A 72,089-nucleotide genomic window follows, 5' to 3' on the forward strand; every position below is an offset into this window, starting at 1 on the left:
CATCATTGTCATTCATTAAATGTTTTCTCAACCAACTGCCGAAAGTCTCCATGTGGGCCTTCCTAATCCAGGATTCAGGCTTCCCCGGGTTGTCCGAGCGTAAAATATTCTTGTGTTTCTCAAAGTACGGAGCCACCAAGCTGGAATTGGCCAGTACAGTGTGGTGTGCTTCAGTCAGAGAATGGCCGTCCATACATATCGTTGATTTCCTTCCGATCGTGCCTTTTCCACTTAGTCTCCCCTCGTGCCGCGATCGAGGAAGACCAATCGGCTTAAGGTCAGGAACAAAGTCAACACAAAACTCAATTACCTCCTCATTTCCATAGCCCTTGGCGATGCTTCCTTCTGGCCTAGCACGGTTACGAACATATTTCTTTAATACTCCCACGAACCTCTCGAAGGGGAACATATTGTGTAGAAATACAGGACCGAGAACGAAAATCTCTTCGACTAGGTGAACCAGGAGGTGCGTCATAATATTGAAGAAGGATGGCGGGAACACCAACTCGAAACTGACAAGGCATTGGATCACATCGTTCTGTAACCGTGGTAGAACTTCTGGATTGATTACCTTCTGAGAGATTGCATTGAGGAATGCACATAGCTTCACAATGGCTACTCGAACATTTTCCGGCAGGAGCCCCCTCAAAGCAATCGGAAGCAATTGCGTCATAATCACGTGGCAGTCGTGAGACTTCAGGTTTTGGAACTTTTTCTCCGCCATGTTTATTATTCCCTTTATATTGGACGAGAATCCAGACGGGACCTTCATACTGCTCAGGCATTCAAAAAAGATGACCTTCTCTTCTTTGGTCAGAGCGTAGCTGGCACGACCTTGAAACCATTCCGGATGCCGGTCATCAGGGTCTTTCAAACGTTGTTGGTCCTGCCGTGCTTCCTTTGTATCATTTGTCTTCCCATACACGCCCAAGAAGCTTAGGAGGTTCACGCAAATATTCTTCGTAACGTGCATCACGTCGATTGCAGAGCGGACATCTAGGACTTTCCAATATTCTAGCTCCCAGAATATAGATTTCTTCTTCCACATGGCTGCGTGCCCGTCAGCTCCCTTCGGAACTGATTGTCCGCCAGGACCCTTTCCAAAGATGACTTTCAAATCCTTGACCATATCAAATACCTCAGCACCAGTGCGTTCCGCAGGCTTCGGCCGGTGATCTGCCTTGCCGTTGTAATGCTTGCCTTTCTTTCTTACTGGATGAATTTTCGGAAGAAATCGACGATGCCCAAGGTACACGTTCTTCTTACAATTTGGCAAATGTACACTTTCAGTCTCATGTAAGCAGTGCGTGCATGCATTGTATCCCTTATTTGACAGTCCCGAAAGGTTACTAAGAGCAGGCCAATCGTTGATGGTTACGAAAAGCAACGCTCGTAGGTCAAATTCCTCTTGTTTGTGCTCATCCCACACACGGACACCACCCCACAGCTGTAAAAGTTCATCAACTAATGGCCTTAGGTACACATCGATGTCGTTGCCGGGTTGCTTCGGACCTTGGATGAGCACTGGCATCATAATGAACTTCCGCTTCATGCACAACCAAGGAGGAAGGTTGTAGATGCATAGAGTCACGGGCCAGGTGCTATGGCTGGAGCTCTGCTCGCCAAAAGGATTCATGCCATCCGTACTTAGAGCAAATCTTATGTTCCTTGCGTCAGCTGCAAAATCTTTGAACCATCTGTCGATCTTTCTCCATTGCGTTCCATCTGCGGTGTGTCTCAACTCCCCGTCCGACTTACGGTCCTCTTTGTGCCATCGCAACAACTTGGCATGCTCTTTGTTCCTGAACAGACATTTCAACCGTGGTATTATAGGAGCATACCACATCACCTTGGTGGGAACCCTCTTCCTGGGTTTCTGGCCCTCAACATCGTCACCAGGGTCATCGCCTCTGATCTTATAACGCAATGCAGTGCATACCGGGCATTCATTCAAATTCTCGTATTCACCGCGGTAGAGGATGCAGTCGTTGATGCATGCATGTATCTTCAGAACCTCTAAACCTAGAGGGCAGACAACCTTCTTTGCTTCGTACGTACTGGCGGGCAACTCGTTATCCTTTGGAAACATATTCTTCAACATTTTCAGCAAGTTTTCAAATGCCGAGTCAGCTACACCTGCCTCTGCCTTCCATTTCAGCAAATCCAGTGTGCAGCCCAGCTTTTTCAGACCATCATCGCATCCGGGGTACAGCGCCTTTCTGTGATCCTCTAACATGTGATCCAAATTCTCCCTCTCCTTTTCAGTTTCGCAGCGTCTCCGTGCATCAGCAATGGTCCGACCAAGATCATCAACGGGATCATCACGTGCCTCTTCTTCACCTTCCCCTTCACCTTCAGCATCCTCCATGAAAGTATCACCGAAATGAGCAAGATAGCTTTCATCGATGAAATCATCCCCTTCTTCATCTTCTTCCATTATAACCCCTCTTTCTCCATGCTTGGTCCAACAATTATAGCTTGGCATGAAACCGTGCCGAAGCAGATGCATGTGAACATCTCTTGAGGAAGAGTAACCCTTCTGATTCTTACAGATAACACATGGACAGATAACAAAACCCCCCTGCTTGTTCGCATTAGCCACTACGAGGAAATCTTTCAAACCCGTAGTGAACTCGCCGGAGAGTCGGTTACCGTACATCCATTGCCGATTCATCGGCATTATTATAATATAAAATATATAATTAACCATCATGCATTTGTTAAACTAACTAGCTACAAACAATATAAATTAAACAATGAACTGCACACATGCATATTTTATCAATGACACACATGCATGAAAGGTTCAAGTTGCTAACCGCGATCGAGGAGGAAAAAATAAATGAGGAACCTCAAGTGTGGCTCCAGCACTTCATATCATGTTTGTTTCACCCTCTTAGGGCATTTCATCAAACACCTTGTGTGCATAAGAGGAACCAAAAGCAAACCTACACCCCCTTGTGAAGCTTGTGAAGAGAAGTGGCACCAAATGGCTAAGTGAGCGTGCTGAACTGGTATATGTAGGGGAGGAGCTTTAGTCGCGGTTGGCCTGGCCAACCGCGACTAAAGCCCCTCACGTGCACCAGCTGGCCACCGAGCGCCCTGGGCCCAGGCCTTTGGTCGCGGTTCGTCTGCCGAACCGCGACTAAAGACTTCATTAGTCGCGGTTCCTACAGTTTCGCGACTAATGGGGCTAGACGGAAGCCTCTTTTTCTACCAGTGTAGGACCTAGTTACAACAGCCATCACACACAATACAGGTACATGTAACGTTACAATTCAACAATAAGCACGAGAGATTAGCATCGTCGCCGCTGCCGTTAGTAACACACCCTATCTTATCTTTGATCTCTCGGTGCCGGTGGCGTCACACAATATTTCGTTCATGTTATACGCACCAGACGTTTTTGCACGGATATTTGCTGATCAGTAGGTCCGTGCATGCACACATCATTTATTCCATTGGCAAACTGGTTGATCACTAAATCCATTTGACCAGTACAAGTGTATGCGTTAACGTGACTGGGCCTGCAAATTCATAAATACTATATTTTCCCTTTTTCCCTTGAAGATCACCAACTAATTATTTATGAGAGAAATTTGATATTTTTTATCATCAATTATATACTCATTGACATGATCTGAGGAGGTTCTGTTCATACAAAATAGATTAAATATATCTATGCATCATATGGTAAAAATGGAGTCAAACAATGGGATTTGGAACAAAATAGTTCTGCATCAATCTATCATGAGCGTCTACCGGTTCTCTCCGCAAGAACTCGCCATGTTTTGGCCGCTTGTTCTTGTGCACCATCGTCAGCATTGCAATATCCTCCTCTTCGGCCAAATCAAATTCTTCATCGGAGGATGAAGAATCATAGTCATAGGAACTCATCTAAACAATTAAAAATCTAAGTCAATGATCTATTTTATTGCAATATAAAAAAAGATTGAAAAAAGATATTACCTTGACCGGGCGGAGCCGCGCTGATGACGGAGCGCGGGGTGGCTGCAGAGACGACGGAACAGATCTACGGAGGACCGGTGACAGCTGATGGCGGTCGGTGGCGAAGGAGGTATGCTGGTGTGGCTGCGAATCGGCGAGTGGGCGACGGGGAAGCGGCGGGTCAGGGCGGGATTGCGGCGGCGTCGTCTAAAAAACTGCTCTTTTGCTTGTTCTACTTAAGTTGAATAGAATTATAAATAATGCGACTGTTCTCATATATAATTTTTTTGTGTCGTCATATATTATACATATAAATTCAGATGATAAAGAATATATTGCATGGTTCCAACTTCTTCATTTAGGGCATTGGTATCAAACACAACATATATATGAAACGAGCTACTTATGACACATGAAATAGCATGCCTGAACGGAAGGCATGATAATAAGCTTGCATGACATAATAGACATTATATATTTACCTAAGCACATGACATAATAGACATTATATAGGTAGTTCTCTCAGCGAAGGTCTTGGACCGGTCGATGACCCACACCTCTGCTAGCACAGAGTCCGTGAGGACCTAGTCTGGCGTGACGTCCAAGGACATCTGATGATGGCGGCGTCGGACCGCGGTCATGGAGGGACCGCTCGAGCGGAAGCTCCAGTTCTCACCGGAACCCCTCCCCCGTCACAGCGGCCTACTTAAATAGGTCGGGCAGGCGGACTGATGCCTCTTCAAGACAACACAATGTCTGCATACAATATAAGTAAATCCAACTTGCCAACAGTATTGTGTGGTTCCAACTCTTCCATTTAAATTTTTGGTATTACGCACAACATATCAACACAAGTTGACACGCATGAAATAACATTCCTGAATGGCTCAACATATCAAACAAGCTAGTTATGAAGCACATGAAATAACATGACTCAACGGCTGGCAACCGACTTGTCATGTTGAAGGTTCGGTGACAAGCTTACCCAAGGAACAATGCAAGACATAATAGGCATTATAGATTTCTTAAGCACATGATGAACTAGATAAAGATCCATATAAATCTACGGACCTCAGTAGTGGACGACATCCCTTCGGCGGAGACCTTACGAACATATCATGCAGGAAACACTTGGACTGATGTAGAAACTATGAAATTTGGGCAAATTCGCTCTTTCATAGTAGTATCACCACACGCTGAGGCGGCACGGACGTCTTCATGGTGGTCTTGGACCGGTCGCTGACCTAGGGGCCCGTGAGGACCAATTCTGACGAGACGTCAGGCGAGGGCGGCGCCGGACAGCAGTTATGGAGGGACCGCTCAAGCAGGAGCTCTAGTTGTCGTTGGAACTCCTCATATGTAGCGGCAGCCTCGTCGAGGAGGGGGCGGGACTGCTGCTCCTCGTCATCCGAGGAGAGCTCAACAGAGATAACAAGAAGTGCACTAGGCCATGATTAATTTCTCTGTTGTAGTACTAGCCTACTACGATAAGGACTACTAGCTAGCTAGCCAGCTCAGGCTTTAGCTACACAAGCCACTCTGTTAGCACTAATCTTATCATGACGTATCAGCATAGTTTTATGTTTCGTTCTGCATGTAGTTTAGGTAACCAAGCAGCTTGCTATGCGGCTGTACGTGCGTAGGAGTTTTTGTTCAGCAGGGATGCAAGGCGAGATGCCCGAGATTGTCGTTTGATGGGACGAAAGCGGCGAGATGCCGGATGCTGCGTGAAATGACTCAGGTGTGTGAGGCGGTGCTGCATGAACAAGTAGAAGCCAACGCACGTTCAGTATTGGTATATAGTATAGTCGGATGGGTTTGTTATGCATGCGTGACTTGTTAGTGTTGCATGCCTAGTCTTGAAGACCCTAGAGAGAATCTAGGAAGGAGATTAGTGCATGGAGTCAGTGGCCGGTGTGGCATCCTGGTGGTTACTGCTTGAGTGGCATAAAATCAGGGTAGATTGTTGCTCCGGCTGCATGTGTGCGTGGGCTATTTAAGGAGCTGTGTACTCATTTTTGTTTTGACAAGAGAAATATAGATAATAGAAAAGCCAAGTTTGCATGAGGCAGCAGGCACCAAAACCACTTGCTGAAAATATGTGCAAATTACTACGAGATTTAATCCGAATAAACATAAGATAAATCATGACAGCACTAGCAGAGATTAAACTAATCATGCGAACTAGCATAGTAGATGAACAGATCACATCTAGAACACATACTAGAAATATGAATTTTACCACGATCTCGAACAAGAAGGATAGAATCACATACGATGCAGCGGGAGCGGCACCGCCGACGTTGATGTTGCCGCCCATGTCGTTGAGGATGATGTTGCCGAGGTCGGGGAAAAAGTCGTCGTTGGCGAAGTCGTCGCTGTCAGCAGTCGCGCGAGTGCGCTCCCCAAAAACCTGATCGCCCCTCTCCCGCACAGGATCACGAGAGGCAGGGTTCCGGAGGCCTATTGTCCCTTCTCCCGATGCACGCCGAAAGGAGGGATATAGAAGACTTGCTTGGCGGCGCAATGATCTGAAGCGGTGGTGCGAAACCATGCGATACGGCGGCGGTAGGGCACATTGTAGTAGACACCCTCTCGACCCCTCCACGAAGTTTGGGCCGATTCCGAGGACTTTGAAAAAAACATCGCATGACACGACCAACGAAGCACTTTTGCGCGCCACCATTGCACACATGGAATCCCATGCACGGTCTTGCCTTCCCTCCCGTTTTCGGGAGGCCACGACACACTGCCGAAGATTTGGCGGTTTTCCCGCCCAAATTTCCGCTCATGGTGGGCCCGATTACCGTGCCGGCGTTTTCCCGCCCAAATTGCGCACTATGGCAGTGCATGGTTCCTGCTTGACTAGGATGGAACATCCACGATGTCGTTCATTGCATCGGCAACGCCAACTCCTAATGATCATGCCCGCGCGTAGATGCAATGACCAGAAAAAGGCTTCGCCGCCACTTCGCCACAATATGTATCGTGTGCCCACCCCGCTCCCCCAACTCAAGGAACAAGAGGTTGTCGTCGTATTCCTGTCACCCTCGACCTACTTGAGCCCTCCTCATCGCGTCCGTCACCTGCATTGACCAGGCAAAGAAAGACGTCAGTGGTAGACGAGTAGCATCCATGCAGGGCTGTGGCTAACGCATGTAGTTCGTGACCTCGTCGCATGTTGAGATCGAGGGTCGGCCCTTGAAGTTGATGTCATTAGGGCCCGGAGATGCTCTTCTTCTTCACCGCCAACCACCTCTAACTCAGTTGGCAAGGTTGCCATTTTCCAGGCCACTTCTTTACATGGACCATCGTTGAGGACAAAATTTGTAGACCCATGAAACATGGGGTGCTCTCTCTTGCGCACGTGGGCCCCCTTCTTCTGCACATCAATGTCCAGTTTGCTCTAGTTGGATCCTTTCGATTTACACTACTCTTCAACGGCGGCGGCGGTTGCTGTTCTGGTGCACTGGTCCTATGGGGCTTTAGCACGATGACTTTCTGAGTGTCTACTACAACAAATTTTGTCTGGCTCCTTCAAGGGAGGGGCGATGACGGCGGCACGTTTTCGACTCGCTTTAGTGCTTGTAGTCATCGCTAGGTGTTATACGGATCTGGACGTAATTTTTATTATTTTTCATGTTCGTTATACTGCCATAATTGAAGATGAATAGATTGGAAGTTTTCCATAAAAAAAATGTCTGGCTTCCGGCAACTGTAACAGTGCTGCCCCGACATTGATTGGACTATCCTGATCCTTGCACTCATTCAGCCTACATAGCATGGATTCATTTTTTAAGTTGTCCTTGAGTCCTTGGTCTACGCACACATTACATTTTTTTTTCGAACAACAACACATGCACTGTCTGGTATATTTACTTGTATCAATAGAACCATTAAATATCGTCCATAGAGTACGGTACCTACGTGCATGCACAACTAAAATTCCCTTTGGGGAATGCACCTTGGACTTAGACAATGCATGCTCTTCCAATCGATTTGGCGCTCCGCTCACATGCTGCATGTTGTTCACCCAGAGTGACAAGGCGCACATGGAGGAGGAGAAGTGGACGCACGTCACACGGGTCATGGATGTGCTGCATCAGAGCGGCCTGGAACGTAGAGGAGGCGCACGGTCGATCAAAATCCTGCCAGCGGTGCTGGGTTCCTAGCTTGTAACAGGGAGTTCGCTCGCGAGGATCATCTGCCACATCATTCACTACACGGTTGACGTCGAGTCCTAATGATCATGCCGGCACAGTGATGAAGTGACCAGCAAAAGTCACTTCATCCATCTCGGCCAGAGTTGCATCCAGCGAGGGGCGGTGCTGGACCGGCGGCGAAATCATGTTACGATGGGGTGGCACGAGATGCTGGAACTGGCTTGGCCGCGAGCTGCAACCGCGATGTCCAGGTGCTAGAACCAGGGGTGTGTCAAAAGTGAGGGTCGTTGCATGTAGACCCTCCAACAAAACATAAACTAACATAACGCGGAGATGAAGAGATCGAAAGATCTCAAAAGCAGCTTTGGAATTTGGGGCTGGAGACTCCTTGGGTGTGACCTTTCGCCGGCCATAGCAGCGGGTTATTGATCAGCCTCCCCCCCCCCCCCCCCCCCCCCCCCCCCCTTCCCTACAAAAAGACTACAAGCGGCGGCTAGCGCTAAGCGACTTGTATGCTTTTTAAAAATTTACCCTAAATTTTGACAAGTCTGGAGTCACTGTCTAGAAGGTTTGGTGCCTATGTTGTTTTCAGATCTTCGGACGCATTGTCAACACTGCCAGCATAGTCACTTGTTCACGCTTTTGGGTGGGCAACGTTCATTAGCAATCTACAGCAGTATCAGAGATGCCAATTAGGCTATAAAAGCACCCCGCGTATGGCTGAGCCTGCCCAAGAGGCGGAATGTGTGAGCCTCCAATCATTGGCTCCCCGAGAGCTTTGCAACGGATCCGGAATGGCCTCTATTGGAGCTCATGTGCTCAAGTTGGGGCGTCCTCCCTGAGGCTATCTTTCGACTGGCGTCATAATTGCATGTATTCAATAGGAACCGAGGGGTATGTCAAAAGTTAGCGTATTGTTCGCCATTACATGTAGTTCCTACAACAAAACAAAAACAAACATAACATGGAGATCGGAATATGAAAATCATGCGCGAAAGAGAAATCTGGGCAGGAAACGCAATTTCAGACGAGAAAATTTTGGAGCTTTGGAATTTGGGGCTGGAGTCTCGGGTGGGATGGGTTATTGATCAGCCCCCTTCCCAGCAAAAAAATACTACAAGCGGCAGAGATTTTTGGAACATATCTGGAGTCACCGTTAGTACAAACTACTACTAAATGCATAATCTGGAGTCACCAAAAAAAGACTACATGATGTTTATTTGTTTATTTGTTAATAAATGTGGACTTGAAATTAAAAATTATTTTACCGTGGCTGATTTGTGGACTTGAATTTAAAAATTGTTTTGCCGTGGCTGTTTTGTTAACCAGTACTGAAAAGAGGTGTCGAAAAAATGTGCCAGAAGTGGATGGAAAATTGGACAGAAGAATTCACATCGTCCATAGCCCGGGTGACATGCTCAAACAATCCCCAAAAACGCGTGTTTTTAATTATTGTTTGATGAGTGATTATCTAGGGTTAGTGCATGCGATGAATGTGCTTAGTATGATAATGATGTGCACAAATATGTTTGACTGAATATTTGTCAATATATGCATGAGCTGTCGTTAGAATTTAAACTAATATTACTTGATCGGTTGTGGTTTTAAAATTATGCAGAGTACTATTGCATGTTAGATTAATTATAGGGGTTAATTATCCTTTTGCCCTCAGTGGTGCCCATGTGCTCAGTTTTGCCCTCAGATGCGAATTGTACTCAGTTTTGCCCCTAGTCCGAGCACAGCAACTATGACGAGGCCAAACGGTCATATTTGAGTCCATTCCGTCCGCCGGTGTTAGTGGTTGTGGGTCCGGAGCTTACACGTGGGACCGCGTGGACGTGGGTCCGGAGCTGACATGTAGGCCCGTGCAACTAAATCCCCAAATCATTCTAGCTCACACCCATCCACCCGGTCGGCTGTCTTGCGCCGCCGCCGCCGCCACCTGCGCCGCGGCCAGCACCTGCCCCGCCACCAGCTGCACGGCCTACTCCGCCGCTACCTCCCTGCGCCTACGCTCCACGGCTACCTGTGACGCCCACCACCTTCCTGCGACGCCACGGGTGGGGCGCCCGCCACCTGCTCGATCCGCGGCGCGGCCTCCTTCCGTGCGCCCGGCCGGAGCGCTCAAACGTGGGGGGATGTTGTAGCTATTTGAACTATGAGGAAGAACCCTAGGGCGAAATGGTGAGCAGCGGCGACCCTGGAGTATTTGGCGAGGCAGGCATCGGGCCGGAGATCCGCCGCGTCCACGACTGGGTTCCCGAGGGGTAAGTCTCGCCTCTTGTTTAGATTGAGCTCAGTTGTGCATTTGAACACTCGATTCGAGTAGGTTTACCCAATTAGTATGCTGATTGCGTCTCTGTTTTTCGCCGGTTAGGATGGAGTTGCGGTTTGCTTTCATGGTGCACATTAGAAGGGACCGGTACATGTTCGATGCAAAGGATAAGAAGAAATACCAAGGAGGTTTTGATTATCGGTTGCCAATGGCTAGTAATTGGAGTTTCAGACAATTTGGGGAGGTAATTTGTAGCCAATATCCTTGGGGTTTGCTTGATGAAGTGGTATACAAATACTATGATGGGGAAAAGAATTGGGTGACAGTTAGTAATGATGAAGAGCTAGCTACCATGTTTGTTAGGCATAAAGAGAAAGATAATTTTCATGTGAGGCTGCAAGTTGATGGGTTTGAGCAGGCAGTTGGACCTAGGATGGCGGGTGCAACATCTCGGGGAGAACCAAGTCGTCGTAATGGCATCTCTAGCCAGAACAGTTCAGTTGGTGCACGGCGACGTGGTGGCTCGACAAGTGTGGGCAACAGCAGTAGGGTCCCCCTTGAAGTGGAGCCTGATGGCTACAATTCTAGGGTTGATGAAGTCAAGCTATATTCTGATGTTATTCGGAATTTATGATGGGCACCTCGGACTGAGAACGAAGATAAGGCTCACAATGCAGTCCGTGTGGATGATGACACGATGGGTGAGGACGAAGACCTTGCAGCTGTTGAATGGGACCCTTTGAACCCTCATATAGAAGAAGGTACAGTTTTTGCATCCATGAACGAGTGTAGAAATGCACTTGTGACATACTGCATCAAGGTAGAACGTACTTTCAAAGTTGACAAGAGCGATCAAGTACGTTACAGAGTGCACTGTCCGACTGAAAGTTGTCCATGGAGGCTACTTGCATCTAAAATGCGGAATAGCACTATGTTCAGGTCAAAGTGAACCCTTTTAAGCACACATGCCAGGAATCAACCCTTAGGAAGGATACAATCAGTAGAGCCAAGTCAAGATGGGTGGCAGAAGAAGTAAAGAAGTGGGTGAAAGAAAACCAGCAAGTGGGTCCAAAGGAATTGCAGAAGAACATCAAAGATAAGTTCAAGATAGATTTACCATACATGAGGTTGTTCAATGGTAAACAACATGCTATGGATTCTATTTATGGTAACTGGCAGGAAAGTTTTCAATTGTTGTATTCATTCAAAGGTGAAGTGGAGAGGACAAACCCAGGTAGTATTGTAGATATTGATCACCACACCGTGGAGTACACATTCAGGGGAGTGACAAAGACCAAGGAATGCTTTAGGAGGGTTTTTGTCTGCTTTGAGGCTTGTCGCCGGGGGTTTTTGGCAGGCTGCAGGCCTTATTTGGCTATTGATGCCACTTTTCTCACAGGAAGGTTTAAAGGACAATTAGTAGCAGCTTGTGCAGTTGATGCACATAGTTTTGTATTTCCAGTTGCCTATGGTGTGCTGGAGACAGAGTGAGGAGAGCTGGATTTGGTTTTTGCATAATCTCCGTCGGGCTATTGCACATCCCAATGGGTTGGTCATTGATACAGATGTCTGCAAAGGTTTAGAAGTGGCCGTGGAGAATGTGTTCCCTGGAGTAGAGCATAGGGAATGCATGCATCACCTTGCTGCAAATTTCATGAAGAAATTCAAAGGGAAGGTGTATACCGACAATTTATGGCCAGCATCTTTGACATGCAGTGTGAAGAGGCACAACTACCACTTGAGGCAGTTATACATGAATCCCAAAGTGAAAGAATACTTGGAAACACACCACTCCAAGTTATGGGCCAGAAGCCAATTCAGTGAAGTGAGCAAAGTTGACTATGTGCACAATAATCTAGCAGAGTCTTTCAACTCAACGATCCGGAAACTAAAGGGTCATTATGTAGTGGATTTGCTTGACAGGATAAGGATAGAATACATGTAGAAATTTCATTATCGTGCAGGGATAGCCGAGGCAAAATTCATGGGCCACATTATCATCCCTACCGTGATGAATGAACTGAAGCAGAAGACAACAGGCTTGGAAATGAACATGACTCTTTGCTCGGGTACCACAGCAGAGATATCATATTTGGATAAAGAGAAGAGGGAATGGAGATATCCAGTTGATTTAGAAGCTAGAACTTGCAGTTGTAGGCAATGGCAGATAACTGGGTTGCCATGCATTCATGCCTTGTTTTTCATCACTTCTCTCCTAGGTCCAGCAGGGAACATACAACAGTATGTGCATGATTACTACTCTGTTGCAAGGTTCAAAGTCACATATGCTTATGCCTTGCCTGCTATGGAGGGGAAACAACAATGGGACATGGTGGACCCTGGATTCAAGCTTTGTGCTCCAATTCTGAAGAGAGCAGCAGGTAGACCAAGGAAGAGTCGAATCAGACCTCACAGCGAAGGAGCTGGACTTGGGGCGAGGAAGCGTAAGTGCACAAGGTGTGGTGGGTCTGGTCATTTTGGTAAGTATTGTGATAACACAGTAGATCCAGCGTTCGGAGAGAGTTTCGATGAAGGCTTCGATAAAAATGTTGGTCAGCAGCCGGTTGCCTCAACAGATGATAAAAATGATGGTCAACAGCCGGTTGCATCAGATGAGGATTTTGATGAGGTTCCAAATGATGATGGTCAACAACCGCATGATTTTGACGATGATCCAAAATATCCTCCAAATAATGATTCAAGTGAGGCTCCAAATGGTGATCCAAGTGAGGCTCTAAATGGTGATCATGGTGATTCAAGTGAGGCTCCAAATGATGATCCAAGTGAGGCTCCAAATGGTGACCAACCTTCTGTTGTTGTGAGTTCTGCTAGGTATGTAAATCTTGCAAGGGTCAAATACTATTGTACATCTATCACTTGACATGATCTCATTACCGTTTATGTTTTGCACAGCTTTATCGTAGGTTTGAAGAAGACGCGCAAGGTACCGACAACCAAGAGAAGAAGAGAAGAAACAATGAGCACAAGGTGCACGAGGAGCAAAGTGATGGCAAGAAGCTCAAGGAACAGACAAAAGCCCCAACGCTATCTATGAATAATTATAAAACATTATGAATAAGGGATGATGTTGTATTATGAAACATTTATCACTTGACATATTGTATTTCTGTTGGATGATGTTGGACCTATGTTAGAAGTATGTTTGACATGATGTTTAAATATCTGTTGGATGATGTTTGAACGAGCACATGGTTTTTCCTTTTTTTGATTTTTTTGAATTTTGTTTTGCTCATTTAAATTCTGGTCAAACCTAACTTTGACCAAGATTTAAACAAGTCTAAAACATCAAAATGAAAAACTAAGCCTGGATACTTCTTAGTCAATCCAAAATGAAGTTGTGGTGAGGTTTTTGAAATTTTCATGAAAAATGTGCTAAAAAGAGGGGTCCAAAGGTAGGGTAAACGGCCTTATTTCTAAGCAAGGTTTTTTTCGACCTTGTCTAAAACAGCCAAATAACTTTCCTACACATATATTCTATATGTACAGACTATGTGCGCTGGTTTTTCCATTTTTTAATTTTTTTTTAATTTATTTTGCTCATTTGAATTCTGGTCAAACTTAACTTTGACCAAGATTTAAACAAGTGTAAAACATCAAAATGAAAAACTAAGCATGGATCCTTCTTAGTCACTCCAAAATGAAGCTGTGGTGAGTTTTTTGAAATTTTCATGTTCATTTTCCCAAAACACTTCTCTTCACTTCACACAAAAGAGTTTGAGATACTCGAGATATCATACAATACACATGAAGTTATCATTTAAATGTATGTAAAGCTTGTTTATCAACTTAAATCGTTAGTATATAACATAAGAAGACTATGTGCGTAGGTTTTTTATTTTTCTGATTTTTATTTAATTTATTATGCTCATTTGAAATCTGGTCAAACATAGCTTTGACTGCTCCAAACCCCTCCCAAACCCCGCTAATCCTAGCGCTGAACAAGGACCGTTCATCTAACCCTAGCGGCGATCAAGGGCCGTCGATCTAACCCTTCTAGAAGGAATCTGCGGGGAGGAGGGGGGCGATCCGCGAGATGCAATCTGATTGGCTGGAAGATTGTTTTTTTAACAAATACCGGGCGCGCTGGATGGACCGTTGGGCCGTCTCATTGTCTGGGCCTGAGACCGCAGTAAATATCCCGTCTCAGCCTTTCCAGGCCTTGCATGCATGGAGGCGGCGACGCGGGTTTGCATGCGCGGGAGGCGGCGACGTGCATGCATGCGAGCGAGGCGAGCTAGGCTAGCGAGGCGAGCTAGGCGGTTCAGGGCAGTGGTTCAGGGCAGCGATTCACATGCACCGCCCGGTCAAAGAGCTGTGCAGTGATTCAGATGCACGCACGCGCCCCATGCATCGTTTTCGTGCAAAAATTTAAGTGTGCAAAACGTAACGGATACACACACGCGTCCGGATTCACACACGCACCGTTCTCATCCTTTCTCTCTTCCTCTCCCACCCACAGGCCTATAAATGGGGTGCCTCTCTTCCTCTCCCACCCACAAGCCAGATCCGATCCTCTCCAACTTCAAACACCGAAGCGACCGAGCCCTCCCCAAGCAAGACCAAGTGAAGATGCAGTTCAACGAGCCGACCTTCAACCGCCCGCCTGTCGTGCCGGAGCTGCGCTACCCACCGGGCGTGCTCGTGGAGAGGGAGCTCCGTGTGTGGGCTATTTCAAGGTGGAGGGGTTCCGTCGAACTCACCCGCGCCTTCCTCAGAGCCGGCACACCTCCCACGGGGCTCGCCGAGGATGTTCACCCTCAACGAGGTTCGTGACCGCGGCGGCATCCTCCTACTGCTCACGGTCACCTTCACCAACCCGTTTGACGCGCGCGAGCTCCTCGGCCAAGTCTTTTGGTGCGGCTACGAGGCCATCTTCTTCACCGTCTACAACATCTACACCAACTACGAGCGCATCTTCCCTACTCCAGGCCAGATGCACTCCCTTCCCTACGACGAGGAGGAGGAGGTGTGAAGATGAAGACGGTGTTGAAGGGGCGCGCGCGGCCAAGGTGGAAGAAGGAGGTCAAGATGAAGATGTTCAAGCCCGGAGTCAAGCTCGTCATGTTTTGTTTTTTATTTTGTTGCTTTTCTATGTCATGTCGTGCCGTGTCATGTTTCGTCATGTGTCCGTGAACTGTCCGTAAACTTATCTATGTTATTGTAATGGTACGGTGTGTTCCATCTTATCTAAGTTATTAGGGTTTATTATGTGTGTTAAAAAATGTCCGTGCTCAAACATATCATTTCTTCCCTAAACAAGTCATGAAGTTCGAGAACTTGTGGTTTTCATTAATGAAAAACGGAGGGGGTGAGAAGCCCTCTGTTTCATTCAAACAAAAAGTCATGAACTAACATGCAAATTTATTTCCTTTAAATCCTAAACCAAGTGCCACTCTAACCCTAAATCAAGTGCCGATCCCTCCATATGACGGCCATGTGTACACCTCCACCACCTCCTCCACCCGAGCGTGGCCTTGTAGGCGCCCTCGACGATGCCTCTTCGGCCAGGTGGCCATGTTTGCACCTCATCTCCCCACTCCGTTGACGGCCGCTCATGCCCTTCACCCCAGCGCCATCGTGCGCGGAGCTTCCCCTGCCCCGGCAGCCGCTTCACCTCTCTCGTCCCTTGCTAGCATCTACATAAACCAACATGTTTCGTTCATGCTCTCACTGAATCCGCCCAACTTCTCCAATGGTGTACTCTGTTCGAGGTGACGTTACAGAAGAGTGGTGCCATCGACCACATTGCCGGTGCTCCCCGTCCCTACGACCCGTCATGGATCCAGGTGATGCATTTCACGGAAGCTAGCTTGGAGGTGATCAATGCACGAAGCATTGGCCACGCATACTGTGCTTGTTGAAGTCGTGAGATGTAGGTTACAACGAAGCTGTGGGGGATCACTGGCCGTTGTAGTCGCCACCTTTGACGTAACGAGTAGAGAGGCACGTGTAGTTGAATGGTTGACGGACGGCAGGAGACTCAAACCAGTCTTAGATTATAAAACCAAAAAATAATACCTATAAATTGATCGTCAAGAGAGAAAACTCACAATCAGCAGATCATGAAAAAGACTGTCTAGACCAGTCGATCAACATGATCAACGAATGAACTGTAGCTATGGGTTGCGCAATCCCTGATGGAGATCATGGAGATCGACTTCTCCAGAGGTGATGCGGCGCGGAGGTTGTGGCGGAGCTCGGTCTAGGTCTTAGGATTAGACAGGAGTGTGGCGTGTGTATTATTGAGCCTCGAGGGAAAATATTTATCGAGTACAAGACTGTTTTTTGTTGAACACAATACAAACACAAGCATTCATGTATACGCGCATACACTCACCCATAGATTTGGAGTGGCCTACTCTGCCACAGCAGCAAAAATCGCCATACTCTCCGCCTGCTCCACCGCGACCGCTGCTGCAACTGTCGCCTCTGAATTGTTGAGTGCACGGGGAAGAGGAAGACAGAGGGCGACCAAAATCTCCGCCGAGCACCACGCCGCCGAACCCCACCTCTCACCGAGTGCTGGTCGTTGTCCAAAGTCGAAACCGCAGAACATCTAATTAGCGAATGAAGTCGCGTCCCTCGCGTCGCCCCCGCCCTGGGCGACTCGGGGGGCTCCAACCCTAGGCACCGCCACCGCCCTCTCCTTCTCCCTTCCTCGCGCCGCCACGCGGGCGGCGGCGGCGGCGGGACTCCCTCTCCCGACTCCCCTTCTTCTGTGGGCGGCGGATCTAGGCGGCATGCGGCGGTGTCCTGCGGCGGCAGGCCTCAGTGAGCGGTGGCGGGGCACGCGGCGGCGAGCCTCGGCAGGCGGTGGCGGCTGCGCACGGGGCTGATTCCGGGGCGGCGGCGCGGGCTTGGATCCATCGCGGATCTGACCTGTGGGCGCGGCCTCGGCCTCCCCTACTCGGCCGGCGGGTCTCGGTGGGGGGCTTCTCCGTGCTGAGGTCTGGCAAGCGGGATCATCCAGATCCCGGCAAGGACGGCGGCGACCCGTGCACGAGAGATGGAGGTCTTCGATCAGATCTGGGTGAAAACCTGCTATTGGCTTTTGCCAAGGCTGGCGATGGCGACGCTGTCTGCGTCGTTCCCTTCCTGAAGGCACCGCCGTGCAGATCTTCAAGGCCACTCTCTGCTACCTCCGGGGGAAACCCTAGATCAGTAGATTGAATGACGACGGCTCTCTGGTGTCATTTCCCCCTGGGGGCGTCATTCTTGGAGGTGCACACGGACTCGAGGGACTAGAGGACGACGACTTTGGTGGAGCGGTGCTTCATCTTACACATTGATGGTGGCGGATCTCGGCGGCATGGTGCTGTGGAGACTCGGCGTCTGATGCGCGGAGATGGACTCGTGCAGGAGAAGGAAGCTGTCTGGCATCATGGGGGCGTCGATGACAGAGTGGCCAGACAAGGTAGAAGCCTCAATATGATCTGAAGACAGACCTGTGGAAGATGGCGGCAACGACACACGAGTGCGTCTGACCGGATTGTGCCCCAGACCCGGTATGTGGCTCGGCTGGGGTTTCCGGCTTTTGATGTTAGGCTTAGGTGAGTGGTTTGGGGTAGTGGCCCAGCTAGCACCCCTTCATCATATGGATAGGAGTAATGGCATATGTTGCCAAGATGGTGGATTCAAGTATATTGTTTGTAATACTTTGTAAGGTCCTCGAGAATAATCAATAAAGTGGTCGTATGCATCTCCCAGATGCAGAGGCCGGGGGTCATCCTCCTTTTCTAAAAAAATATGAATATACACACACACCCTACCCCTATAAGCACCTCCGAGAGACTGAGACAACATATCATCTTGAGATTTTACGAAGTCACCGAAGGCGCCTAGTAATCAACGGGAACGTCTCCTCCCACTGAAGACTTGCAGGGCAAGAAGGCTCTCCTACATATAAGTTAGGAATCAGAGATATAACAAAAACAATCTTAATAAATTCTAACCTACCATAATCTATACTCTAACGGGAATAGATATAAGTTCTTAAAAAACCCAGGGAAGGTGCTTAGCATAGCTAGTCACTTTTTTTTACAAAGGGTGGTTTTACTGACTCATAACATAGGATCGAGGGATGCAACTATAATGAGTTACACCCGGCCTCTGCAACCTAGGATGCACCCATCTCTCTGATGCCGTACTGGAGTTTCAAAATAAGTTTAGAAAACACATGGACAAGTTTAGTTCAAAAATGATATATCTATGTCTTACCAGAGAATGGAAGCGGTATATAAAGATTTGGGTGTGTGTGTGTGTGTGTGTGTGTGTGTGTGTGTGTGTGTGTGTGTGTGTGTGTGTGTGTGTGTGTTTCTTGTTAGCCACGAAAAGGCCGATTGCCCACACTTTGCTATTTGGCAATACGATGGGAGAGTAAAAAGAAGTTGCTTCGAGACCATAATTATAGATAAACAAAGATTCAAAGGTGACATGGTCATATGCTTTAGAAGCACACGTCTGACCAGTACCATTCACAGCGCGACCCCTCCATAGCTGTGGAGAACTACTCCCTCGCCGACGACCGCGAAGCTCTGGATGGCGCCCCAAAATGAATAAGGGGAAGGAGAGGAAATATAGTAGAATGTTAGTTTGTCAATCAATCAATCAATCAGTGCGCATGTAGCTTGCTAAGATACATGTTGTACGCGTTTTTTTCTTACGGGTGCATACGGGTGTGCACGTAATATAGGCAGCCAGGCAGCTAGCTAAGGAGTAGGTAGGCAGTACCTGCGGACGGGTACCGGCGTGTTGTTGACGTTTCAGAATCCCATGACAGGAAAATAAGGTGGCGGATCCAAATAAAAGGAACGAAGAACCAACGTGGTGAGAAAAGCGCCTAGAGATGACCTTAAGTCCGGCAAACAACTATAAACTGAATATCGTCCTCTGTTTACTGATGCCATTCTCTCCATATATGGGATGCAACGGCCTCCACTAACTTCTTGTTTCAACTAAATCCATATTGTCTTGTCCGGCCACTTCGAGTTGGACTAATTGAACACGCAACATATTCTAGCTTTGTACTACGAGGGAGGAAACCAACTGCCTAATATTTCGCCAATAGGACATGCTGATAGCAGGCAAGGCTGTTTTCAGTACCAAATACAGATGGTTCCTGTTCAGTATTATCGGGGCAAGAAGGTAGGGTTGATGTCAGAACACATGGTGACTTCGGTTTTCGAGTACCAAGTCTGAAACTCCAGGCTGAAAAACCTAGGTTTGACAATAGTTTGTTGTACCTTCGAATGCGTTGTTACGTGCCATTTTCCTTCCTGAAGGCTTTACTTGGAGATAGCTCGGACTTGCTTTACTGGGTGTGAACACCTGATCTAGCCTTTAGTGCTACTCCCTCCGCTCGGAATTACTCGTCCAAGAAATGAATGTATCTAGATGTATTTTAATTGTAGATACATTCATTTTTGTGACAAGTAATTCCAAACGGAGGGAGTATTTTCGACAATGCGTGGAGGCGCTTGTGTAAGCATCATTTCTTTCCTATAGGCGTTGTTTTTGCGAACCTTCCTTGCAGTCAGCGTGCTTTTTTGGGGGCAGCGGAGGGTGATGTTGATGCGTGTGTTTTATTGTCAGATATCCTGGTTCGGTGAATTGTGCCTCATACATGAGGGTAATAAAAAAACATCAACGGACGGGATAATAACTTCTCCCATGTATAGAAAACTCATTTAATAGTTAGAAAATAATCCTCTAGTAGCACGCCATTATTTATTCTATTTTCCCTGTTAGATGCTCCACATGCAGTCGCTTTAGTTACGTATGAATGGAACCTAATTATCCGTTTCCTTGAATACCAGATTTGCCTTTTGTAGATGAGAAAACCTATAGTAATACAAGAAGTTCATAGTTGCTTTTCCAGGGAAGGTCATCATGGCTAGTTTTATTAATAACCAAACAAATATACATCCTTCATTCCTCGAAATATGGTGCACAATAAATTAAATCAGGCAGGTTCACTCACAAGTCTGTGAGCCTTTTAAGCATGGTACAGTCCTCGGCCATTATTTATCCTTGGTATTCATTACATCTATAGAAGTTAAATCGACCGGCTAACATTTAGATAATTGGTTCGACTACTTTTTTCTTCTTCTTGGTAGCTGCAGTTATTTTTTACCCCTAGGGCTTTTCCTTCATGAGGTGATGAGCGCATCATCAAATGGCTTCAGCCAATCTTCTCCATCCACGTATGATGAGTTCAAGTAAGGCCGGACTTCATCATCAGTGAGGCTTCGAGAATATGGAACTCTTTCTGTACGCTTAGCACCTTCTCCTGTACACATGTATTCTCCATAGAATACGGTGCTGACAAATGAATGCAGTAAATATTAATACATTCTAAATTGCACACATGGGCAAAAATAATTGATAATAATAGAAATTAGTACTTGGTGTGACGTACCGTTGATTTGATGGTTTACCAAAGTCGCTCCACCCTTGAGAGGCAAGAATGTTGGAGATGTAAGTGTGAGCGAAGATAACACGCGAATACGGTCGATAAGCCCTTCCAAGCAATATTTCACTAGTGCCTTTAATGGTGCAATTTACGAATGAGAAACCTGTATGGTTTGCCTCGGATTCTCGGGCTTGCGCCGTGATTGCAGCGTTCACATTGCCCTTTATGGTAGGCTTTGCTTCTGCTATTGAATTCAATATGCAGTTCTGGAAGTGCAGGGGATATAATGATTAGAGACTCATTCAAAAATATTTTGCAATCATGGATGAACTCATTCAATCACCTCAAAAAGTGATCTTGCATTTCCAAATATGAAGTCCACAGAGCCTTCGATGAAGCAGTCCTTGAAGTAGTGGCGACCAACATCATCAAACAAGGTATCCTGTGCACCAAAGAATCCACATCCCCATAATGCTGCTTGGTCACCACTGAGCCTAATGGCAAGTGCTTGTCCACCCTCATCACCAGGTTTTGGCACTGGCGCTGAATTCTGAAAACACAATCCACGTTAAGGGCCCATCTGGATAACCAAAACTGAAAATACCGGAGAAGGAAATAAGTAGGCATAGACTATCATGTATTCTAGAAACTGACTGAACTTCAAAACATATAAAATAATTTTCAAGCAGTTGTATTTTGAAGGTTCACCAAATTGGAACACAGAAACTTTGGAGGCAAAATCCTTGAGAAAAGAGAAGATAGAGAATGCATCAGACATCTAAGAAAACTGGTTTGAGCTCATGTCTATATTCAGATGGAATCGGGGGAATAGGCAATCCACATAAATTTGGTAAATCCAATCCTATGGTCAGAATAAAAGAGCAGAGTAGGAAGAAGATCCAAGGATTAGAATCCTCTAAAATTCCTTACAAATTGAATAAATCAAAGCAGAGCCAAGGTTGCACTAATAAAGAAGGTTCCTGAATGGATAAGTAGCTACATGATAATACTATTTCTTTTACCTTGAAGCTTATGTTCTTGGCGATGAACCCTGCTGCCTTGATATCTACTGAACCACTAGAAGTCGTGCCACTTGAGGTCTTCGCTGTGTCGTTCCACACAATAAACGTATCCATTAAGCCTTGCCCTTGAAATGTGATGTTAGGCTTGGTGACTCTTACTTTTTCACTGAGAATAAAAGAGAGATAATGCTTTGAATTAGCAATTGTATAATGCGAGAACATAATAAATAAAGAAACAAGTTTCTTGCTTACAAGTATGTGCCCTTGTTAATCCACAGTATAGTTCTCTTTGAACTATTTTCTGGAATAGAATCAATTGCTCTTTGCACCTTAGTAAACCTGCAACACCCACTTGGATCGACGCATAAAACGGAAGTGGACATCGTGTCAGGCGGTGGAAAGTTGGCTGGGATTTTGGAATGACAATCAGGCATGGTACTTGCAGCACTGAATAGCAAAGATGTGGCACAGAACTGCGCAAGCAACAAAGCTAAAGAGGCAAACATAGTGGAACACATTTCAATTGGAAGAGGAGATGCCCTACTGACGAATGTTGATGAAACAAGTTGAGATGGGCTTGGTGCTCTCAATGGATGGCATGGCCTCCTTTTATATTGAGAAAACATGTAGCAATTGCAAGAAAACAGATTGGGTTTTCTTGTGCTCAAAAGGTTGTTCGACCGACCATGTGAGCAAGTTTATCAATTTTCCTAATTAGGTTCTGAAAAAACTTATATATACTGCAGGACAGCAGATTTAGCTTTCTTGTGTTTGATATGTTCCACCGACCATATATGTGAGCACATTTGGCTATTTTTAGCTAATTTTGTTCTGAGAAAACGTGTGGGTACTGCAAGATAGCAGATTCATTTAAGTTTCCTTGCAGACCACATGTATTGAATTGTGCATTATCTTATCTATCTATCTATACCTATGCCTGTACTAATTAGATACACCCATGAAATTCCCGTATTAATTGAATTTTACGAGCAAATAATCTGGTGGGACCAAATTATTACGGCATAGATCAACTCTTGAAATCCTCCATAAAAAATCTTGATTTTAAATAACTTCTATGTCAATTAATGGTTCAGATCTACCTGAATTCTATTACTACAAGGTTTGTGGTTCAGATCTATCCAAATTATATATTAGTATAAATAAGGTTTACCATTACCACATATTTATATCTATATCTATACCTCTATATCTATGTGAGCATATTTGGCTATTTTGTAGCTAATTTTGTTCTGAGAAAACGTGTGGGTACTGCAAGATAGCAGATTTGCAGACCACATGTGTTGAATTGTGCATTATCTTATCTATCTATCTATAGCTATGCCTGTACTAATAAGATACACCCATGAAATTCCCACATTAATAGAATTTTATGAGCAAATAATCTGGTGGGACCAAATTATTACGGCATAGATCAACTCTTGAAATCCTCCATAAAAAATCTTGATTTTAAATAACTTCTATGTCAATCTATCTAAATTAAAAAAATTATTTTATAGAACTTCTACCTCAATCTATCTAAAACTCCTGGCCTCTTTTTCTTTCTTATCCAAAAATAGAAGAAGACCTACGAAATCCCACCTCTCACGTATATCCTTTTTTTTGGCTCGCTTAGTCTCTCACGCTTCTCTCTTTGTATCTCACGCAACTCTCTCTCTCTCTCTCTCTCTCTCTCTCTCTCTCTCTCTCTCTCTCTCTCTCTCTCTCTCTCTCTCTCTCTCTCTCTCTCTCTCGTGTTTCATGCTTCTCTGTTTCTATCTCACGGACCTCTCTCTCATGTGTCCCATCCAAACTCTCAGGTCTGTCTCTCTTCTATTTATCTATATATCTATCTATATCTTTCTATTTTCTATTAATTAATCACAAAAGAGGAAAAAGAAGAAACTCTGGTTTTGTAGGTCCAAATTATAACTGTTCAGATCTATCTGAATTCTATTACTTAGATGGGAAGTAACTTTAGGTAGCAGACTGGCGCAAGGAAACTTGACTAGAAGTCTCCTTAGTGTACATGCAATATTACATAGTAGTTTCCTAGTAGTTTCTAGGAATATGCTTTGCAGGGTCATGGTAGCAGTCTCGTAAGTGATGTGCATGTTTGTGGTAATTTCTAGTGTGTGTATGCAGTGTGCACGGCCAGCCCTATAAAAGGACCCCAGGTCCTTCAGTTCTAATCAGGCCGATCCAAAGAAAGGTAACAAGAATTCAGCCAGCTTCAGTGCAATAGAAGAAACAATCAGCCTCAAGTTGTACTAGCACTCCAGCTCATGTATATGCGTGTGTGTTCTTCTAGTTCATACTAGCTGCAGTCTAGATCATCATTCCACTGCTTCGTTTGATCCTCGGAGCTTGCTAGTCGGTAGTTTGGGCAAACAATTTTTGCCTGGCAAACCTTGCCTCAAAAGCCGGGCAGCAAGACCACATAGTTGGATCTCAGGGGACGAGCATGTGAATGCAAACTATGAAACTAGCTAGTTTTACTCTTGCAAACAAGCAGGGACAGAGAACACGCAGCATTTCATTTGGAGTACAGAGATTGGACCATGAATAATGCATCTTTCTGAGAAAGCAAAAGAGAAGACACTTGCTCATCTTCAATACATCAAGCCTCGTATATCAATCTAACTATAAACTGAATATCGTCCTCTGTTTACTGATGCCATCCTCTATCCATATATGGGATGCAACGGCCTCCACTAACTTTTTGTTTCAACTAAATCCATATTGTCTTGTTCGGCCACTTAGAGTTGCACTAATTGAACGCACAACATATTCTAGCTTTGTACTATGAGGGATGAAACCAACTACCTAATATTTCGCCAATAGCACATGCTGATAGCACGCAAGGCTGTTTTCAGTACCAAATAGGCAAATACAGATGGTTCATGTTCAGTACCCATCTTCGACCCAGGATGCCAAATATTTGATCCACATGAAAGTAAAGAATCTCTATTTAGCCAAAAACAATACGGTAGTGCACAACTACAAAATTCTGATCACAATAACATATTAAAATTACAAATCAGTCACACTGGACATTTAGATACACATAATATGTGTGTCTTGTTGCCAGTAGTATCACTGTTCCTATCCAAGTGGAGTAACCCTTCTAAACCAAACTCAAGTGTCTTCTGTTCTATCTCAATTACCTGCAAAAGAATAGCAGAAAAAAATGTGAGAACTATCGACATGAGAAATCTATTATGGAAAACATTCAGACAAACCTTTATTTAAAATGACACTAATTAGCTCACCTGTAAAAAAATGACAAGTGCAAGGAACAATACACATCAACATCAGATTTTTCAGTTAACATGCACATTTTAGCAGCAGGCAGAAAAGGATTTGGCATGCAGAAAGAATACAGAAATAAATCAAATATAAATAATAACAGTTGAGATTGTTGGGGGAATATCTATCCTGGAAAATTAGAGCATCAATCAGTTACTATATCCTCCACTAGTTGAAGTTGTCTGCTCCCAAATTAGCTAGCTCTAACCTAACTAGATCTAGCCTTGTCAAGAAGAGTTTTGTCCACTTTTGATCTCCCTACTACATCCATATCTCCACCGCGTGTGCTCCATCTCGAGAGATAGGTCATTAAAAATTCATGCTTTTGCAAGAATGGAAATATGTGTATGTGTGTGCGATATGACATAATCGGGTGATATGATGGAAACTATGTGTGTAGCATGAGTTGACGCCGAATTGTGCTTGTGAGTTGCCTATGTTTTGCCGAAATGTTGATTTATTTTTGTTTCAGCGAATTCCGGGCAAACTCTAGATCTATATGTCCTATTTTTAGGGACGGTCATGCGGAATTTTTGTATGATGACTTTGATGCATGCACGTATTTTTATAATCAATTGCTTTATTATTACCATGCATGCGTTCATGATGGTCAGTGGAACGATGGTGGACAGGTGGTTGCGGTCCGTGGTGCAGGACATGAAAGAAAATAACCTGACAAAGGTTTTATGTCCGTGTCGAAGATGCATAGGAGGAGTTTGGCTCGACCCCTATGATGCGATGGCGCACCTGCTCATGACTGGTTTCATGGATGGCTATAGTCGGTGTATAATTGAAGATGAGGATGAGGATGATGTTGAGGACGGGGCAGGCAATGAAGACACGGAGCAATACGAAGAGATGATCGATAATGGTGGCGGGGAAGAGGCTGGACATGGCGGCGGAGAAGGGGTCGGACATGGTGGAGGAGAAGGTGCTGGACATGGCGGCGGAGAAGGGGCCGGACATGGTGGCAGAGAGAACGTGGACTCCACGCAGCGGCGTTCGTAAGTTCAATCATGCGGGACCCTCGTGTTCAAGCACTGCTTCGCAAGGAGACGAGTACTGATAGAGCTGCTTCTAGAGATGAGGACAAGGTGCAGCAACTGGTGGTAGACTCGAACACTCCATTGTATGATGGTTGCAATCCTGAGGTGACACGCTTGAGTTTCACGCTCCAACTCCTTAAGACAAAGGCTAAAACCAAATGGACCGACACTAGCCTTGATGAGCATCTCAAGTACCTAAAGGATGTTCTTCCCACGGGGAACCTATGTCCTACTAGTGTGGATGAGGCCAAGAAGATCGTGTGCCCTCTTGATCTGCCGCACGTTAGATACCATGCATGCATCAACGATTGCATAATTTATCGGAAGGAGCATGTGGAAAAAGCAAGCTGTCCGGTGTGCAATGCTTCTCGATACAAGAAGACCGGGAAGAAATCTCCCCAGAAAGCTGTATGGTACTTACCGATCACTCTCCGTCTCCAGTGGTATTTCATAGACCCCAAGGAAGCAAAGCTCATGCGATGGCACGCGGAGAGGAAGAAGCCCGACGATGGAGATGATCCGAAGCTGAGACACATCAAGGATGGAAGCTAGTGGAGAGCGTTGAACGGCTCCTATGGGTATTTCGAATGTGATGCAAGGAACATCGTGCTCGGCGCTTGTACCAATAGCATGAATCCGTTTGGCAACTAGAACACCAACCATAGCACATGGCCCGTGTTTGTATGGATGTACAACCTCCCCCTAGTTGTGCATGAAGTCGAAGTACATTCACATGAGCATGCTGATTGAAGGGCCAAAACAACCAAGAAATAATATTAATCTGTATCTGGGGCTACTTCAAGAGGAGTTAGACACGTTATGGAAAACACCGACCAAGACATGGGACGCCAGCAAAGGCGAGTATTTCTACATGAGAGCCGCGCTGATCACGACGGTGCATGACTATCTCGATTACAGATATGTCGCAGGCCAGGTGTGCCATGGATATTGTGGATGCACGTGGTGCATGGATGATACGACATCTCAATAGCTAACGTCAAGGAAAGATGGCGGGTCTGGGAAAATCGTGTACATGGGGCATCCAAGATGGATCGATCAGGACGACCCGTGGAGAAACCGTGGAGATCTATTTAATGGTCACACTGAGCATCAAGGACCTCAACGTAAACGGAGCGGCGCCAAAATCGATGAGCTATTGAAAAACTAGGAACAACGCCCCGCGCCGGAAAAGATGATGAAAAAGGCACCGGAGCCGCTGCTGAAGGTATGGAACACGAGGTCTGTGTTCTGTGACTTGAAGTACTGGCACAAACTCGACACACCTCATTGCCTTGATCAAATGCATATCTGTAAGAATGTCCTTGAGAGCTTGCTCGCGACACTGATGAACATGCCGGATAAGACCAAGGATGAGCCGAAGGCAAGAAAAGACTTGCAAGATTTGGAAATCAGGGAAGATCTGCACATGCCGCCCCGTAAAAAGTCAGACGAGACGGAGACAGAGACAGAGGCGCGGGAGAAGAAGGGCAAAAAAGTAAAGGAAGAGGATTATTTCCCCCCTTCTTTCTTCACCTTAAGTCAGGCTGAGATCGATCAATTCTTTAAGTGCCTTACCAGAGTCAAAGTTAGTTCCGATTACTGTGGCAAGATAAGCAGATATCTAGACACGAACAAGAAAAGGTTCAGCGGGATGAAGTACCATGACTATCATGTGATGATGATGCAGATACTACTTGTTGCCCTTAGAGGGATAATGGACAAGCACGTCCGTGACATGCTTATTGGTCTCTGCAACTTTTTCGACGTCATCTCTCGAAAGTCGATTAGTGTGAAGCAGCTCCGAAGGCTACAGGAAGAAACAGTTGTGATACTGAATGAGCTTGAAATGTACTTCTCGCCCGCGTTCTTTGACGTCATGGTGCATCTGCGTGTCCATATTGTGGACGACATAATAGACCTGGGGCCGTCATTCCTGCAAAACATGATGCCGTTTGATAGGATGAATGGGATCATCAAAGGATTCGTTCGCAACATGTCCCGTCTGGATGGAAGCATCGTCCAGGGCTATCTGACACAAGAGTGCATCTCTTTCTGCGAGAATTTTCTATATGGCGCAGACCAGCCGCCTGGTGTTGGTGTTGGTTTGCCCGTTAACAAGCACGATGGGAGGCTTGAAGGAGAAGGTCACTCCAATGGTCGCAGGGAACTGCACGTGGCATACTCAGGTCGACGCAAGGACTTCGACAGAGAAAACTTGGTAGTTCTACAACACCTAGACGAGGTAGATCCTTTCATGGCACTGCACAAAGAAATTATCGCAAAGAAGTATCGTGACTGGGGGGTATGCAGGACGAACGCTGAAGTTACTAAAGAGCACAACTCCACTTTCCTGCATTGGTTCAAAGAGCATATTATTGCTAATCCCCCGGAAGAGGGATCTAAGGACGGATTGCTCATATATGCCTTAGCACATGGCCACTCGCCCAATCGCGTCACCTATCAGGCATACGATATCAATGGATACACGTTCTACATGGAGGCTAAAGATATGGACAATGATGATCAGAACTCGGGGGTGATGATAGAATGCATGACCTGCAGCGACAATGGCGCAATTGAGAAATTTTACAGAAGGGTCGAGGAGATCTAGGATCTCGACTACTCTGGACTGCATCATGCGACGATGTTCCATGTCAGATGGGCTAAGAATGTCGAAAGAGAAAACCGGGTATTTCACTACCATGACTATACCCGATGCTAAGAGCTCTACCGTGAACGCTATCGCAAAAAACGAGCCATGGGTACACGCTAAGCACGTGACACAATGCTTCTTCATAAACGACCCGTGCAATCCTAGTTGTGTTGTCGTGAGGAGAGGCAAAAGGAACAACATTGGAATGGATGGAGTCGCCAATGAGGAAGACTACGACCAGTACGACAACCCAATGAGGGAAGATGACGATGATGATGAAGTATACGTCAAAAGAAGAATCAATACTACATTACCTAAGAAAGATCGTACTCCATGGAAAAGGAAAAGTCACAATGAGGGGCTCAATTATTTTTTAACAAACAAGAAGGGAAAGAAGCTCACTCAAAAAAACGTCAACGCTGAGGAACCATATGTTATCAGTCAAATGATGTAATATATATGTTCCTATTTTGTGTACACACCTAGCCATTATGCATGAGTCAAAGATGTAATATATATGTTCCTATTTTGTATACATACTTAACCGTCAAATGATGCAATATATATCGCCTTAGTTGTATACATTGTATCACCTTCCCTTCGTTCACTGCTCTCAGAAAAAAGGAAAAGAAAAGTGATAGAAAATAAAGGAAAAGAAAATAGAAGAAACAAACAGGACAACTGCTATAGGTACTGGTTATAGAAGTAGCGCTTTTCTAAAAAAGAGCTACAGCTAGTCAATGTAGCGGTAGCGTTTTCCCTATAAAAACGCTATAGCTAGCTGTAATAGCAGTAGTGCTGTCTGGATAAACGTGCTATAGCTAACTTAGCTATAGCCCGGAACGCGCTACTGCTACGTCGACTTAACCCCCCAAATCCTCACTCTCTTTGCTTCTTCCCGCCTCTGCTTTTCCCCCCAAATCCTGACTCTCTCTTCCATGTGTCGTCATCGCCGGAGCCCTAACCCCGGCGCTCGCCCCCGCCCCCGGCACTCGCCCCCGACCCCGGTGCTCCACCCCGTCCCGGAGCTCGCCCCTGACCCCGGCGCTGGGCCTCGACCCTGACGCGCCACGCCTCCCTCTTCTGCTTCCTCCCCTCCCAACCTCGGCCGTCGTCGGGCCTGCCTCCTCGCCCCTGCACCCTTTGTAAGCCATAGGTTAATTTACTTAGGTTTTAGTTAGGGCAGTAGGTTAATTAGGTTATCTATTTAGTTATGAATTTAGCTAGGTTTTTATGAACCATAGGTTTCAAATTAGGACAGAAATTTAGGGTTAAGCAATTGTAGTTAAAAGAAAAGGAAGAATTCATTATATAGGTTTCTTGCATTTTTTTGGTTTAAGTAATTGTTGCTATTTAAATTTTATAGTGCTAGTTAGTTAACTAGAATTAGTTTAAGCAATTGTCCAAATCAACATCCCTTCTTAAAGCAAAATTTTTTAGTTTCAAATTTAGGTAGGCTAAATTTACTTGGAATTATGAATTTGGACATGTCATATTTGGAATTTGGACATGCCATTTGGACATGTGATGTTTTGGATATGTCATATTTGGAAAATGATGATTATGTGCGGGGTAAATGATCCGAGTGGCCTATGTTACGCCGGAATGTTGATGCATTTCCGTTCCTGTGAATTTCAGGCGCTCGATATGTCCACTTTTTAGCAAAGGTCATGCCGAAATTTTCCATGAATTTTGGCATGACATGTGCTAGATAGTAGGCATATCGAGTGTCGGGAGTTGCTGGGAAATGACATTCCGGCAAACATAGATCTTTTTATGTCATTTCTCATTTTTTTCATAGTTTTAGAATTAAACGAGGAGACTTAATCATAGGAAACATATCGAACAACAAAGAAACCGGGCCTTCTGACCAAGATGCAGACGAGATGGATTATGATGGTGAACAAGAGTACCTCAAATTTTTGTCTGCTAAGCACAGTCAAGGTTTGCAGGTCGGCCTCGATGATGGTACTGACACCGACATCGACACCGACGGCGCCGACACCGATGGCGGCCCCGAGACTGGCGGGGAAGGTACCGGCGCCAATGCCGCTACCGAAAAGAAGAAGCAGAAGAAGCAGAGGATACGAAAACATAACAAACTTGGCATTGGACGACTGGTGATCACAAAGCTGGCACCTGGAAAGTTTGAGCCATTAGAGCCGGAAGAACCTCGCAAGTACTATGGGAACCAAGTAGGATGCATCCTACGGGAATGCACGAGCATCAACGATGATGACTTAAGGAGTAAAGAACATTTGAGTCAGTTGCTCCTGACATAGTTGCACAAGAGATTCAAGTTCCACGACCGGGATGATAGCATAGAACAACCGTGGGATCATCCGGAGATGAAAAAGATTAACAATCATGCCATGGGCATGTTCAGCAATGATTTGGCCTCCTGGAAAGGGAGGGTGAAACGAGTTATTGAAGCTGAGGAACCCCTGTCCAAGATTCTGGAGGAAAATCTGACACTTACGGAAGAGGAGTTTGAAAAGTTCAAGGACACTTGTGCTACCGAGGCAGCCAAGGCTAAGGCTGCAAAATTCAAGAGCCTTCAGCAAAGGAACACGGAGAAGCATCGCCTCAGAAGTCATGGCTACCTCGGTAAAAGGCTCATATGGGATAAGGAGGACGCAGAACATGAAGCCGCGGGTCTCCTAGACCCCTTCGCAAAGTTCACCAACCCCTTGGAGCGTGACTTCATGAGGGACCGCTATAAGTGGGACAAGGAAAAGAAGGTTTTTTACACGAACCAAATCACGAGGAGATTGATTAGAATACTGATAATTATTCTTTTACCACCTTACATTTAGCTCCAGATCAAGTCGACTACACATTCGTTAACGGTTCACGTTCCTTCTGTAGGAGAAGCAACACCAGCTTGCAGCCGAAAGCCCTACTTCTCCGATGAGGCTGAAGTGGGACACCCCTCTCAACCGGCCATTGAATGAACTTAAGGGACTCCCTTTGGGCCAGTGGACGCAATATGGACGTGTGCACGGCGTCGGAGACGGCGCCACGTGGAAGGTGTTTTACAACGAGCGCCCGGAGGCCAAGAAGCAGAAAAAAAGTTTTGTCAAGTGGACATCGACGAGAAGGTGAAGCTTGCGTTCGAGAAAAAAGCAGCCGAGGACGCGAAAAATCAGCCGAGGAGAAAAATGAGTTGCTACAGCAGGCAGTCAATGCAGCTGTAACTGCATGCAGAAATGATTTCGCTACTAACTTGGTCCCGGCTATCATCAACTAGACGAAGGAAAATCCAGACAAGATGGTACATAATTTTTCGTTGCCCAGTTTCGTCGCGAGCAACTCCGTGAACACCACCACACCATCACCTGCTCACGCAATCGGGCCTGATCTCGCACCCGCACCCGTACCCACTCATAGCAGCCCGTCCTCAGTCTCTAGCGCGTTAGGCGGGCCTTCGTCTTTGGCTGAGCTCGACGCCCTCACGGTAATTACATGTCGCACGAACATATATATCCAGAATATTCCACTTCTGTCGCCTTTCGGATGTTTTACGCCGCAGACATGTGTTTGCAGGCCGACGAAACCCCATGCACCGTACTCTACTTGATCAAAGGCCGAAAGGTGGACATGGGAAAGGGGATGATAACGAAGCCCTTGGAACTCACGTTCCACAGCCAGCCGATGCCCGTTGGGCACTTCAGGGTGACCTTGTCGAATGTGACATCGGGGCACAAGGATTTGCCTCCTCTAGTATGCCTAGGGGGAGAGGACGACGAGACCCCGATGCGGATTGGAAGCTGCAAGGGTTGGGTGCTTCTATGGCCGAAGAATCTTCTTCCCCTGGAGCCGGCCGAGAGCACACCAATAACCACACATCAACAAGCATGTATGGAGACCACCACCCCGCCTACACAATTACCAGCTCCTGTAGTGCCGGGTGAGAGCGGCGGACGACGTGATGAAGAGGGTCCAATAGTACTGGCTGATGTAATCGGTCCCGTAGAACAAAGGATGGATGATGAGACGGAGTAGACGGAGGACCCAATGGGTTTCCTCAATACAGGCGCATATAATGGTGACTTAGATATGATGAGTCAACCGTATGACAAATCGGGCTATCAGCATGCTGATGGGGATATGGATAATCTGCCCGGGCAGGAACGTCCTAGCAGGGATTGCAAGAAGTCTCTCTTCATGAAATCCTCACAGGACACGCCTGAAGATGCCGCCTCAACACAGCTTGATATGCCTCAAGTAGCACTGAGACGATTTTTGGGTGTCCCTGATCTTTCACCGGCGCAAAGAGCTAGCAGATTAGAATTGATCGGAAGCAGATGAATTAAAGCAAACCAGATAAGATGTGTACGGGCGGAAGTACTGGGCTAGGGCGAAGTAGTACTGCAGCTAGATTAGATGGATGGATTATGCTAATGATGATCAGCGGCGGCGGCGGCGTAATTAGCCAGATGGAGTTCACAAACTAGTTGTAGTAGATGGAAAAAAAGGACTGGATCGCTCCTTGAAGAACAAGAACCGAACGAAGCTATGCCCTGGAGATCAAGTCACCAAAACACATGCGATCACCGATCCAATTCATGGAACGCAGGAACACAGAGGGGCACTCATCATCAGATGCCTTTTTGAGTATTTTTCTTGACCAAAAAAACTAAAACCTAACCTTAGACAACGCTGCACCCCTTGCTTAAATAGGTGGTGCATAACGCCTGGGCCAAGCCCGACTCACATCACGACACGGACCGGACTCAACAAAAATACTAGAAAACACACTGCAGGATAAAAATAATACACCATAATAAAACTATGAGACCTTCACGTAAGCTTGCTTTTCTGGCTAAACTTGTAGTAGTTGCTTGGGGTTCTAAAGCAAGGCTCCACTTCATCCAAAGGGATTGTATTAGCAGGCATCTCTTCAATTATAACTCTGGTGATACTTGGATCCCTGAATACTGACTTTTGACTTCCTTGGATAGTACGTGAGCAAGGCGTGGAGCCTAATATACCTCTTTGATTAGTTGAATGCAACACCTTCCTTTGACGTAGAGCCGGAACCACGTACTTCTGCATCTCTTTTTCATAGCCAGCCTCTCTTTTGAAAATATTCTACTTCGCAGCAATGAGGGAATAATAGGTGTACGAGCGGTGACCGTATCATCCTCTCCTCCTTCAAGCAAAACCGTCCTCGGTTTTGGGACACTCTTCAAAATTTCCTTGCATACAAACATATGATCAATCTTGATAGCATTATTACCCATGGGCTGCAGCACACGTTTGATGCCAACATCTCGAAACACACGTAAGTGTTGGACCTCCCCTCATGTATAGCATTGCGATCATATTGCCATGGACGACCCAATAGTAATTGACACACATCCATTGGCACAACATCGCAAATCACCTCATCGTAATATGTGCCAACATTGAACTTTACGCGTACCTTGTGAGTCACCTTCAAACGTCCGGAGTTGTAGAACCACTCAATGCAATGTGGCTATGGATGTGGCCATGCCTTCAGTCCTAAAGCATCCACCACACGCTTGCTTATGATGTTGGTGTAGCTCCCTCCATCAATAATCAACTTGCAACACTTGTTTTTGATCTTGCATTGTGACTGAAAAATTTTCCACCGCTGTCCCGAACTTGGAATTTGATCCTCTTTAGCTCGCTGCACCATGATGCATGGCAGATCATCATAATCTAAAGGATAGCACATGATAGGATTAGATTCACTTTCCCCTTCCTTGGGCTCATCAGACTCTGAGTCAATTTTGTCTTCGGAAACATATCCATCATTAACAAGGAGCACTCTCTTCTTGTTCGGACAATCAATGCGTTTGTGTCCCCTACCTCCACGTGTGTAACAAACAATCTCACTAGTACGCATAACAGACTGCGCACTTGAATCAGCCCTTGAAACCACTTTGCTCGCGGCCATAGATTCTTTGCTCATCTCCTTGTGATCGGTAGCAGCTGACCTATAGGATGAAGCTGGCTTGACATTATCATCGTCATGCGAATAGGAACGTCGCCCCATGCTGAAATTGGTGCGGCCTTTGGAAACTTGCTTGGCTTTGACCCACTGTTCGGCACGCTCCGCTTGATGAAGAAGCTCTTGCATATCATTATACTGCATCAAATCAACACGGTTACGTATATGCTCATTCAGCCCCTCAAAGAAGCGTGTCATTGTTGCATCATCAGACTCATGCACATTAGTTCTGATCATCAGAACTTGCATCCCTTAGTAATACTCATCCACCGTCATGGCTCCTTGAACAAGACGGCGAAGCTTTGTGTGTTGCTCCTTCTGAAAATAAGCTGGCACAAAGCGAGCACGCATTGTACGCTTCATCTCACGCCATGACTCTGGTCGTGCGTCATTGCGGTTGAGCTGATCCCACCAAATTAATGCATAACCTGAAAATTCAAGAGAAGCAAAACGAATCTTCCGCTCTTCGGAGTAACGGTGATTATCAAAAATTTGCTCCACACGCATCTCCCACTCAAGATACTCCTCGGGACCGGCCTTGCCTGTGAACGAAGGTATAGTAATTTTTATTCTACCAATACCTCCGTCCTCGTCCTCATCGCGGCGCCGCCTTGGTCCATCATCACGGGGACGAGCATCATGTCGTGGTCGGCGAGGCAAGTTGCCGCGAGCATCAGAACCATCCTCGGACTCAGCATCATTGTCGTCGTTGGCAACGTCCGCGTCACGGACATGTCGAGGTGCTCGCTGCTGCAGGGCATGTTGTTCCCTCGCTGGAGCAGCCGCGCCGGCTGCCCTTGTCTCTAGGCGACGGAGGGCTGCTTGCATAGCCTGGAACCCGTCGGTCACCGTCTCGTCGAGGGCCTTCATGCGGTTGTCGAAGTGCTGGTATGTAGCCTTGAACATAGCACGGACACCTGGGTCCAGATCGGGACCATATTGCGGCGGCCCGTCATCCTCCCTCACCTCATCCTCGTCACGCTTGCTTGCGGTTGACATCGCGCGCAGTGATAAACCTGGCGCTCTCTGATACCAGTTGATATGCCTCAAGTAGCACTGAGACGATTTTTGGGTGTCCCTGATCTTTCACCGGCGCAAAGAGCTAACAGATTAGAATTGATCGGAAGCAGATGAATTAAAACAAACCAGATAAGATGTGTACGGGCTGAAGTACTGGGCTAGGGCGTAGTAGTACTGCAGCTAGATTAGATGGATGGATTATGCTAATGATGATCAGCGGCGGCGGTGGCGTAATTAGCCAGATGGAGTTCACGAACTAGTTGTAGTAGATGGAAAAAAAAGGACTGGATCGCTCCTTGAAGAACAAGAACCGAACGAAGCTATGCCCTGGAGATCAAGTCGCCAAAACACATGCGATCACCGATCCAATTCATGGAACGCAGGAACACAGAGGGGCGCTCATCATCAGATGCCTTTCTGAGTATTTTTCTTGACCAAAAAAACTAAAACCTAACCTTAGACAATGCTCCACCCCTTGCTTAAATAGGTGGTGCATAACGCCTGGGCCAAGCCCGACTCACATCATGACACGGACCGGACTCAACAAAAATACTAGAAAACACACTGCAGGATAAAAATAATACACCATAATAAAACTATGAGACCTTCACGTAAGCTTGCTTTTCTGGCTAAACTTGTAGTAGTTGCTTGGGGTTCTAAAGCAAGGCTCCACTTCATCCAAAGGGATTGTATTAGCAGGCATCTCTTCAATTATAACTCTGGTGATACTTGGATCCCTGAATACTGACTTTTGACTTCCTTGGATAGTACGTGAGCAAGGCATGGAGCCTAATATACCTCTTTGATTAGTTGAATGCAACACCTTCCTTTGACGTAGAGCCGGAACCACGTACTTCTGCATCTCTTTTTCATAGCCAGCCTCTCGCTTTGAAAATATTCTACTTCGCAGCAATGAGGGAATAATAGGTGTACGAGCGGTGACCGTATCACAGCTCAACTAGCCTAAGGTTGTATAGTGCTTAAGGAAGGGTCTGGAAGATGTGCCCAAGAAAAAGGAGAGGAAGAGAACGGGGTAGATAGCTGCCTCCTGAAAAAATATGCCATAGAGGCAATAATAAAGTTGTTATTTATATTTACTTATATCATGATAAATGTTTATTATTCATGCTAGAATTGTATTAACCGGAAACTTGATACATGTGTGAATACATAGACAAAACAAAGTGTCCCTAGTATGCCTCTACTAGACTAGCTCGTTAATCAAAGATGGTTAAGTTTCCTGACCATAGACATGTGATGTCATTTGATGAACGGGATCACATCATTAGGAGAATGATGTGATGGATAAGATCCATCCGTTAGCTTAGCATAATGAACGTTCAGTTTTATTGCTATTGCTTTCTTCATGACTTATGCATATTCCTCTGACTATGAGATTATGCAACTCCCGAATACCGGAGGAACACCTTGTGTGCTATCAAACGTCACAACGTAACTGGGTGATTATAAAGATGCTCTACAGGTGTCTCCTAAGGTCTTTGTTGGGTTGGCATAGATCAAGAATAGGATTTGTCACTCCGTGTATCGGAGAGGTATCTCTGGGCCCTCTCGGTAATGCACATCACTATAAGCCTTGCAAGCAATGTGATTAATGAGTTAGTTGCGGGATGATGCATTACAAAACGAGTAAAGAGACTTGCCAGTAACGAGATTGCACTAGGTATGATGATACCGACGATCGAATCTCGGGCAAGTAACATACCGATGACAAAGGGAATGACGTATGTTGTTATGCGGTTTGACCGATAAAGATCTTCGTAGAATATGTAGGAACCAATACGAGCATCCAGGTTCCGCTGTTGGTTATTGACTAGAGATGTGTCTTGGTCATGTCTACATAGTTCTCGAACCCGTAGGGTCTGCACGCTTAACATTCGATGACGATTTATATTATGAGTTATGTGTTTTGGTGACCAGAGTTTGTCTAGAGTCCCGGATGAGATCACGGACATGACGAGGAGTCTCGAAATGGTCGAGAGGTAAAGATTGATATATTGGAAGGTAGTATTCGGACACCGGAAGGGTTCTGGAGTGTATCGGCACTACACCACGACACTACAAAGACGGCATGCGTTTGTTGGTAGAAGTGAGCATCGCCGACACTTTTTTTGTCAGAAACTATGCCGACACACAGTATGTTGTTGTTATAAAGCCTCATGACACATTATGTGTCGCCAAATCACCACCAGATCACCGATGCATTTTCCGTCGGAGTATACGGACTTTAGTGATACTTTGCCTGTCGCCGATTCATGGGGACACAGAAAGTGTCGGTGTTGTTTGCTTCGGCCCGCACCAAAAAATATGGCGCGGAAAGAGAGCCATGCGCACGCCATGTGAAACATCCAAGCCAGACTAGAGGAGAAAAAAAAGAAAAGAAAAAATGCATAACCAAATATCCCCTCGATCCCCAATCCTGCCCTCTCTCTCTCGCTTCCTGCCCCGACCTAAACCTAGCACCGCCGCCGCCTCCCCAACCTAAACCTAGTGCCGCCGCCGCCTCCCTGACCTGGACGCCGCAGCCCGTCCCCAACCTACACGCCGCCGCCCGTCCCCTGACCCCCCGCCCGTCCTCTGATCCCCCGCCCCCTCGCGTCACATCCACTCGTCCCCTGACCCCTCGACCGTCCTCTGACCCCCCCCCCCCGCCCCACATCCGCCCAGGAGCTGCAGCTCCGTCCACCGCGCCGAGGAGAAGCAGTGTCGTCCGCCGCGGTAGCGCTGTCTGCCGCGCCAAGGAGCAGCAGCGCCATCCCCCACATCCGCCCAGGAGCTGCAGCTCCGTCCGCCGCGCCGAGGAGCAGTAGCGCCGTCCCCCACATCCGGCCAGGAGCTGCAGCGCCGTCCGCTATGCCGAGGAGAAGCAGCACCTACCACTGGCAAGGAGAAGCAGAAGGGTCAGACGCAAGGATCCACCATTGTTCTTCCTCAACGGGTGACCTCTGTTCCGGTTGATTACTTTCCTCCGCCTCGCCTACAGATTATAGAGGTACTTTCTGTAGTTCACGTTGTCACTAATGGCCTGATTGAAGAATGCTTGTGTGATATACCTGATTGGATGACTTGCATGATATTCTGTCAGTTTTAGTTTTTTGTTGTTCATTTTGTATTTCAAGTAGATGTAGATTTGGTTGTGTGAACCCTACTTAGCGTGATCTTTTTTTATCAAGTAGTTGCGGATATATATATATCTTGCATTAACATGATCATGTGCATATCTAGCCTGTTTTGGAAGCTCAATGCCCCTATTTTAAGTTTATTTCTATTTGATATGTATGTTCATACTGAATGCCAATTTTTGCAGCAACATCGATACTCTGAGTGTATATTTCACTTAGTAGTTTGTGAATTACTTGTGAAGGTGCAGCCACCATGGACAAAAGGTGGATGGATGAGCCTAGGTACAACACAATTTTTTTAGCGGTTATAGGGTACTAAGAAATTATTTAGCTATATTTGATCTGATGCATATGCATATTTATATAACATGTAGGCACACAAAGGTGTATTTGGAAGTGGTGGAAAAATTCTTAAGCTTTGCATTTAGTAATTCATCCGGAAACAAAATATTATGTCCTTGTAAGAACTATTCAAACTCATTTTGGAATGAAGAAATAGAGGTGCGTGAGCATCTGGTATGTGATGGGTTTCTCCGTGGGTATAAAACTTGGATTTTTCATGGAGAATCTAGTTCTTCTTTCTTGAATGTTCCTGATGCTCATGAGAATGAGGTTGAGGAGGAGTCACCTGAAGAGGATGACATTTCTGATTTTCTTCGAGACTTAGGGGGGCGGTTTAGATAAGGAGGGGGATTTCGAAGATGACGCAGTTTCTGAGCAGACCGATGCATATTTAGAAGCTCTTCAAAAGTTGAAAATGACTCTAGTCAAGAGCTATATCCTGGGTGTAAGAAGTTCTCAAAACTGCGTTTCATAATTAGACTACTTCATGTCAAATTGCTTGGTGGATGGTCAGATAAAAGTTTTAACCTGCTGCTAGATCTACTTAATGATGCTTTTCCTGAAGGATCCTCACTAGCCAAGAACTATAATAAGGCTAAGAAATTGGTGAAATGCCTAGGACTTGGATATGTTAGTATTCATGCATGTGAACATGATTGCATCCTCTTCTGGAAAAACCATGCTAAGGCTGATGTTTGTCCAATATGCAATACATCACGATAGAAATCTGAAAAGAAGAGTCTAGATGGAAAACGTGTCCACAAGGTATCTAGGAAGGTTCTCCGTTATTTTCCAATAAAGAAAAGGCTGCAGAGATTGTTTATGTGTTCCAGAACAGCAGCTCTCACCAGATGGCATGATGAAGGGCGTACAAAAGATGGTTTGATCAGGCATCCAGCCGATTCTGCTCAATGGAAGTATTTTGATGAGTTGCATGAGGACTTTGCTAAGGACAACTGCCATTTTAGGCTTGGATATGGAGCATATGGTTTTAATCCTTTTAGATCCAATAATGCTAATTATAGTGGTTGGCCTGTTATCTTGATTCCTTATAACTTCCCTCCTTGGATGTGCATGGAGCAATCAATTTTTTTTCCCTCACATTGTTGATTCCTGGTAAACATGCTCCTGATAGTGATATGGATGTTTATCTAGAGCCGTTAATTGATGATATGGTAGATATGTTTCTTCACGGTGTCAGAACATACGATGCTTCAAAAGAAGAGTTTTTTAATTTGAAGGCTGTTATATTATGGACCATTCATGATTTCCCGGGCCTAGTGTATACAGCTGGTTATACCACCTCCGGTGAAGGAGCTTGTCCTGAATGTCATTCTGACACATGTTCTCTTAGGCTGAATAATGGTAGCAAGACATGCTCATGGGACATCGCAGGTTCTTACATGAAGACCACCCCTTTAGGTCCAATACCCACTCTTTTGATGGCATTGCTGAGCATAGGCCAGCGCCAATTCCTCTCTCTGGATCAGAAATTGTTGCTCAGACGGAAGATATGCATACAGTTTTTGGGAAGGATCCTTCCGGGAAGAAGAAAACCAAGCGGAAGCGCAAGGATGATGAGCCGTTAATAGTTTGGAAAAGGAAGTCTATTTTTTTCAGGCTGCCATATTGGGAGAGCTTGTTGCAGCGTCACAACTTAGACGTCATGCACATAGAAAAAATGTATGTGAGAACATAATCAACACATTGTTGTGCATTGATGGGAAGTCTAAGGATAATCTGAACTCTCGCTTGGACCTTCAAGCTCTAAACATTAGAAGTGACCTTCATCCTGTTGAACTTGAAGTAGAAGATAAATTTTATTTACCTCCAGCACCTTATGAAATGAATGTTGCCCAACAGAGGTTATTTTGTGGAGTATTTAAAGGAGCTAGGTTCCCGTACGGGTTAGCAGCTGATATACGTGGTAATATGCATGTCAAGGAAAGGAAAATAATCGGGCTAAAGAGCCATGACAACCACATCTTGATGCAACATGTGCTACCACTTGCTGTGAGAAGGCTATTGCCCGAAAAAGTTAGTGCAGCACTGATTCGTGTTAGCAATTTTTTCAAGCAGATTTACTCACATGTTAGTTCTGTTAGTGATATGGAAGAACTAGAGGCTGAAATAGCTGAGACCTTGAGCATTCTTGAGACTATATTCCCCCCATCCTTTTTTGATATCATGGTACACTTGATGGTGCATCTTCCAGCCCAAGCAAACATAGCTGGTCCAGTGCATTTTTGCAACATGTTTCCTATAAAAAGGTAATGGTCACCGACCACTTTTGTAGCAGCAATAGTATGCTTCTGCAAATAGACATTGTCATTTGATTTGTTTATCTCTTTGTAGGTATTTGTGCCAGTGTAAGGGCTTTGTTCATACTAGAAGTCATCCAGAGGGATCTATTGTCGAGAGCTATTTATTTGATGAGACTCTTACGTACTGTTCTCGGTATATGAAAGGCCAAACTCAGTTTACTCGACAAATTAGAAATGATCAAGGTTTGGGTATGGAAACTAGTAGTACCACACCTTTCTTCAGCAACCTTGGTCGAGGACTAGTTGGCAAGCATTCTGTGTTATTGGACAATAAAACTTGGATTCAAGCTCATAGATATGTCTTGTTCAACTATGACCACATAGAACCTTATTTGAAGCAAGCTGTCCATTTTTTGTTTTGCAATTTGCATTTTATTTATGCTTGTTGTTGAAGTGATGAATACTTTGCAGCAAGCATAAGGAATATCTTTCCTCAATTGGTCTTAGAAATAATCGAGAAATTAGTCGGGTCGAGCATGAGACCTTCCATGAGTGGTTTAAGAAGCATGTAAGTGGTCACATGTCTCTCTTTTCTTGTGATGTATATATATGCAGTGAGTTCCATCCAATTTTAAAAACACTATTCCACATTCACGGGTGGAATAAATGGGTGACAGAGTGCCAGAGGAGATAAGTATTTTAGCTCAGGGGCCATTCAAAGTTGCACAACAGTTTAGTAGCTATACTAGAAATGGCTTACATGTTCATATGCAGTCCTATGATGATGGTAGGCCAGTGCAAAATAGTGGTGTAGCTCTAGTTATGCATACTACAGGTTATGAAAAAGGAAACGTTGATAATATGATAATAGGAAACCAAACATTTTACGGCATCATAAAGGAAATTCTTGAGTTGAACTATGAAAATAAAGGGAAAACAGTTCTCTTCAAATGTGATTGGGTTGACAACCACAGGAAAGACAAGTGGGTAAAAGTTGATCGCCTTGGGGTAACTTCTATGAATTTCAAGCATTTGGTCAATACTGGTGAAAATATATCGGATGAGCCTTTCGTTTTAGCATCGCAAGCAACTCAAGTTTTCTATGCTGAAGACCCAATTGATGATGAATGGCTTACTGTTAGCCACTACAATCCACGGGGCTCATATGCCATGCATGAAGCTGAAGATGAGGATGTAGAGACCGCTATGCCAATGTTTGATCCACATATCTATTCATGTTTCCATGATGATCTTCAAAGTATTAATTGTGCTAGAACAGACATAGATGGGAGAATTGTGTATGCTAAAAAATCTAGAAAGTAAGGGGCATTTGCATTTTTTTGTTGCCTTGTGTTTTAATCTCCTTGCTATGCATATTTATCCAATATTGTCTGTTAAGCATATTGTTCTAACATTTGTCACTTGCAGGAAAAAAGATGGTAGGAACAAGAGGAGGAAGCGAGGTCCCTCTGCTAGATGAAACGACGAGGCTTGAAAATATTGCAGAAAATGAGAGAAAGGTGAGAGCTCTTATAGAACTTAAAAGGAATGAAGCATTGGGAGGAAACAAGAATCCCACTAAGAAAGGTTCATCACAACCACCCAGGAAAAGGAAAAAGGTTGTGTACTTCTCATTGTTTACATTCAATGTACTTCTCATTGTTCACAAGCATTGGATGAAGCATTGTGTACCACCTTTCACACATGTTTATGCTTTTTTCCTAGGCAAATAACTGCACAAGTGAAGTTGCAAATGGAGGGCGTAATCTGCGTTCCCAGTCAAGGTTAAACCATGATGCTGAAGATCCAAATAATGAACCCATAGGACATGGCTTAGATGACATTCAAGGTATTCTAGTGTTGCTCCATCATTCTCATTTCTCACTAAACTTGTTCATTTTCTGCACTAAACTTGTTCATTTCCTGCACACATCAGAGTTATGAGTGCCGATTTGCACTTCAGATTTATGTCTTTATATTTGCATTACAACTTTTTTGAGTGTGACCATGTATTTAGATTTATGACTTCAGATTCTCACTCATTCCTTTTGCATTGTAAAGCAAATGCTTCAGTTGTGACTGTACACCAAAAAAAGAAGAGAGGAAGGGGTCCCACCGAATTAAGGAAGATATATGATAGAGACCAAGCAAAACAAAAGGTTGAACTAAATGAGTTTGGTCAGCCTATTGGTAGCAATGGTAAAACATTTGCTAATTTCATTGGAACATTGGTAAGGAAGCAATGGTCGGTGCTAATTGAGGACTGGAGATATGTTGATCCCGTGTTAAAGTTGAAGCTATGGGATGACATAAAGGTAGTTCAGATTGTCAAAATATTTTTTTCCTATAGTCTCTATTTTTGCTAGCTGGCTTTCACTAAATGGCTTGTTTTTCATGTGTGTCCAGTCATATTTTGAGGTGGATGAAGCTGCTTTCGATTACTTTATGACCGCAGCTGCAAAGAAATGGAGATAATTTAAGTCATACCTAAAGGAGAAGTTTGATGCCACATTGACAGATGAGGAACTTATGGAAAGACCTGATGAAAGAATTCAAAAGGACGATTGGATACAACTTATCGATCAGTGGAGAAAACCAGAATCTGAGGTAAGGCACAAACTGTTTTACTTTGGGTAGGAATTGAATTAATGTCTTCATGTTATATCCTAGCTTAACTCACTGTTTGCGTCTCTTTTAGGATAGTAGTGCTAGAAACAAACAAAATCGTTCCAATTTGAAATTGCTACATGTAGCTGGCAGCAAGAGTTTTGCTCGTGTTGGTCATGATATGGTAAATTCAACTGCTCAAGCACTTCTCTTTGAAAGTGATGTATCAGATCAGTTTTGGTTGTTTTAGTTACTAGTGAAACAAATTGGTTGCAGGCTCAGAAACTTGGGTACTATCCAGGAAGAGACCAAATATTTGTTGAAGTACATACAAGTAAGAAAACCAGAGTTCCCACCCCACTAGCAGTGCCACTAATTGTAAGTCACATGTACCATTCATCATCTCTTTTTTGTAATAATATCGTGCATGTGGCTTCATCATCATGGAAATAACTTGAGGTGCCTCATTTTGCTTTATTCTTGTAGAAGAAACTTCAAACTGAAGCTAAACTCCACCCAGAATTGGAGGGAAATTCTATTGAAGAATGGGATCTTTATGCACATACTTTTGGAGAGAAGGAACCAAGAGGACGTGTCCATATGTTGGGTACGGGGCCAACTCCACAGAGTGTGGGCGCACCTGGAACAAAAGCTAAATTTCCAACAAAGCTTGCAATGCAAATACAACTTCGTCGACGTGTTGAACAAGAAGTTTCAACTCTAAAGGAGAGAATGCAAGCAATGGAATGACGCTTCGATGAGATGCAGCACGCCATGTTTTCACAAGGAAGTCATAGTGTTGAAACGTGAAGGAAATATGCCCTAGAGGCAATTAAAAAGTTATTATTTATTTCCTTATATCATGATAAATGTTTATTATTCATGCTAGAATTGTATTAACCGGAAACATAATACATGTGTGAATACATAGACAAACAAAGCGTCACTAGTATGCCTCTACTTGACTAGCTCGTTAATCAAAGATGGTTATGTTTCCTAACCATGAACAATGAGTTGTTATTTGATTAACGAGATCACATCATTAAGTGAATGATCTGATTGACATGACCCATTCCATTAGCTTAGCACCCGATCGTTTAGTATGTTGCTATTGTTTTCTTCATGACTTATACATGTTCCTATAACTATGAGATTATGCAACTCCCGTTTGCCGGAGGAACACTTTGTGTGCTACCAAACGTCACAACGTAACTGGGTGATTATAAAGGAGCTCTACAGGTGTCTCCAAAGGTACATGTTGGGTTGGCGTATTTCGAGATTAGGATTTGTCACTCCGATTGTCGGAGAGGTATCTCTGGGCCCTCTCGGTAATGCACATCACTTAAGCCTTGCAAGCATTGAAACTAATGAGTTAGTTGCGGGATGATGTATTACAGAACGAGTAAAGAGACTTGCCGGTAACGAGATTGAACTAGGTATTGGAAGACCGACGATCGAATCTCGGGCAAGTAACATACTGATGACAAAGCGAACAACGTATGTTGTTATGCGGTCTGACCGATAAAGATCTTCGTAGAATATGTAGGAGCCAATATGGGCATCCAGGTCCCACTATTGGTTATTGACCGGAGACATGTCTCGGTCATGTCTACATTGTTCTCGAACCCGTAGGGTCCGCACGCTTAAGGTAATGATGACATTTATTATGAGTTTATGCATTTTGATGTACCGAAGTTTGCTCGGAGTCCCGGATGTGATCACGGACATGACGAGGAGTCTCGAAATGGTCGATACATAAAAATTGATATATTGGAAGCCTATGTTTGGATATCAGAAGTGTTCCGGGTGAAATCGGGATTTTACCGGAGTACCGGGAGGTTACCGGAACCCCCCGGGAGCTACATGGGCCTTAATGGGCCTTAGTGGAAGAAGAGGAGAGGCGGCCAGGGCTGGGCCACGCGCCCCTCCCCCCTAGTCCGAATAGGACAAGGAGAGAGGGGGTCGGCGCCCCTCCTTCTCTCTCTCTCTCTTTTCCCACCTCGCGAGTCCTATTCCAACTAGGATTGGGGGAGAAGTCCTACTCCCAGAGGGAGTAGGACTCCTCCTGGCGCGCCCAATGTGGTCGGCCGGCCTCCCCCTCTTGGTCCTTTATATACGGGGGCAGGGGCACCCCAGAGAGACACAAGTTGATCCACGTGATCTTATTCTTAGCCGTGTGCGGCGCCCACAGCCACCATAGTCCTCGATAATATTGTAGTGGTGCTTAGGCGAAGCCCTGCGACAGTAGTACATCAATATCGTCACCACGCCGTCATGCTGACGGAACTCTTCCCCGACACTTTGCTGGATCGGAGTCCGGGGATCGTCATCGAGCTGAATGTGTGCTAGAACTCGGAGGTGCCGTAGTTTCGGTGCTTGATCGGTCGGGCCATGGAGACGTACGACTACATCAACCAAACGCTTCCGTTGTCGATCTACCTAGGGTACGTAAATCACACTCTCCCCTCGTTGCTATGCATCACCATGATCTTGCGTGTGTGTAGGAAATTTTTTGAAATTACTACGTTCCCCAAAAGTGGTATTAGAGCCTAGGTTTTATATGTTGATGTTATATGCACGAGTAGAACACAAGTGAGTTGTGGGCGATATAAGTCATACCAGCATGTCATACTTTGGTTCGGCGGTATTGTTGGATGAAGCGGCCCAGACCGACATTACGTGTACGCTTACGCGAGACCGGTTCTCCCGACGTGCTTTGCACAGAGGTGGCTTGCGGGTGACAGTTTCTCCAACTTTAGTTGAATCGAGTGTGGCTACGCCCGGTCCTTGCGAAGGTTAAAACAACACCAACTTGACAAACTATCGTTGTGGTTTTGATGCGTAGGTAAGATTAGTTCTTTCTTAAGCTCGTAGCAGCCACGTAAAAACTTGCAACAACAAAGTAGAGGACGTCTAACATGTTTTTGCAGGGCATGTTGTGATGTGATATGGTCAAGACATGATGCTGATTTTTATTGTATGAGATGATCATGTTTTGTAACCGAGTTATCGGCAACTGGCAGGAGCCATATGGTTGTCGTTTTATTGTATGCAATGCAATCGCGATGTAATGCTTTACTTTATCACTAAGCGGTAGTGATAGTCGTGGAAGCACAAGCTTGGCGATACGACAACGATGCTACGATGGAGATCAAGGTGTCGCGCCGGTGACGATGGTGATCACGACGGTGCTTCGGAGATGGAGATCACAAGCACAAGATGATGATGGCCATATCATATCACTTATATTGATTGCATGTGATGTTTATCTTTTATGCATCTCATCTTGCTTTGATTGACGGTAGCATTATAAGATGATCTCTCACTAATTATCAAGAAGTGTTCTCCCTGAGTATGCACTGTTGCGAAAGTTCTTCGTGCTGAGACACCACATGATGATCGGGTGTGATAGGCTCTACGTTCAAATACAACGGGTGCAAAATAGTTGCACACGCGGAATACTCAGGTTATACTTGACGAGCCAAGCATATACAGATATGGCCTCGGAACACGGAGACCGAAAGGTCGAGCGTGAATCATATAGTAGATATGATCAACATAGTGATGTTCACCAATGAAACTACTCCATCTCACGTGATGATCGGACATGGTTTAGTTGATTTGGATCACGTAATCACTTAGAGGATTAGAGGGATGTCTATCTAAGTGGGAGTTCTTTAAGTAAATTAACTGAACTTAAATTTATCATGAAACTTAGTACCTGATAAGTATCTTGCTTGTTTATGCTTGATTGTAGATAGATGGCTCGTGCTGTTGTTCCGTTGAATTTTAATGCGTTCCTTGAGAAAGCAAAGTTGAAAGATGATGGTAGCAATTACACGGACCGGGTCCATAACTTGAGGATTATCCTCATTGCTGCACAGAAGAATTACGTCCTGGAAGCACCGCCGGGTGCCAAGCCTGCTGCTGGAGCAATGCCGGATGTTATGAATGTTTGGCAGAGCAAAGCTGATGACTACTCAATAGTTCAGTGTGTCATGCTTTACGGCTTAGAATCGGGACTTCAACGACATTTTGAACGTCATGGAGCATATGAGATGTTCCAGGAGTTGAAGTTAAAATTTCAAGCAAATGCCCGGATTGAGAGATATGAAGTCTCCAATAAGTTCTATAGCTGCAAGATGGAGGAGAACAGTTCTGTCAGTGAGCATATACTCAAAATGTCTGGGTATAATAATCACTTGATTCAATTGGGAGTTAATCTCAGAATTCTCCAATCATTGCCACCAAGCTACAAGAGCTTCGTGATGAACTATAATATGCAAGGGATGAATAAGACTATTCCCGAGCTCTTCGCAATGCTGAAAGCTGCGGAGGTAGAAATCAAGAAGGAGCATCAAGTGTTGATGGTAAACAAGACCACTAGTTTCAAGAAAAAGGGCAAAGGGAAGAAGAAGGGGAACTTCAAGAAGAGCAGCAAACAAGTTGTTGCTCAAGAGAAGAAACCCAAGTCTGGACCTAAGCCTGAAACTAAGTGTTTCTACTGCAAGCAGACTGGTCACTGGAAGCGGAACTGCCCCAAGTATTTGGCGGATAAGAAGGATGGCAAGGTGAACAAAGGTATATGTGATATACATGTTATTGATGTGTACCTTACTAATGCTCGCAGTAGCACCTGGGTATTTGATTCTGGTTCTGTTGCTAATATTTGCAACTCGAAACAGGGACTACGGATTAAGCGAAGATTGGCTAAGGACGAGGTGACGATGCGCGTGGGAAACGGTTCCAAAGTCAATGTGATCGCAGTCGACACGCTACCTCTACATCTACCTTCGGGATTAATATTAGACCTAAATAATTGTTATTTGGTGCCAGCGTTAAGCATGAACATTATATCTGGATCTTGTTTGATGCAGACGGTTATTCATTTAAATCTGAGAATAATGGTTGTTCTATTTATATGAGTAATATCTTTTATGGTCATGCACCCTTGAAGAGTGGTCTATTCTTGTTGAATCTCGATAGTAGTAACACACATATTCATAATGTTGAAGCCAAAAGATGCAGAGTTGATAATGATAGTGCAACATATTTGTGGCACTGCCGTTTAGGTCATATCGGTGTAAAACGCATGAAGAAACTCCATACTGATAGACTTTTGGAACCACTTGATTATGAATCACTTGGTACTTGCGAACCGTGCCTCATGGGCAAGATGACCAAAACACCGTTCTCCGGTACTATGGAGAGAGCAACAGATTTGATGGAAATCATACATACAGATGTATGTGGTCTGATGAATATTGAGGCTCGTGGCGGATATTGTTATTTTCTCACCTTCACAGATGACTTAAGCAGATATGGGTATATCTACTTAATGAAACATAAGTCTGAAATGTTTGAAAAGTTCAAAGAATTTCAGAGTGAAGTTGAAAATCATCGTAACAAGAAAATAAAGTTTCTACGTTCTGATCGTGGAGGAGAATATATGAGTTACGAGTTTGGTGTACATTTGAAAAATTGTGGAATAGTTTCGCAACTCACGCCACCCGGAACACCACACGCAATGGTGTGTCCGAATGTCGTAATCGTACTTTACTAGATATGGTGCGATCTATGATGACTCTTACTGATTTACCGCTATTGTTTTGGGGATACGCTCTAGAGACGGCCGCATTCACGTTAAATAGGGCACCATCAAAATCCGTTGAGACGACGCCTTATGAACTGTGGTTTGGCAAGAAACCAAAGTTGTCGTTTCTGAAAGTTTGGGGCTGCGATGCTTATGTGAAAAACTTCAACCTGATAAGCTCGAACCCAAATCGGAGAAGTGTGTCTTCATAGGATATCCAAAGGAGACTATTGGATACACCTTCTATCACAGATCCGAAGGCAAGACTTTTGTTGCTAAGTTCGGAAACTTTCTAGAGAAGGAGTTTCTCTCGAAAGAAGTGAGTGGGAGGAAAGTAGAACTTGATGAGGTAACTGTACCTGCTCCCTTATTGGAAAGTAGTGCATCATAAAAAACTGTTTCTGTGACACCTACACCAGTGAGTGAGGAAGCTAATGATGATGATCATGAAACTTTAGAACAAGATACTACTGAACCTCGTAGATCAACCAGAGTAAGATCCGCGCCAGAGTGGTACGGTAATCCTGTTCTGCAAGTCATGCTACTAGATCATGATGAACCTACAAACTATGAAGAAGCGATGGTGAGCCCAGATTCCGCAAAGTGGCTTGAAGCCATGAAATCTGAGATGGGATCCATGTATGAGAACAAAGTATGGACTTTGGTTGACTTGCCCGATGATCGGCAAGCAATTGAGAATAAATGGATCTTCAAGAAGAAGACTGACGCTGACGAATATTACTGTCTACAAAGCTCGACTTGTCGCAAAAGGTTTTCGGCAAGTTCAAGGGATTGACTACGATGAGACCTTCTCACCCGTAGCGATGCTTAAGTCTGTCCGAATCATGTTAGCAATTGCCGCATTTTATGATTATGAAATTTGGCAAATGGATGTCAAAACTGCATTCCTGAATGGATTTCTGGAAGAAGAGTTGTATATGATGCAACCAGAAGGTTTTGTCGATCCAAATGGAGCTAACAAAGTGTGCAAGCTCCAGCGATCCATTTATGGACTGGTGCAAGCCTCTCAGAGTTGGAATAAATGTTTTGATAGTGTGATCAAAGCATTTGGTTTTATACAGACTTTTGGAGAAGCCTGTATTTACAAGAAAGTGAGTGGGAGCTCTATAGCATTTCTGATATTATATGTAGATGACATATTACTAATTGGAAATGATATAGAATTTCTGGATAGCATAAAGGGATACTTGAATAAGAGTTTTTCAATGAAAGACCTCGGTGAAGCTGCTTACATATTAGGCATTAAGATCTATAGAGATAGATCAAGACGCTTAATTGGACTTTCACAAAGCACATACCTCGACAAAGTTTTGAAGAAGTTCAAAATGGATCAAGCAAATAAAGGGTTCTTGCCTGTGTTACAAGGTGTGAAGTTGAGTAAGACTCAATGCCCGACCACTGCAGAAGATAGAGAGAATATGAAAGATGTTCCCTATGCTTCAGCCATAGGCTCTATCATGTATGCAATGCTATGTACCAGACCTGATGTGTGCCTTGCTATATCCCAGCAGGGAGGTACCAAAGTAATCCAGGAGTGGATCACTGGACAGCGGTCAAGAACATCCTGAAGTACCTGAAAAGGACTAAGGATATGTTTCTTGTATATGGAGGTGACAAAGAGCTCATTGTAAACGGTTACGTTGATGCAAGCTTTGACACTGATCCGGACGATTCTAAATCGCAAACCGGATACGTGTTTACATTAAACGGTGGAGCTGTCAGTTGGTGCAGTTCTAAACAAAGCGTCGTGGCGGGATCTACATGTGAAGCGGAGTACATAGCTGCTTCGGAAGCAGCAAATGAAGGAGTTCATGTCCGATCTAGGTGTCATACCTAGTGCATCGGGTCCAATGAAAATCTTTTGTGAAAATAATGGTGCAATTGACTTGGCAAAGGAATCCAGATTTCACAAGAGAACCAAGCACATCAAGAGACGCTTCAATTCCATCCGGGATCTAGTCCAGGTGGGAGACATAGAGATTTGCAAGATACATACGGATCTGAATGTTGCAGACCCATTGACTAAGCCTCTTCCACGAGCAAAACATGATCAGCACCAAGGCTCCATGGGTGTTAGAAACATTACTGTGTAATCTAGATTATTGACTCTAGTGCAAGTGGGAGACTGAAGGAAATATGCCCTAGAGGCAATAATAAAGTTATTATTTATTTCCTTATATCATGATAAATGTTTATTATTCATGCTAGAATTGTATTAACCGGAAACATAATACATGTGTGAATACATAGACAAACAAAGCGTCACTAGTATGCCTCTACTTGACTAGCTCGTTAATCAAAGATGGTTATGTTTCCTAACCATGAACAATGAGTTGTTATTTGATTAACGAGATCACATCATTAAGTGAATGATCTGATTGACATGACCCATTCCATTAGCTTAGCACCCGATCGTTTAGTATGTTGCTATTGCTTTCTTCATGACTTATACATGTTCCTATAACTATGAGATTATGCAACTCCCGTTTGCCAGAGGAACACTTTGTGTGCTACCAAACGTCACAATGTAACTGGGTGATTATAAAGGAGCTCTACAGGTGTCTCCAAAGGTACATGTTGGGTTGGCGTATTTCGAGATTAGGATTTGTCACTCCGATTGTCGGAGAGGTAACTCTGGGCCCTCTCGGTAATGCACATCACTTAAGCCTTGCAAGCATTGCAACTAATGAGTTAGTTGCGGGATGATGTATTATAGAACGAGTAAAGAGACTTGCCGGTAACGAGATTGAACTAGGTATTGGAATACCGACGATTGAATCTCGGGCAAGTAACATACCGATGACAAAGGGAACAACGTATGTTATTATGCGGTCTGACCGATAAAGATCTTCGTAGAATATGTAGGAGCCAATATGGGCATCCAGGTCCCGCTATTGGTTATTGACCGGAGACATGTCTCGGTCATGTCTACATTGTTCTCGAACCCGTAGGGTCCGCACGCTTAAGGTTACGATGACAGTTATTATGAGTTTATGCATTTTGATGTACCGAAGTTTGTTCGGAGTCCCGGATGTGATCACGGACATGACGGGGAGTCTCGAAATGGTCGAGACATAAAGATTGATATATTGGAAGCCTATGTTTGGATATCGGAAGTGTTCCGGGTGAAATCAGGATTTTATCGGAGTACCGGGAGGTTATCGGAATCCCCCGGGAGCTACATGGGCCTTAATGGGCCTTAGTGGAAGAAGAGGAGAGGCGGCCAGGGCTGGGCCACGCGCCCCTCCCCCCTAGTCCGAATAGGACAAGGAGAGAGGGGGTCGGCGCCCCTCCTTCTCTCTCTCTCTTTTCCCACCTCGCGAGTCCTATTCCAACTAGGATTGGGGGAGAAGTCCTACTCCCGGAGGGAGTAGGACTCCTCCTGGCGCGCCCAATGTGGCCGGCCGGCCTCCCCCTCTTGGTCCTTTATATACGGAGGCAGGGGCACCCCAGAGAGACACAAGTTGATCCACGTGATCTTATTCTTAGCCGTGTGCGGCGCCCCCAGCCACCATAGTCCTCGATAATATTGTAGTGGTGCTTAGGCGAAGCCCTGCGACACTAGTACATCAAGATCATCACCACGCCGTCGTGCTGACGGAACTCTTCCCCGACACTTTGCTGGATCGGAGTCCGGGGATCGTCATCGAGCTGAACGTGTGCTAGAACTCGGAGGTGCCGTAGTTTCGGTGCTTGATCGGTCGGGCCGTGGAGACGTACGACTACATCAACCAAACGCTTCCGTTGTCGATCTACCTAGGGTACGTAAATCACACTCTCCCCTCGTTGCTATGCATCACCATGATCTTGCGTGTGCGTAGGAAAATTTTTGAAATTACTACGTTCCCCAACAAAACACCCACGCCTTCGCCTCCTAATTATGTCTCTCGAACCGTGGTAGAGTGCTTAGTTACCAACTTTTGTTAAGATACGTGAATCATAGGTACACTAATTCGTTTTCTTTTTGTGTCCCTCCATAGTTCTCATGTTTTTTACCGGATGATGACGATGAGGAAGAGGAACATGAGGGTCATCATGATACAGTCCAGGAAGATAGAGGCTTGTTCATCCAGAAGCATATACCATCTAGCCATAATGTTCCAGCCACACATTTACCACCTAGAAGCCATGTGGCCACTCCAAGCGCCCGTCGGGCCTCTCAAGCCTCTCATGATCAAGAAGACCTTGTAATCATCTCATCTCTTAACTACACATATCTTGTTGTGTTGTGTTTGCCATTCTTCATGTTTCTCATAGACGATGCATGAATTAGGTTGGTAGGGATGTCATATTATATAGAGAATCATATTTGTGAGGACATAGTTAATCAAAAGCAACCGTCCCCCAACTGAGAGCAGTTTGCCTTTCCAACTGCTTAACCGTTTCTCTAGACGCTCCTCTACATGCTTCCACTCTGCAATGGTGAGGCGCCGACAATGAATCGGTATTCTCAGATATTTAATCGGGAATTGGACATGTACGCAACCAAATAGGTCACCATAATCGGCCACCGCCTCAATGACTTCTCCAAAGCAGAACGATTCACTTTTATGGAAGTATATTTTGAGACCCAGCATTTGCTCAAACGCTGAAAGCAAGAGTTTCAGGTTTTGAGCCTTGTCCAGATCATGTTCCATAAAAAGAATCGTTTCATCCATTCAGTAATAAGTGCATTTTCATTCGTTTCTTTAAGAACATTTCTTCCCGATCTTGATCTGCCAGCAAAATAATTCAGCTTTCAGCTCATGTCCCTCTATTTTTTATATTGCAACTATGTTCTGCCATATCTCTCCTCTTGTAACGATGTAATCAGAACTTGGGCTTATTGTTTCACTACTTCCTTCTACATAAACAAAAGGCTTATGACAATATACATCTTAAATCCTGTGGCTAAGTATATATTACTTTGTTGTGTCACGTGTTTTACTATCAAACTTGATTATTGATCCTCACAGAAGAAAGATGCGACTTTTTTACTGGTCATTAATAAACCAAAGATACGATAAGCCTTTTGTTTAATAGGCTAAAAAGGAAAGAGAATCATGCATTAAATGTAAAGATATCGAAATAAATACTCCCGGGCTGGCTCTTTAAACCACACGCATTTGTGAACATAACTTTAAAGAAAAAATATTGCCCTTATAAACACAGATCGTATCTTTGGTTAATCAACATGCAGTGATGGCCCTGATTTATTTGGATATCTTTACATTTAATGTATGATTCTCTTTCCTTGCTCGGTTCGGTGCTTAAATTAGACTTGCGGAGTGCAGTGATCAATCCTCGCAAAAAGCTTTGTATGATGTACTTGCAAACAAATTAACAAATGCAGACTCTTACCGTGCTCTTCTTCCTCACCCTAGCCATGCTCCCGGGCCTCATAGCCAGCACCTCGTCTGTCATCAACACAACATGCTCAAAGATTCCTGAGATATCCTACCACTATTGTGTTGGCGTGCTCTCGGCCGAACCAACAGGTGCCTCCGCCATAGATACGCGTGGGCTGGCCGTCGCCGCTGCCAACCTAACCGTTCACAACGTGACGTCCACGTTGCATATGATGGGCGACTTAGTGTTGGAGCTCAACGCTTGCATCGGTTATTATAAGCATATGGTTGATTTGATAGTGGCCGCCGTTGATGACTTGCACAAAGGACGAGATGCTGAACTGATATACGAAAATTTATATCAGGCCTCATATACGCCCTTAGATTGTGATATTGCCTTGTTTGAGGGAGCCGAGAAGAATCCCATGCAGGAAGAGAACTCAGAAAATCAAGCTTTGGCCCGCATAGCGAGTGGCATCGCGTTTCTCATGTGGCATGGACGTTCTTAAAGGATATGTCTGGGTACTTAACTTTGTACTACATCTATCATGTGAATAAAGAGGTGTCTACACCCCTTACATGTCGTGTCCCCCTTTCTCTTTTGCTTGTTTAAACATGAGTCATCTGCAATGTGTTGGCCTACTGTTTGTTTAGCACCTCATCGACACATTAAATTTCTATTCCATAAGCAGATCTCAACTGTGGTACAATATAATCATGGATTCATTAGCAGTGAACAGTTTACTCTTGTCCTCCAAAACATGAGGATCACGCGTTTCTTGCCCCGAATATACAAATTCACTGGGTTCTAGTTTTTGTACTATCCTCACAATTGACAACCACAAAAATGGAATTGTTTCCTCCACATAGATTAACTCCTTATCTGAGAACCAGATCTTCCAACACTTCTGTTTGCATTGATTGGATACGATTTTGTGTGGTTAATTTTTACTGAATGTAGTAGGATAGTGTGTCAGGAGGTGGGGCCGCGACTCGCTTATGTTTTCCTAGAGCTTGACGGTGTTACGCAGCAGGGTTTGCGATTATCACTATGCCCAACTGTCCTGCCGTAGCCTGCAATCTGTCTGCGAGGATGGCTGGAACCTGTAGGTTGCGAGCCAAAGTCTGAAAGAACTCGCGCTCGTCACCGTAGTTTCCCTCGATTTCATTACGGGCTTGGCCGTGACGGCCTTCCAGTGCTGTTGTTGCTGGGCAGGATGTATGAGCATTGCGGACGAAGCCATCACTCGTTCAACATGTTTAATCTAGGAAGGTCAATAGAAAGAAGATAACACAAGTATTTTATTTTTAAAAGCGCCTGGGGGCGGCCCTGGGACCGGCGGTTGGGGACCAACTCGCCCCGAGGCCCAATTTTTACGCCGGCTCACCCTCAGGTGGCGATTTTAGGCGCCCCCTATAGGGCCAACCGCTGGAGATGCTCTAAGACATGTGGCATCTTGAATTGTGCTTGATCATTTGAAGTTGCGGTTTCCTATTGCCGCCATTGCTGCATGCGGCACTGGCGGTCTTAACAGTATCGACGCCATGGACGAAGCTTGGCACCAGATCCATACCAGTCAAGACGGTGAAATATTCATCCACATTTGGATCATATTGATTATAGAAGAAGCCCAGGGATGTATCCAAGAGTGGTGGAAGAACCTCGCGACGCAGAACCTCCCGGAGCCCAGGCTGACAAACTGAGGACACTGTATCTCCGTCCACTCTGGAAGTGGCTCCAGCTCCTTTCAAGCACCTACTAGTTCTGGCTGACGGGAGTCCGTGTCCTTGGCCGTGTCCATGCTGGAAAGGTCAGCAGCACCAATTTGCCAGTCGTCGGCGCAGATGCCAAACCAAAGCTTGAGCTCCGGCACATACTGGACCTTGCCTACAAACGGCAGTGTCCAGTCGCTGACTTGGGTCCAGGTGTGTTTGGTCGTGTCCAAGCAGTAGGTGCCCGAACGTTCGGCTGTTTTTTGGCTAAGGAGGTTTATACCCCCGGCCGATATGCAGATGCTGGAGCCGCCGCGGAGCACCACGTGCGAGGTGATCACGTGGTCGAGCACCTTGGGGTCACGGACGAACGGCGGCGGCGGGAGGAGCTGGCGCTGCCAGGACTTGGTGGAGGAGGTCAAGGTTGGTCTGCGGTACACAAAGACCTCGTACTGATCGCTCAGCCGTTCACCGTCAGCTCCTGTCTCTTCTCTACCGGGAGTCCGGGACGACCCTCCATGATGTAGATGCTCTCGTCACGGTCGTCGGCGCCGGGGACGAAGATGGAGACGGGCATGCGCTTGGGCGTGTCAAGGTAGGGGATGTCGTCCATCTGCTTCGCGTCGGCGTCGAAGAGCGAGGTGCGGCCGCACTGGTCGACGCAGAGCACCTTGCGGCCGGCGAGCGGGAAGCATTGGATGCACCAGTAGAGGCTCGAACCCGAGCCTCGGAAGTTGAAGTCTGCGGCGGGAAGCTTGATCGTCCCCATTTTCTTACTCTTGCGGTCGTCGGCAGCGGCGGGCGCGGCGTCTCCGTCCAGGGGCAGCACGGCCACCGTCGTGTTGAACAGCTTGTGGCGCCTAAGGTCGATGCGGCGCAGCGATCTGGCTCCGGGGATGTGGTCGTCCACGATCAGGTTCACGAACCGGCGCAGCGTCGACTTCGAAGCCATCAAATCGGTCGTCGTTACGCACGTGAGCGAGGGGGGAAGGAACTGTTTTTCGAGAGTGGAGGCGATTGATCTCCTCAGTTCGAGTAACTCGCTATACATCAATACATGGATTGGACGTACCTAGCTATACATACATGGTGAGGAACCAAGGAAATGGCATGGCTTTCAATCACAGAGGGCCGGTTAAGATTGAAGAAGATGTAGCAGATTTACAGGCGGCGGCTGGCCTGAGCCCGAGCAGAATGGCGGCGGAGGTGGCCGTGGGGTGGGCGGCGGCGCGTCGCCAGATTGAGGGATCGAGTAAAACCTTGTGGTTGTCGGGCGCCCCTATATTTCGCCTCTTCCGACTCGCTTAAGGGCCGGCCCTCCGCGCCGCAGGCCACAGCCTCTTTTTTCGTTTTCTATTTTCGTTTTTCGCTTTATTTTCGTACTTTTGTTTATACTTTACAATATTATAAATATAAATTACAAAAAAAACTCAAATAAACGAAAATATTGAACAAGTATTTGAAAAATGTAAATCAAGCATTTGGAAAAATGTTGACTGTGTATAGAAAAATTGTTGATCATGTATTAAAAAATGATAATTCTTTTACCATGTATATAAAAATATTAAACAAGCATTGGAAAAAAAATATGAAAAACTATTTGAAAAATTTTAATCAAGCATTTAGGAAATGTTAAATGTGTATAAAAAAGTTTAACATTTATTAAAAATAATTAAAAAAATTATCATGTATATAAAAATGTTAATCAAGAATTTCAAAAATAAAATTGAAAGGATATTTGAAAAAATGTTAATCACACATTTGGAGGAATAAAACATAAAATAACTCTAACAATTTATAGGTTAATTGCTTACAAAATGTAGAGAAACAGAAAGATTTTTTTTTTTTGAAAAAATGAAAGAGGATAAAACAAGAAGGCGGACATAAAAAGTAAAAATGTTAACATACCAAAAACAAAAGAAAATAAGAACATAAGAGCATCTCCAACATCACCCCTATTTTTGGCATGAGACGTGTTTAGATCACGAGAGGGCAAAAAACGGACTCCAACAGCTGCCCAAACTTATAATTTTTCAACAGAAAAATTGGGAAGTCTAAAAAAGAGGCTTCTCGTGCGGCCAATATAGGGCACTTTTGCTACTGCCCAAAAATGCGAGGATGCATCCGGACTCCCGCCTATGGTCAGAAACCTTGGATCTTCCGACTGCCTGCCGGTTGTTGCGTGCCATGGCTGGGTCCTTCGACCTGGATACGCCCGTCGTCGCTCCCACCCTATTTTAGGGCAGTTATTGGAGCAGTTTTGCCCTATTTCGTGCCCAAAAAATGTGTTTTTGTGCCCTATTTGCTGTTGTTGGAGATGAGGCTTCCTCATGCCCAAAAAAGCTGGTTTTCGTGCTCATTTTTTTACTACACCAACCTTTTGAGCCCAAAATCGGGCTCTAAAAAGATGAGGTAGTACATATCAGGAAGGGCGGCTGCGTCCTTAAGCTAATAAATGGATATGTCCACCCATCTCCTCTCTTCATAGAAATGAACCACAAAAACACACACGAAACGGGCCTATAACCCCAGCGGCATAGGCCCATGCCTAACAATCGAGAAAAGAAGACAAATAATGTTCCGTGAGACACTTCACTGTCATTTCCTATTTGGCGCCTTTAGCGACTGTCAGCAGGCATTTTGTTAACTAGCACTGCAGGTGCTCTTACTTGGGCCGGCCCATCTAGGGGTGCAGCAGGAAGCCGTTTTTTAATTATTTTTCTGATTATGTTTTTTCTTGGACTGGTCTTCTTTGTTTATTCTTTTTACTTTTTACATTTTTATTTATTCTTTTCCTTTTATTCACTTTTTTATTTTTATTTTCCAAAATGCACGATTTTTCAAAATTCATGAACTTTTTCTTCAGATTTAATCAACTTTTTCCAGAATCCATGTGTTTTTTAAAATTCGTAAAATTTTCAAAATTATGCACTGTTTGTACAAGTGCATGAAATTTTTTAAAATCATTTGAATTGTTTTCAATATGATTACCGTTTTTCGAAATCAATGAATTTTTCCAAATTTTTTATTTTTTCTAAATATCAACCTTTTGTTGAAGTTTGTGAACATTTTTTAACTCGTTAATATTTTTTATTTTTGGGATTTTTCTTTCTTTTTTTTGAAAAATCAGATTCGTATTTTTTCAAAAGTTAACGGTGAGTGCTAGAAGGGCCAGCACATTCCTGCAAGCTAGTGTGCGCTAGATCTCCTAGCCGGCGAATAAGGCCCCGACTAGGAGCTCCCCACTTCACCAGCTGAGAGGGAACAAGCCAACACGGGCCAAATACAAACATTCCCAAGGCGACAACACAGAGCGAGTTTTGATCCAATGGTTATGCTTGTGAATGAAACTAAATTATACTAAGTGTCCGTGCGTTGCCACGGACTAACAAATATATATATATATACAAAGAGAAAATTCATGTGACATGAGAGTCAAAGGCCATTTTTATGGGATGATATCTCATGGTCATGATCTAGTAGGTACATACATCTCGTCATTGTCTTTCTTCCACACTCCATGTCCTACCACGCGACACTCGACTTCCTTCTCCCACCATGCATGCTTTTATCTCCTATTTCTCCTACCTCTACCTTGCACGACAGTACCAAGTTTCTTGTCCAACTATCATAATCTTCTCCGGTAGGGCACCCCCTTAGATTATTACTGACTTGTACATGTTGCAAATAAGATCAACGAAAATGGATACTAAATTTCTGATGAGATATGAGAATTCAGGGCAATATTTCCCAAGAAAATAATAATTCCAAGACAATCTTTTTATACCTTCTGTCAACATTGGGACACACATTCCACACAATAAGCATGCAATGATGTTGATACTTGATTAATTGTCAATATATGTCTACAGTAAAGATAACTTTACTCAAAACATGTTTTTCTAAGAAGGAAGGATAATTCATATTAGAAAAAAAATAAAGGTTTGGGTTCATCCCACCAATGTTTCTCTTGTGCAACTCATCTCCGCACCTGCTCACGAGATTGGCCTGTCTCGAGCACACCACTCCCACACACCCTCACAAGAGCGGCACAACCAATCTCTGAGTGCCACTGACACACATGCATGGAGCGCTCACTCCAAGCCTGACTATACACATTCCCACTGTAGCCGAATTCAAAGAGAATCAACGGGGCATCATCCTGCTTTCTCAGGGTCCTATTCATCATGAAATCATAGACCAAGATATTCCTCCCATCCATTTTTTAGGGAAAGGATTTTTCTCGATGTTCCTCTCATCTTCATGGTAGTAATAACCTAAAAACGCCACCAGTCAACTCCGAAGAACATGCAACATTGTGAGAGTCAAAGTCATGGTCAGTCAACTCCGTCAAGAATTTCAAATTATGTGCTATCCAATACGTACTTGTTGCTGATGGAACGACCACATGGATAGCTCCTACAATCTTCATGCAGGTTGCACAAAATTACGCCATAGGAGGTTTCAAACCTTCAATGGGCCACCCTTGGCCATCCAGCCGGTGGTTTTCCATCCTTCCTTACGCCTGACGTCTTGTGGAACCAGGCGCATCCCAGATCCACCGCCTTCCATTCAGGTCGCCACACAGAGGGGAAAATAGAGTAGGCGGTGTCGCGGAGGAGGAGGCGGTGGTTTTCTATGTCACTGGTGTTTGTGTAGTTGTGCGTTGGAACTTCACAACGTGGGGAGGACGAGGAAATGTGAGAGCAGATTGTCGATGGTGGCATGGGAAAAAGAACGCGGTCTAGGGAGGGGGTCGGTGGCTAGAACTTTGGAAAGGAAGGAAACCTGATTGTGTTTCCCTTTATTTTGTATATGGAAGTTATCGTATGGTTCATGTATGGCAACAAGTCCTATAAAAGAGAACCAAGGATTGATTGATGATTGTGTTTTATTTCATATGGAAACCGATCTGTCGGGGCTACATGTAAGTGCATTGTGACTAAGGAAGGATCAATAGATTGAATTAGATTAGAAAAAAACCAGCAGGAGGGTGGAGTTATTAATTAAGAAAAAAGTCAGTAGTGGGAGGTGGGATGAAATAAAACCGGACGAAAATAAAACCGGAGTACCAGGCTACCAACTGCTCCATTAGGAGTAGAGATCCTGGCGATCTTAGTTTTAGGAATCCAATTAAAAATCTGACTAACTCTATTACATCGTACTAATATTTACAAGCATTAGATCAATGGATGGTAATAAGGAGGGAACGTGTCTTCCCTTGAATCCCTGAGAAGGAAGGGGGCGAATTGGAGGGGGACTCCCCCTCCTATGGCCGGCACAAGGGGAAGAAACATTTTCCCTTGTGCCCCCCCCCCTCCTTGCTCCTCCAACCTATATATACTTGAAGATTTGGCCCTTGAGAAACATATGTTTTGGAGCCTCCTCTAACTCTAGTTCTAGTTGATCCAATTAGAGCTAGATCTAATCCCCTCTATTCCTCATAATTAGAAGCCCAATGTGGTTATAATCTCATCCCTCTAATTCTTCGGTGATGATTAGCTCTGGACGGCGAATCGCTGTCGGATCATGAAGACTGTACGCTTGTAAACTGTGAAGAGGTCGTGCATTCGGTCTTCCGGATCGCTCGTGCACAGTTTGAGGGAATCATTCATTGACGGTTCGAGAGACTTCAAGTACGATATACACTGGCTCTTCTTCAGCTGCAACTCGGAGTGGGTGACGATCCGATCCAAACAACATCTTCATAGTGTTCCTCCCCTTCCAGATGCACATAGCTCTGTTGTTGTGTGGCAAACATCAATATTTGATAAACAAGAGCACCATGCATGCTAAAATATTCTAATTGTGCACGCTACGGGTGTGCATATATGCTGCACTATTCAAGATGAAGCCACCTTAATTTGAAATAAAACAAGAGATATACCGTCCTCCATTACACTTTTCTGTCTTACAAGTATATGCCCTTGTTAATCCATAGTACGGCTCTCTTTGAACTATTGTTTGGAACAATATTAGTCGCTCCTTGCACCATGGTAAACTTGCAACACCCATTTGGATCAACACACAACACCGAGGTGGAGATCGTGTCAGGAGGTATAAAGTTGGGTGGGATTTTGGCATCAAAATCAGGCATGGAACTTGAATCCCTTTAGTGCGAAGATGTGGCACGGAAGTGCAAAACCAACAATCCTAAAGATGCAAACATAGTGCAACGCTCTTCAATTGGAAGATATTGTGTTTGGGAGAAACTAACTAGCTTTTAATTGCATGCCTCCTCACTTTGCCTCGAACACACTTTTCTTCTATCTAAGCCCCTGAAAATTCTTTTGCTTCAATGATTATAGCAAGGATGGGGGCAGTGCCCCCCCCCCCCCCCCGCCACACACTTCGAGATGCAAATGCAAATGCACTCCTCGTCCTCCTGAGCACAACCCTCGGGTTGTACCTGATGCTCAAGTATAGGAAGAGGTCCCCGCATCTACTACTTGCCATGTTCACTGTGTGCAGGAGCATCTACATCTGCCTGAACATCTCATATAATGATATAAAGGTAGAGAAAACTTCTGCCCTCCAAATACTTTCTGTTTCTTGTGTTCAGTAATTTTAAACACGGTGTTCTGCATGCTTTGATGAATTCATGAGCGAATATGCGTATTTTAAGTCTTGGAATTAGAGATGTACAATTTCAAGTTCTGTTGGCCCACAATCGTAACCCCCCCCCCCCCCTCTTGTTCAAATTGGACAATTATTTTATTTCTATATTTTCCACAAGCTCTGAAATGGAAAAACACGAGCGTTATTGTCTCCCTCCCCGACTCCCTTTACTTTGGCCCTTTGGGCTCATTTAATTTCTTCCTCTTTCAAGAATTTAGCCTCACACTTTTCCGCTTCTAATTTGATAACACATTTTGTCTCGAGGAGGGGTGTTGCTTCAACTTTGATGCCAAGCTCATTGATAAGGCCAAGAAGCCTTTTTCCAACTTTGTAGATCCCATTTGCAGCCTTAGCCCAACACCGCAAAAATTGTCGAAGATGCCAACTTTTCTGTTATCAGTGCCGGAAAAATATATGGAGAAACCAAATTTTCTTGTGCAACTGTGGTGGAATTTAGGACGAAATCAGTCATGCAAAAAAGTCGTGAGTAACCATCATTTTCCAAATGTCAACATTCTAGCCATTAGCCAGCTCATTTTCCATGAAGCTGGTCAAGCGAGAAAGAAGAAGTATCATAGCATACTTGTACACTACCAATACACCAAACAAAATAATGGCCTCTCATGCTCCGGCGAGATAAGCGAACCGAGAAAGCAACAACCCCAAATAACTGGCCTAAAAAGTACATAGTAGTGTAAGTGCATAACCAAGCGAGAGGCACGTTTGAGGCGTCCGACCTAAAATCTAGCACAAGACCTGGCAAACTGTCTAATTCTCTCCTAAATGGGTGAATTGATTCTGGCCTAAGGCGGTTCATTCTGAGATTCGACAAGTTTTGCCATTTTCTATCGGATTATCTCTTGAAATTTTTCAACAATTTTGGAATTTCTAATTGTGCATGAAATTTTATAAACAGCAACACTTTTCCAAATTTGTTAATAAATTCCCAAATATTGATGTTGTACACAAAATTCCAGACGACATACTTTTTTAAAAAATTGTCAACATTTCCGAAACAAAAACATTTCTTTTACTTATGAACAAAAATTCAAAAATGGGAACATTTTTGAAATTATGGAACATTTTTATAATTTGTAAAACAAATTTGAAAAGAAGAACATTTTTCGGTATTCCAAAAATATTATTAAAAAATGAATAATAAAGCTAAAAATTGAAAAAAATAAGAAAACAAATAAGAAAAAATACAATAGAAAAAGTACGCTCAGGCCTTGCCCAATCGGGCGACGCCATTGCTTCTGTCGGGTGCCTGTTGGGCCGGCCCAATCATTCGCCAATTAGAAAAAACTCATTAATTATGAAAAAAAGAATGTTTATGAATTTGGAAAACATATGGGCTTTTATAAAACGTTTGTAAAAGTGGAAAAGAGTACCTGGATATGGAAAATAGTTCATGAATTTGGAAAAAATTTGCGAATTTCAGAAAATGATCATGAATTTAAATGGGAAAAGTTTGGGTTTGGCGGAAGGTTCTATCTCATGGTAATTTTTTGACCTCATTCACATGGGCCAAACTTTTTTCTAGGGCCTTGTATCACCATTCCAAGGCATCATGTGAAGGTTTTGTGATTTCGACAATTCTACATTTTCAAATAATGTTTGTGCTTTCAAAATTTATTTGCAATTTAGAAAACAATGTTGTATTTAATTTTGTTTCCACACAAATACAAAAAAATGTTTGTGGAAATTCAAAATAAATTGGTTTCATTTTTTCATATTTATTGACTTTTGCTTGAAATTTAAAATTTCGTAGTGTTTTTCTAAAAATGTTCCTGTTCAAAACTATGTTTGCTCTTTTGAAAATCTGTTCGAGTTATAACACTCTAAGAAATTTTGAAAGACACGAACAATTTTTGGCATATCTGTACATTTTTTTTAAATGCGAATGTTTGTACTTTATGGACAAAATTTTTAAAAGCAAACATTTTTCAAAATTTCAAACAAAATTTATTAAACATGAGCGTTTTCTGAAAAAGAAAAAAAAGAAAAAAGGGAAAGTGAAAAAAGAAAAAAGAAAACTAAAAAGGAATAGTGATAAAAGGACCGATTCAACAATGGGTCGGCCCAGGCGTGAACTGAATCAGAAGAAAACAGAAAAAAGAAGTAAATAGGCAAAAGCTTTAGGATGTCTTAGTGTTTTTTTTGAAAGATCCATCATTGCTGGCTTTTCATTGGCTTGGCAGAGAGAGGGTTAAAAAAGGGTGATCAAAAGATCAAGGTCTGAAAAGAGGTAGGGGTGAGCACATAGGCCGCACACCACTTCCTCCGGAGAAACAAAAAATACAAGTATGGGTTCACTCCTCACGTAACATCCCCGAAGGTGGCCTCTATGCCGCGGGCTCCGGTGAGCCGCCATTGTTCGATGTCCCTCCGGCAGGCTGCAAGAATGGCACGCTAGCTCGGCGATTTTCCTCTGAAGGTGGAGCTGTTTCGCTCCTGCCAGATTTGGCAGGCCAGCAGAGCGACCATTGTCTTGATGCCCTTTCTGTCGGATGATGTCGCGGCATAGACGATCGCGGTCACCGCTTCGGTGGTGGTAACGCAAGCTTCCCAGGTGGTTGGGGAGAGCGCAGTGCAGCCGTGGCAGGTGGCCACCGTTGTCTAGACTTGGCGTGAAGTTGGGCACTCCCAGAGGGGGTGGAAGGAGGATTCCAAATTTCTGTTGCAAAGCTGACAGAAATATCCATTCTCCCACCCTCTACGCTGCAAGCGATCGTTGCACCAGAGGCGATCAAGGTGGAGTAGCCAGAGGAAAAACTTGATCTTCCCCGGTGCCCAGATCCTCCATATGAGTTGACGCAGTTCCTCCCTCGGCTCGTCTGGGAATTGGATGCTGTAGGCTGCTTTCGCTATGTATTGGCCTCCTGTCTTCCATTTGATCACGTCCGCCACCCCTTCTTGGAGTGTCAGATTGGCTTCAGTGATCCGGTGCCGCAGCAAGACGACCTGGGGAATGATTTTTATAGCATTGTCGTGCCTTAGATCAAGCACCCATCTGTCTCCATGCAGGGCCTCCACCACCGTGCAGTTTTTACTGACGGAGCGGCTGAACAGCAGCGGGAAGGCCCAACAGAGTGACAACTCACCCAGCCAGGGGCAGTGCCAGAAGAGGACCCGGTTTCCGTCGCGCACCTCCACCTTTGTGGCCGAGGCGAAGAGCGCCTGGTCTTTGTCGTCGCAGGGCGTTCCTGTGCCCACCCACGGTTGCGTTGGGTCGGTCCATGCCAGCCAGAGCCAGCAGAGCCAAAGAGCGCGCACGAAGCGCTCCATGTCCGGGATCCCGAGGCCGCCGCGGTCCACCGGCGGCGTGACTGTCCGCCAGTTAACTTTGCACTTCCCGTCGGTGATCTCCACATCTTGTGCCCATAGGAAGCGTCGTCTAGCCTTGTCCACGTCTTTGAAGAATTTCTTTGTAATGCGCAGGACGGCCATCGCGAAGGCGGGCAGCACACCGAACGAGCACACGCCGCCCTGCGATTGGCATGAGCCGACCCTTTCATGCCGCCAGCCGTGCGCGAATGCGATCGAGGAGGGATTGAATGTGGACCAGCTATAGCTTGCCTATGCAGAGGGGGAGACATAGGTATCTGATCGGTAGCCTACTCTCTTGCCACCGAAGTTTCCCAGGACGTCCATGAGATCTAAGTTGTCGTAGTTGAGTGCCGCTACTGATGATTTCTGAGGATTGCAGTGCAGTCCCGTGGCGTCCCCGAACCTTTCCAGTATCTGCATGATGATGTCGACCTCATGCCACTCTGGGTTGGCGAAGAGGATGGCGTCGTCAGCGTAGAGCGTGACCCGCAGGCGCGCGGCTCTGGCTGGCGGTGGGGTTAGGATGCCGGCCGTCTGCGCCGCCTCCAGCAGCCGGTGTAGGGGGTCGATTGCCAGGATGAAGAGGAGTGGCCAGAGTGGATCCCCCTACTGCAGCCCGGGCAGGTGGAGGATGGCTTGCCCTAGGTCGCCGTTGAGCGTGCATGCCGATGATGCGGAGAAGAGGAGCAGAGCAATCCAGTCTCTCTAGCGCGCTGGAAAGTTTAATCATTGCAGCAGCTCTAACAGATATTCCCAGGAAACCGAATCAAAAGCTTTTGCTATGTCAATCTTGAGCAGCAGCGCTGGCGATTTTTTCCTCTGGAACATCCGGATCGTGTTTTGCACGTAGAGGAAATTGTCATGTATCCCTTTTTTCTTCTGAAAAGCGCTCTGGGCGGGGGAAACCAGTTGATCCAGGACGCCAACAAGCCTGATGGATAGAACCTTCGCGATCAGTTTGGCCATAGTGGATGAGGCTTATTGGGCGGAAATCAGTCAATTTTGTTGCACCGGATTGCTTTGGCAGCAACACGATGATTGCTCGGTTGAGGGCTGCAAAATCGCCGCCAGCCAGCCGGTAGAAAGCCTCAAAAACCGCCATGACGTCCGCTTTGATAGTCTGCCAGCACGCTCTGAAGAAAGTGTCGTTGAAACCATCTGGTCCTGGCGACTTCTCTGCCGGAGAGACGCAGATCGCAGCCCACACCTCACCCTTCATGAAAGGGTTGTCGAGGCCAGTCCCTGCCTACAGCTGCGGGAGCTCGATTGAGTCCCAATTGATTGCTCAAGCCATCCTCCGCTTGGTGCCAAGCAGGGCAGAGAAGTGTTCATGTACTAGCTTCGCTTTGTCACTGTGGTTTGTTGCTTGCTTGCTCGTGGCCTCAATGCTATGGATGTGGTTCTTCCTCCTCCTGGAGATGATCTTTGCCTGGAAGAAAGCGGTGCGAGCATTGCCCACTTTCATCCAGGTGGTCCGCGCTGCCTGCCTCTTTCTGACGCGCTCGAGCGCTGTGAGCCAGGCGATCTTTAGTTTCAGCGTCTTCCTTAACCAAAATTCACTAGGAGTGAGCTGACGCTTTTCTTGTGCTACATATAGCCGGAGTACAACTTCAGATGCAATGTGGAACTGAAGTTTAGAGTTGCTGAAGATGCTTTTGGCCCAAATCCTTAAGCCAGTCGCGGTTCTCTTGAGCTTGATTTTCATCCTGGTAAAAGGGCAACTGTGATTCACCGGCCTCTGCCATGCCCTGGCCACCGTCAGCTGGAAGTAAGGGAACTTGGGCCAGAAAGATTCAAATCTGAAAACGGCCTTGCGGGGTGGTGTCACAACGTCTGTCAGAAGTAGAGGGCAATGATCTAAGCAGGAGGTGGACGCAGCCATGAGAATGTGCACTGGGAAAGAATCTTCCCATTCTTGGTTGCAGAAAACTTTGTCGATCACGACAAAGGTTGGGTTTTCCCTCTCATTGCTCCAGGTGAAACATCTATTTTTGCACTTGATTTCTTTCAGGCTTGCCCTGTCAATGGCGTCTCTGAATCTGCCCATAATTCTACTGTTCAAGTTGTGGTTGCTTTTGTCTCTTGCCTCGTAGATGATGTTGAAATCTCCGTTGATCAGCCATGGCTCACCGTGGGGCGGCCTGATTCTGATCATCTCATCGAGGAACTCATCTTTCCTGGCTTCGTCGGCGGGGCCGTACAATGTTGTTAACCAGAAAGAAGTGTTGGTGCGCAGCTAGAGGACACTGGTAGTGATGGATAACTGCCCCACAGAGTGTGTAGCCACGATGACCTTGGTGGAGTCCCAGAAGATTGCTTCCCCGCCGCGCGTACCCACGGCCGGGAGCACGGCGCAGTTGTCCAGACGGCCACCATCGATCTCTCTGACGATGCCCTGTGTCCATGCATCTATCTTGGTCCCTTGCAGACAGAGGAGAGCGAGGTTGTGAGCGTTGGCTGTCTCACAAATGGTTGCTCTCTTAGCCGGCGAGTTCAGGCCCCGAACAGTCCAGTTCATGATGGAGATGGTTGTGTTACTCATAACACCTTCGAAAATGCTCCGGCAACAAACCAAATTCTATTACTGAAGATAACATTCTAGCACAAAGACACCACCGCCCATCCATGGCGTGCCACCGTCCACCTATACGCCCCAAATCACGCTGACTACGAGCTAAACATCGATAACCTGCACTAATCATAACAAAGATACCTAACTCAGACTGGCTTAAGGACAGCTGCTGCCGGAGACTTCCTAATCCAAGTGCTAACATGATCTACCCCTGCGCTGCTCCATCTGGGCTGGCCAGGCCAGCCATGGTACGCAGCGCCTGGACGTCGAGGCGCGTAAGCTTGGCAATGTAGGCGACATCGTCTTCAGTGAGCGGCTCATGGAAACGACGTAGCAGTGCCTCCGCAGCCTTCACCGTCATCTGCTCCTTTGGCCCTAGGACGCCGAGCTCTTGAACCAGTCGGAGCGTGGACCGCTGCATGACAAGGGTGGAGGAGGGGTTGGCCGCCTGCCTGGCGTTGTGCCGGACGGGGGCCGATGGCGCTCGCGTCTTGGGAGGGCGGAGGGTCGCCGTGCTGGTGGTGGTGCCGCCATGAGGGGGAGGAGCCTCGCGGCAGAGCAGCTGAGCGGTGGCGCCGTCTTGCCCAAGTTGCAGTTGCTGAACCTGGTGAGTCACCGCCCCGAGCGCAGTTGCAATCGTGGGAGGGGGCGGAGCGGTCCTGCATGCCTGGACGGAGCCGGTTTGCATGCATGCAAGGGCCCACCAGGAGCCGACACGTCCACGCTGTGCACCATCCCCACCGAAGTCGAGCGATGCCGCCAGCACGCTGGCGACGGCCTCTTCAAGCTCATCCCGCCCCGGCTCAACGCGAGGCGGGGTTGAAAGCTGGTTCTCTTTGCCGGAGAAGAAATCAACGACGGGGGTCGGGGCTGTGGTTCGCCGGGGGCGGAGGAGGGGGAAGGGGTGGGGAGGGTGCGGCGTCGCAGAGGCAGAGGCGGGGTGACGTGGATCGCAACCTCATGCCCGTGGCAGCTCGAGCTGTGGTGCCAGCTGGTGGGGGTGCGACTGCGCTGCCGCTTCTGTTGGGGGCGGTCCTTGGCCGCTGCCGATGCCTTGGTTGAGTGGCTTCGCCCGAGCAGCGTATCCGCCCAGGAGCGCCTGGCCCTGCAGTTTCCGCCTTGGTCATCATGGTCCCTGCGGCCGCCACCGCGTTGCAGCCCGTGGCAGTTGGAGGAGGCCACCGCAGGGGGCTGGCGGCGACCTTGCCCGTCCTCTATATGCCTGGTCCACGTCCCCGGGTAGACTTCCAGGAAGGGGGGCTCCTCCCTCGATCCCGACGATGGGAGCAACTCTGGCACGAGCTGGAAGACTGCGGCATGCAGGGCGTCCAGTCCTCAATCCGGTCCATGCGCACCAGCAGCTCCCAGCGTCAGACGCCGGGCGGCGAGATGACTTGGCGGCTCGGAGGCGAGAACCCCAGCATGGCCTCGACCCTTGCCCGCGCCGCGAGCCGCGCGCCAGAGCGTGCGCCTGGTGGGGATGTGCGTGATGTCGGCTGCCCACACCCAGCAAGCGAACGTCTTGTTGGAAATATGCCCTAGAGGCAATAATAAATTAGTTATTATTATATTTCCTTGTTCATGATAATCGTTTATTATCCATGCTAGAATTGTATTGATAGGAAACTCAGATACATGTGTGGATACATAGACAACACCATGTCCCTAGTAAGCCTCTAGTTGACTAGCTCGTTGATCAATAGATGGTTACGGTTTCCTGACCATGGACATTGGATGTCATTGATAACGGGATCACATCATTAGGAGAATGATGTGATGGACAAAGACCAATCCTAAGCCTAGCACAAGATCATGTAGTTCGTATGCTAAAGATTTTCTAATGTCAAGTATCATTTCCTTAGACCATGAGATTGTGCAACTCCCGGATACCGTAGGAGTGCTTTGGGTGTGCCAAACGTCACAACGTAACTGGGTGGCTATAAAGGTACACTACAGGTATCTCCGAAAGTGTCTGTTGGGTTGGCACGAATCGAGACTGGGATTTGTCACTCCGTGTAAACGGAGAGGTATCTCTGGGCCCACTCGGTAGGACATCATCATAATGTGCACAATGTGATCAAGGATTTGATCACGGGATGATGTGTTACAGAACGAGTAAAGAGACTTGCCGGTAACGAGATTGAACAAGGTATCGGGATACCGACGATCGAATCTCGGGCAAGTATCGTACCGCTAGACAAAGGGAATTGTATATGGGATTGATTAAGTCCTTAACATCGTGGTTCATCCGATGAGATCATCGTGGAACATGTGGGAGCCAACATGGGTATCCAGATCCCGCTGTTGGTTATTGACCGGAGAGTCATCTCGGTCATGTCTGCATGTCTCCCGAACCCGTAGGGTCTACACACTTAAGGTTCGGTGACGCTAGGGTTATAGAGATATTAGTATGCGGTAACCCGAAAGTTGTTTGGAGTCCCGGATGAGATCCCGGACGTCATGAGAAGTTCCGGAATGGTCCGGAGGTAAAGAATTATATATAGGAAGTGCTATTTCGGCCATCGGGACAAGTTTCGGGGTCACCGGTATTGTACCGGGACCACCGGAAGGGTCCCGGGGGTCCACCGGGTGGGGCCACCTACCCCGGGGGGCCACATGGGCTGTAGGGGTATGCGCCTTGGCCTGTATGGGCCAAGGGCACCAGCCCCAAGAGGCCCATGCGCCAAGAGATAAGGAAAGGAAGAGTCCTAAAAGGG

General features: G+C 45.6%; 1 protein-coding gene and 1 pseudogene across 1 annotated transcript; both read right to left on the bottom strand.

Annotated features, from left to right (window-relative positions):
- Positions 1 to 20,555: 20,555 nt before the first annotated feature.
- LOC123084081 (probable pectinesterase 8) lies at positions 20,556 to 35,824 on the bottom strand. Its single transcript, XM_044505870.1, has 6 exons — positions 35,407 to 35,824; positions 22,093 to 22,330; positions 21,841 to 22,006; positions 21,162 to 21,368; positions 20,825 to 21,084; positions 20,556 to 20,727 (listed from the first exon to the last, which is right to left on the bottom strand). The coding sequence occupies exons 1-6, from the start codon at positions 35,822 to 35,824 to the stop codon at positions 20,556 to 20,558; spliced, it is 1,461 nt and encodes a 486-aa protein (XP_044361805.1).
- A 20,755-nt stretch (positions 35,825 to 56,579) lies between these two features.
- On the bottom strand, positions 56,580 to 57,804 carry LOC123084082 (uncharacterized; annotated as a pseudogene).
- Positions 57,805 to 72,089: the final 14,285 nt, after the last annotated feature.

Source organism: Triticum aestivum, chromosome 4A, assembly GCF_018294505.1.
Source record: "Triticum aestivum cultivar Chinese Spring chromosome 4A, IWGSC CS RefSeq v2.1, whole genome shotgun sequence".
Taxonomy (NCBI): Eukaryota; Viridiplantae; Streptophyta; class Magnoliopsida; order Poales; family Poaceae; genus Triticum; species Triticum aestivum.

Bases quoted from the DNA above. Each gene is read 5' to 3' on its own strand.
- LOC123084081 (XM_044505870.1), bottom strand. From the start codon at position 35,824: ATGTCAACCGCAAGCAAGCGTGACGAGGATGAGGTGAGGGAGGATGAC. The intron at 21,369-21,840 runs GTAAAAGAAATA...TTGTGTTTTCAG, and splicing joins CCAAGAACATAAGCTTCAAG to AATTCAGCGCCAGTGCCAAA. The intron at 21,085-21,161 runs GTGATTGAATGA...CTGCACTTCCAG, and splicing joins ATGCAAGATCACTTTTTGAG to AACTGCATATTGAATTCAAT.